The 64143-nt window shown below is 47.1% G+C and overlaps 1 protein-coding gene across 1 annotated transcript; it reads left to right on the top strand.

The window, feature by feature from the left end:
- The first annotated feature begins 5210 nt into the window (after positions 1-5210).
- LOC129694615 (UPF0687 protein C20orf27 homolog) lies at positions 5211-50065 on the top strand. The gene is made up of 3 exons (XM_055631346.1): positions 5211-5406; positions 30344-30466; positions 48911-50065. The coding sequence occupies exons 1-3, from the start codon at positions 5211-5213 to the stop codon at positions 49009-49011; spliced, it is 420 nt and encodes a 139-aa protein (XP_055487321.1). The 3' UTR covers positions 49012-50065.
- The last annotated feature ends 14078 nt before the right edge of the window (positions 50066-64143 follow it).

The raw sequence follows: 64143 nt of genomic DNA, 5'->3' as shown, positions 1-64143 counted from the left end.
GAGTACGTATAGAAGTTGGGAGGACGTGTTGAAGTTGTATAAGACATTGGTGAGGCCGCATTTAGAATATTGTGTTCAGTTGCCCAGAGAAAGGGGATCAAGGACCAGAGAACATAGGTTTAAGGTGAAGGGGAAAAGATTTAAGAGGAATCTGAGGGGTAACTATTTCACACAGAGGGTGGTGGATGTATGAAACAAGCTGCCAGATGAGGTAGTTGAGGTTGGGACTATCGCAACGTTTAAGAAACAGTTAGACAGGTACATGGATAAGACAGGTTTGGAGGGATATGGCCCAAGCGCAGGCAAGTGGAACTAGTGTAGCTGGGACATGTTGGCCAGTTTGGGCAGGTTGGGCCGACGGGCCTGTTTTCACGCTGTATCACACTATGATTCTATAGACACAAAAAGCTGTAGTAACTCAGCAGGACCGGCAACATCTCTGGAGGGAAGGAATGGGGGATTTTTCAAGTTAAGACCATTCCTCAGACACTTCCGAGACCCTTCCTCAGTTCTACTGTCCTCCTGGTTAAATTTCCTGGTCACCATTCCCTCAGCTAACAATAAACCATTCTACATTTCCTTATCACCATCTGCTTTGATCTGACGTTTTCACACCTTGCCCTCCCATATCTCTGGACTCCCTCTCCACTGACTTTCAGTCTGAAGAAGTGTCTCGATCCGAAGTGTTTGGTGGAACTCCTGAGAGAGACAGAAAATGCTGGAGTAACTCAGCGGGCCAGGCAGCATCTCTGGAGAGAAGGAAAGGGCGACCCTTCTTCGGAGTGATAGTCAGGGGAGAGGGAGCCAGACAGATATGAAAGCGTAAGGTGTGAAAACGAGAGATCAACGGGAACGAAGTTTCAAGGAAAATGTAGAATAGATCATTGTTAGCTAGAGGAAGGTGACAACGAGGGAAATAAAGATAATATTTAATGAGGAGGACAGTCAGACTGGTCGGAGAACTAGGATGGGGAGGGATGGAGAGAGAGGGAAAGCATGGGATACTTGAAGTTAGAGAAGTCAATATTCATACCGCTGCCCAAGTGAAGTATGAGAAAGGCAAAGACAATGGTTAAATTCTGCTGCAACCTGACAACGTACGTTCATGAGCAACAGCAGGACAGGCTGGAGCTCAATGAAAATGTAGGCTGGAATTTCCTGGTTATTACTGCTTCACGCTGCCTCGGCAAGGCCAGCAGCAAAATCAAGGACCAGCCTCACCCAGCTCACTCCCTCTTCTCCCCTCTCCCATCAGGCACGAAGTACAACAGCAGCCGGAAGAGGTAGTTGAGGCTGAGACTATCGCAACGTTTAAGAAACAGTTAGACCCGTACATGGATATGTCAGGGTTTGAGGGATATGGACCAAATGCAGACAATGGGACAAGTGTCGAAGGGTCTTGCTGGCCAATGTGGGAAAGTTGGGCCGAAGGGCCTGTTTCCATTCTCTATGACTCTCTATGGTTCTAAAATGCAACTTGTTTGGGAGCCATTTTGTGACTTTATCAGAGCTTTGCCAGGGTGATGTTGTTTTGTGGGCTGCATGTGTGTGGAATAACCATCATCTGTTCTCTTCAGACGTTCTTGGTTCAGAGTTCTGGAGTACTCACAGTTTGTCTTTGATTGATGCTGATTAGTTGATGCAGCCAAGGACTAGAGTGTTACACAGTAAACATTGAACAATGGGATGTGTTGCCACGTTTCACCCAGTGTGAATACAGGTTGATAGACACTAAATGCTGCAGTAACTCAGCAGGACAGGTAGCAACTCTGCAGAGAAGGAATGGGTGATCTTTCGGGTCGAGACCCTTCTTCAGCCTCAAAACGGAACGCATTTCTTCTCTCCAGAGATGCTGCCTGTCCCTCTGCGTCACTCCAGCATTTTAGTCAGAGTGATGGAAACAGTGTGGAAACAGCCCCTTCAGCCCATCTTGCCCACACTGGCCAACATGTCACAGCAACACTAGTCCCTCCTGCCTGCATTTGGTCCATATCCTTCCAAACCTGTCCTATCCATGTACCTGTCTAACTGTTTTTTAAATGTTGGGATAATCCCTGCCTCTACTACCTCCTCTGGCAGCTTGTTCCATACACCCACCACCCTTTGTGTGAAACAGTCACCCCTCAGATTCCTATTAAATCTGTATTAAATCCCATCACCCATTCCTCAGCCCACCTGGCCAACCGATCAAGACCCTGCTGCAATGTTTTATAACCATCTTCAATATCTGTGTGTCTATTTTCATTGTAAACCAACATCTGCAGTTCCTTCCTGCACATTATACAGCTAGTTCACCCTTGCTCTGCCATTCAGATTCATACAAAATAACCATTGGGGGGGATGGGGTGCGGGGCAGCACAGTGGCACAGCTGGTATAGCTGCTGCCTCACCACGCCAGAGACCCGGGTTCGATCCTGATCTCGGCTGATGTCTGTGTGGAGTGCGTGCTTTCTCCCTGCGACTGCGTGGGTTTCCTCCGGGTGCTCCGGCTTCCTCCCACAATCAATCAATCAATCAATCAATCAACCTTTATTGTCATCTTGCAAGCAACAAGTACAGTGCAAAATGAAAAGACGTTTCCCAGTGAATAGCGGAGCCTCGCACATGAAATTTAAAACACTTCTCACATAATAACACTAAAAAAAAACAATCCAGTCCCTGATGGAACAGAATAAATAGTTAAAATCAGGTAAAAAAAACACAATGTTAAAAACAGTAAACCAATCATAAAAAAATGTCCGGGGCCGCTGATTTGAGTGGCCAGTGCCAGTTATTAAAGTGTCCGTGCCAGCCGCAGAGTCAAGTCAAGTGACTGTGAGTGCAGAGTGACTGTTTAGCAGCCTCACAGCCTGTGGTAGGAAGCTGTTTAGCAGCCTCGTAGTCCGGGCTTTGATGCTTCGATATCTCTTGCCTGATGGCAAGAGATCCAGGTGTGTGTGGAGGGGGTGCAGTTTGTCCTTGGCAATTCTCTGTGCTTTCTTCAGACAGCGGCTCTGGAACAGTTCTTGTACCGAGGGTAGGGAGACGCCAATAATCCTCGCTGCTCCCCCTCACTACCCTCTGCAGAGCCTTCCTGTCCGAGCAGTTGCAGGTGCAGTACCACGTATTGATGCAGTACGTGAGTACAGACTCCACCGTGCCCCTGTAGAAAGTCCTGAGGATGTTGGTGGGGAGTGAGGCCTGTTTTAGTTTCCTCAGGAAGTGCAGTCGCTGATGGGCCCGTTTGACGGTCCCAGTGGTGTTCCTGGACCAGGTGAGGTTGTCCGTTATCTGCACACCGAGGAACTTTATGCTCTCCACTCTCTCCACTGCAGTGCCACTAATGTTGAGCGGTGTATGCTCTGGCTGCGCCCTCCTGAAGTCGACAACCATCTCCTTAGTTTTTTCGACATTCAATTCCAGGTTATTTTTGCCGCACCAGTCCACCAGTTGTTCTACTTCCTCCCTGTACCTTGTTTCGTCATCTCCACTGATGAGTCCCACCACTGTAGTGTCGTCCGCGAACTTTATGATTTTATTGTCCCTGAATCTGGCAGCACAGTCATGTGTGAGCAGTGTGAACAACAGCGGGCTGAGCACACAGCCTTGAGGGGAGCCGGTGCTCAGCGTGATCGAGCCCGAAGTGTTCTTGCCAACACGGACTGACTGCGGTCTCTCTGTGAGAAAGTCCAAGATCCAGTGACACAGGGTGGTGTTGAGGCCCAGCAGGGTTAGTTTCTCCACAAGTCTCTGTGGGATGATGGTATTAAACGCTGAGCTAAAGTCAATGTACAGGATTCTGGCGTATGTGTTCTTGTGTTCCAGATGCGCGATTACTGTGTGCAGCGTGGTGGAGATGGCATCCTCTGTAGAGCGGTTGGGGGCGATAGGCAAACTGTAGGGGGTCTAACGATGAGGGGAGGCTGGCAGTAATGTGGGGTTTCACCAGGCGTTCAAAACACTTCATTATTATTGGGGTCAAGGCGACAGGGCGGTAGTCATTTAGGCAGGCAACCACTGGTTTCTTCGCTATGGGGATTATCGTGGAAGTTTTGAGGCATGTGGGGACAATGGCCTGACTAAGGGAGATGTTAAAGATGTCTGTTAGCACATCTGCTAACTCCTCAGCACATTCCTTTAGCACACGTCCTGGGATGTTGTCGGGTCCGACTGCTTTCCACGGGTTGACCTTAGACAGGATTCTCCGTGTGTCCATTTTGTCTATGGTCAGGACTGGCTGGTCGGTTTGTAGGCAGGGGCTGGCTCTCCTCTTGGGTGTGGTGTTTGTTGCATCAAAACGAGCAAAGAAGTTGTTTAATTTATCTGGGAGAGAAGTGTCCGTGTCGGTTACCTGCTGCCTTGCCTTGTACCCCTAAAGACATCTGGATTTGTAAGTCAATTGGCCTCTGTACATTGCCCCCTATTTTGTAGGGAGTGGATGAGAAAGTAGGATAACATAGAACTATTGCGAATGGGTGTAGACACAATGTGCTGGAGAAACTCAGTGGGTCAGGTTGCATCTCTGGAGAAAATGACTGGGTGACGTTTCTGATTGGGCCTCCTCCAGACCCCTCTTAGGAAGGCTTGAATAAAGATTGTAAACTGTCCTTATTGTGTGTAGGATAGTGCTAGTGTAACAGGGATTGCTGGTCAGCCGTAGGGCCTGTTTCTGCCGAAGGTAGACACAAAAAGCTGGAGTAACTCTGTGTGTGAGGCAGCTTCTCTGGATAAAAGGAATGGGTGATGTTTCGGGTCGAGACCCTTCTTCAGACTGAGATTGATGGTTTACGTGCTGTATAATAAGGTCATAAGGAATAGGAGTAGAATTAGGCCATTCAGCCCATCAAGTCTACTCCGTCATTCCATCGTGGCTGTTCTATCTCTCCCTCCTAACCCCATTCTGCTTTCTCCCCATAACCACGAACACCCGTACTAATCCAGAATCCATCAATCTCTGCCTTCAAAATAACACTGACTTGGCCTCTACAGCCTCTGTGGCTGAATTCCCTGAATTCCCTGAAAAAAGAATCAATCAATCAATCAATCAATTCCACAGATTCACCACCCTCTGACTAAAGACATTTCTCCTCATCTCCTTCCTAAAAGAACCTCCTTTAATTCTGAGGCTATGACTTCTCGTCCTAGACTCTCCCACTAGTGGAAACATCCTCTCCACATCCACTCTATCCAAGCCTTTTCACTATTCTGTGTTTCAATGAGGTCCCCACCTCATGCTTCTAAACTCTGAGCTAAGAACCAAACTAAATCTCTTGCCTTATTTGTTCCAGGTGGGATTCTTGAAGATTAGCCACAAATATGAGATAACGTTCCTGCTGCCGACGTCACAGAACTTGGGGCAGAGCTCCTGCTGCACCCCACTGCCCAGCCACTACTTGAAGGTGGTCGAGATCACCCCAGTGCCAGAAGGTAAGGTTCGTCTCCAAGTTAGGGCGCAGCGGTAGAGTTGCTGCCTTGCAGCGCCAGAGACCCGGGTTCGATCCTGATTACGGGGGCTTGTACGTTCCCCCCCGTCACCCGCGTGGGTTTTCTCCCAGATCTTTGGTTTCCTCCCACGCTCCAAAGACATCCAGGTCTGAAGGTAAATTGCCTTGGTATAAATGTAAAAATTGTCCTCAGTGTGTGTAGGGCAGTGTTAATATGAGGAGATCGCCACTGGTCGGGGCAGACCCAGTGGGCCAAAGAGTCTGTTTCTGCAACACATATCTAAAAATAACAAAATCCTTTATGAGGCTGTTGCTATGACTAGAGGGTCAGAGCTATAGGCAGAGGTTGAGTAGGCTGGGCTGAGGAGTGATCTTATAGAGCTGTATAAAATCATGAGAGGAATAGATCGGGTAGATGCACAGAGTCTCTTGCCAAGAATAGGTGAATCGAGGACCAGAGGACATAGGTTTAAGGTGAAGGGGAAAGATTTACAAGGAATCTGAGGGGTAAGATTTTCATACAAAGGGTGGTGGGTGTATGGAACATGCTGACAGATAAAGTAATTGTGGCAGGGACTATCCCAACATTTAAGAAACAGTTAGACAGGTCTTCTTATCGAGTCTACACGCAAGATTAGAAATTGTTCAGCCAATTGTCTGTCTTGCCACTTTTTGTACGTGGTGGTGGAAATATTGGTGAAAACAGGGCTGTGACATGAACGCTCTTTCCTTGACCCCAGTTAGACGGCACATGGATAGGACAGGTTTGGAGAGATATGGACCAAGAGTTCAAGAGAGTTTATTGTCATGTGTCCCTGATAGGACAATGCAATTCTTGCTTTGCTTCAGCACAACAGAACATAGTAGGCATGAATACAGAACAGATCAGTGTGTCCATATACCATTATATAAACATATAGACACATGAAGGAATAAACTGATAAAGTGCAAATAAACAGATAATGGGCTATTAATATTCAGAGTTTTGTCCGAGCCAAGTTTAATAGCCTGATGGCTGTGGGGAAATAGCTATTCCTGAACCTGGTCTTTGCAGTCTTCAGGCTCCTGTACCTTCTACCTGAAGGTAGCAGGGAGATGAGTGTGTGGCCAGGATGGTGTGGGTCCTTGATGATACTGCCAGCCTTTTTGAGGCAGCGACTGCGATAGATCCCCTCGATGGAAGGGATGTCAGAGCCGATGATGGACTGAGCAGTTTTTACTACTTTTTGTAGTCTTTTCCGCTCCAGGGCGCTCAAGTTGCCGAACCAAGCCATGATGCAACCGGTCAGCATGCTCTCTACTGTGCACCTGTCGAAGTTAGAGAGAGTCCTCCTTAACATACCGACTCTCCGTAATCTTCTCAGGAAGTAGAGGCACTGACTTGCTTTCTTAATAATTGCAACAGTGTTCTCGGACCAGGAAAGATCTTCAGAGATGTGCATGCCCAGGAATTTGAAGCTCTTGACCCTTTCATCCATCGACCCGTTGATATAAAAAGGACTGTGGGTCCCCATCCTATTCCTTCCAGAGTCCACAATCAGTTCCTTGGTTTTGCTGGTGTTGAGGGCCAGGTTATTGCGCTGGCACCATATGGACAGTCGCTCTCGATCTCTCTTCTATACTCTGACTCATCCCCATCAGTGATACGTCCCACAACAGTGCTGTCGTCAGCGAACTTGATGATGGAGTTCGCACTATGACTGGCTACGCAGTCATGAGTCTAGAGTGAGTACAGCAGGGGGCTGAGCACGCAGCCTTGAGGTGCTCCCGTGCTGATTGTTATCGAGCCTGACACATTTCCACCAATATAAACAGACTGTGGTCTGTGAATGAGGAAGTCAAGGATCCAATTGCAGAGGGATGCGCAGAGACCCAGTTATACGAGTTTGGTAACCAGCTTGGAGGGGATGATTGTATTAAATGCTGTGCTGTAATCAATGAATAACAGCCTGACATATGAGTTTTTGTTGTCCAAGTGGTCCAGAGCGGAGCGGAGGGCCAACGAGATCGCATCCAGCGTTGATCTGTTGTGGCGGGAAGTGAACTGCAGTGGGTCCAGGTTTTTGTCGAGGTAGGAGTTGATTTGCGCCATCATCAAACTCTCAAAGCACTTCATCACCACAGGCATTAGTGCCACTGGTCGATGAGGCACGCCACCTTGCTCTTCTTGGGCACTGGTATAATTGATGGCCTTTTAAAGCAGGTGTGAACCTCAGACCTCAGAAGTGAGAGGTTGAAAATGTCCGTAAAAACGCCAGCCAGTTGGTCCAAACGCAGACAAGTGTGACTAGTGTAACTGGGACATGTTGGCCGGTGTGGGCAAGTTGTTTCCACAGTGTATCACTCTATGACTCTCTGAAATGGTCTTGGATATAGAGAGAAGTGGAGCGAAATGTGCTAAAGGGAGGGATATACTGTTGGTGGGGGGGATGAGGGGTGGGGGGTGGGAAAGAGGGATGGGATAGTGGGTGAAATGGGTGAACACAGGAGTGGGGGGTAAGTGCAGGAAAAGGGAGAGGCGATGGGAATGGTGTGATTTAAAATTGGAGAATTCAGTGTAAACTACCCAAGTGGGATATCAGAATTAGAATCAGAATCAGAATCAGAATCACACTTTATTCGCCAAGTATGTTTTGCAACATACGAGGAATTTCATTGGCCAGGTCAGTCATACAATTAAAAGCAACAAATCACTCAAAAACCCATTTTAGCATGAACATCCACCACAGTGACTCCTGCACATTGCTCACTGTGATGGAAGGCAAAATAAAGTTCAAGTCTCGAGCCTCAATTGACGGCGGCGTTCGGGCCCTCCTGCATCGGGGGGATGTCAGCTCCCCCGCACCAGGCAATTGGACCTCGCGTTGGGGCTGGTTGAATCTTCTGCGACGTTGGAGCTCCCGACTAGCCTCTCCCGAAACTGCGAGCCCTTGATGGTAAGTTCGCGGTGGGAACGATCCCAGGCAAGGTATCCGCTCCGATGTTAAGTCCGCGCCCCATGGTGGTGGGGCTCACGACAGTCCGAGGCGGCTCCCAGCTCCAGCGATGATAGGCCACAGAGCCCGGAGAATGTGATCCGAAAATTGATCACATCGCCGGGAAGGTAAGAACTTGAAAAAAATGTTTCCCCCTATCCCCTCCCCCCTCCCCCCCACATAAAACAATCCGAAGACCATTAAAACAAATGTTTAACCAACTAAAAAATAACGAACAGACTGCCGGCAGGGCTGCCATCTCCCCGGCACCTCTGGTGGTCATGAGCTATTCCTCCAGTTTGCAGGAGGCATCTCTTTGGCAATGGTGGAGGTCATCATAACTTCATTTTTGCTTGAGTCATATACATCATAACTACATCATAACTTGCTTGAGTCATAGATACATGGAGTTATAGTGAAACAGGCCCTTCGACCCAACTTGCCCACACCCGACCAACATGTCCCACCTACACTAGTCCCACCTGCCTGTACTTGGCCCGTAGCTTTCCACATTTTCTGACGGATATTTTCTGAATGTGGGACATTTTCTGGGCAAACGAATTGGATAACTTGGGTTGCTCTTTAAATGCCATAGACAAAAAGGTGAAAGGGATTAGAATCGTAAGAAGGTCAATCCGCAAAGCCCTTCGGCCCAACTTACCCATGCCGTCCAAGATGCCACATCTACGCCAGTCCCACCTGTCCGTATTTGGCCCATATCCTTCTAAACCTGTCCTATCCATGTACCTGTCCAAATATATTTTAAATGCCTCAACTACCTCCTCCGGCAGATCTTGTCATATACCCATCAGACACTGTGTTAAAAGTTGCCCCTCAGGTTCCTATTAATCTTTCCCCCCTCACATTAAACCTATGTCCTCGGGTTCGTGATTCCCCTAATCTGGGTAAAACATTATGTGCATCAACCCCATCTCTTTCCCTCATTATATTGTACACCTCTATAAGATCACCCGTCACCCTCCTGCGCTCCAAGGAATAGAGTCTCAGCCTGTCCAACCTAGAGCTCAAGCCCTCGAGTCCTGGCAACATCCTCTGATAGATTTTGGGCTTGCCCCTGTGGATATCAGGTGAAGTAATCGGTTATTGGGTGGCATGGTGGAGCAGCGGTAGAGTTGCTGCCCTACCTTGCTAGAGGAGGAATAGCGGTGTGAAAACGCACACCTCCAGATTCAGTGTCTGAAGAAGGGTCTCGACTAGAAACGTTGCCTATTTCCTTCCCTCCATAGATGCTGCCTCACCCGTTGAGTTTCTCCAGCATTCCTGTCTACCTCCAGATTCAGAGACAGTTTCTTCCCAGTTGCTATCAGGCAACTGAATCATCCACCAACAAGTAGAGAGCAGTCCTGAACTACTATCTACCTCATTGGTGACCCTTGGACTATCCTCGATCAGACTTTTCTGGCTTTACCTTGCACTAAACGTTATTCCCTTATCTTCTATCTGTGCACTGTAGGTGGCTTGATTGTATTTGACTGGTTAACACGCAGTAAATTGTACACATGACAAGTTACGAAACAACTCCCAATTGAGTCTTTCTGTTGGTAGAAAATAAGCGTTTCAGGTTTTCAATGAGGTAGAAGGTAGTTCAGGGCCGATCTCTAGTTGTGGTAGGATGGTTCAGTTGCCTAATAACAGCTGGGAAAAAACTGTCCCAGAATCTGGTGGAGTGTGTTTTCACAATTCTGTACCTTTTGCCCAATAGGAGAGGGGAGAAGGGGGAGTGACCGGGGTGAGACTGGCCCTTGGTTATACTGCTGGCCTTGCCGAGGCAGCGCGAGGTGTAGATGGAGTTGATGGAAGGGAGGTTGGTTTGTGTGATGGTCATTGGTGACATTGATTCCGAGGAATTTAAAGTTTTGAACCATCTCTAATTTGGCGAAGACAAGGCAAACTGAAGTATGTGTATGGCTTCGCTTCCTGAAACTGGTCAGAGTTGTTTGGGCTTCTGAGGCTGGACAGGAGGATTAGACTAGCCAGCATGGGCAGGATGGTATGAATGGCCTCTTCCTTGCTTTGAGATTGGCTGTTTAGTTTAGTTTAGAGATACAGTGAGGAAACAGGTCCTTCTGGCCCACCAGGTCCACGCCGACCAGCGATCCCCGCAGATTAGCACAAGCCTACACACACTAGGGACAATTGATACTTATGCCAAGTATTTCAAACAGAGAGTTGTGAGTCTGTGGAATTCTCTGCCTCGGAGGCTGGTTCTCTGGATACTTTCAAGAGAGAGCTAGATAGGGCTCTTAAAGATAGCGGAGTCAGGGGATATGGGGAGAAGGCAGGAATGTGGTACTGATTGGGGATGATCAGCCATGATCACATTGAATGGCGGTGCTGGCTCGAAGGGCCGAATGGCCTACTCCTGAACCTTTTGTCTATACACAATCCCGAGCCAATTAATCTATAAACCTGTACTTGGAGTCTGGGAGGAAACTGAAGATCTCGGAGAAAACACATGTGGTCACGGGGAGAACGTACAAGCTTCGTACAGACAGCATCCGTAGTCGGGATCGAACCCGGATCTCCGGCGCTGCAAGCGCTGTAAGGCAGCAACTCTACCGCTGCTCCACCGTGCCACCCTGTTTGTGGCTCAAACTTGTTGCTTCTAACTTTTACCAGTTGATAAACAGAGAGAAGGTCCCACTTTTTTCCTGAGAGCTGATTGCAGTGAAGTGTTGACCTTCCTCAGTTCCATCAGCGTACACTGTCTATAGGCCCTGACAATAAACTAAACTAAATCACTGAGTTTGGCTACTTTAAGAGCTTCTAATGTCCCTCCGAGTAATTATGTCTGGAAACATTGTGGTCGGCAGTAATAAAGACTGGTTAGAGTCCAGAGAACAAGCTTCGATTAAGTACCCACATCAATAACAATCATTACTTCATGGAGGAAAAAGTCCTAAAACACTTAACAGCATAATCGGATTGGACATTGATATGGGTCGTTACAGGAGTCATTCCAACAAAACTCCTCTGAGCCTAGAGACATAGATTCATACAGCGTGGAAACAGGCCCTTTGGACCAACTTGCCCACACCGGCCAATATGTCCCATCTACACTAGTCCCACCTGCTTGCACTTGGCCCATTTCCCTCTGAACTTGCCCCGTCCATGCACCTGTCAATTACCTTCTCTGGCAGCTCGTCCCATACGCCCACCACCCTACTCGTGAAAAAGTTACCCCTCAGGTTCTATCAAACCTTTCCCCCTTCACCTTAAACCTATGTCCTCTGGTCCTCAATTCCCCTACTCTAGGCAAGAGTGCATCCATCTGATCTATCCCCCTCATGATTTTATGCACCTCGATAAGATCACCCCTCATCCTCCTGCGCTCCAAAAAACAGTCCCTCTTAGTTAACATGTACTGGTTTAGGGAAGAACTTCCCTAAGTTGCCTGGTGGTGCAGCAGTAGAGTTGCTGCCTTACAGCGCCAGAGACCTGGGTTCGATCCCGACTACGGGTGCTGTCTGTACGGAGTTTGTACGTTCTCCCCGTGACCAGCGTGGGTTTTCTCCGAGAATTTCGGATTCCTCCCACACTCCAAAGACGTGCAGGTTTGTAAGTTAATTGGCTTAGTGAAAATGTAAAAATTGTGTGTGTAGGATAGTGTTAATGTGCGGGGGTTGCTGGTCGGTTTGGACTCTGGGCCGAAGGACCTGTTTCCGTGCTGTATTTCAAGTCAAGTCAAGTCAAGTCAAGTTTATTTGTCACATACACACACGAGATGTGCAGTGAAATGAAAGTGGCAATGCTCGCGGACTTTTGTGCAAAAGACAAACAACAAAACAACCAAACAAATTATAAACACAATCATAACACACATATTCTTTTACATAATAAATAATAGTTTCTAAACTAAACTAAAGTTTGGGATCTGGAGATATAGAGACCAACAAATGGCAGCAAGTGGTGGCAAAACTGGAAAATTCTCGGAAGGTTGTTAGGCCAGTGGTGGTCACAGATTAAAGATTCCATCTCTCAGAAGACTTAACTAAATAATTATTCCTCTTTGACAGCTTGGTAAATATGTTACAAGGTAAGGTCACACTAACTAGGAGGCTCCGCAGAGCTTGTTGAATTAGATTAGAGCCAAATCTAAATGTAAATGTCAAAAAAAAATTGTCCCTACTGTGTGGAGGGTAGTGTTAGTGTGTGGGGATTGCTGGTCGGCACGGACCCAGTGGGCCGAAGGGCCTGTTTATGTGCTGTATCTCTAAACTAAACTGACCTAAACCAGAGGACATTGGTTTATAGTGAGGTATACTTTGCACGTGACTATCAAGCACCATTGTGCCTTTGCCACCACTTGCCACCCATTGTTGGCTTCCCACGTTAGACCCAAAATGCAGGAGAAACCCAGCGGGACAGGCAGCATCTCTGGAAAGAAGGAATTGGTGACTTTTTGGTTTGAGGGTTGGGTCTGAAGAAGGGACCCGACCCGAAACGCCACCCATTCATTTTCTCCAGAGATGCTGCCTGTCCCTCTGAGTTACGCCAGCATTTTGTGTCTATCTTCGGTGTGCACCAGCATCTGCAGTTCCTTCTTACACACCAAGTCCAAAGTTCTTCCCTGAACCAGCATATGTCAGCTATGAAGCAGCTCAGAGGAGTTTTGTTGGGATCACTCCTATAACGACTCATCAATTTTCATTCCGATTACGCTGTTAAGTGGTTTTGACTTTTTTCTCCATTAAGTAATGATTGTTGTTGATGTGCATACTTAATCGAAGCTTGTTCTCTGGACTCTAACCAATCTTTGTTACTGCTGACCACAATGCTTAAGAAACAATTAGACAGATACATGGATAAGACAGGTTTAGAGTGATATGGGCCAAACGCAGTCAGCTTTTTTTTAGTTTAATTTAGGGATACAGCGCGGAAACATGCCCTTCGGCCCGCCGAGTCCGCACCGACCAGTGATCCCCGCACATTAACACTACCCTACACACACTAGGGACATTTTGCATTTATGCCAAGCCAATTAACCTACAAACCTTCGGAGTGTGGGAGGAAACCGAAGAACTCGTAGAAAACCCACACAGTCATGGGAGAACGTACACACTCTGTACAGACAGCACCCAGAGTCAGGATCAAACCCGGGTCTTCAGGACTGCACACGCTGTGCTGTAAGGCAGCAACTCTACCGCTGTGCCACCATGCTGCCCTATTAGTTGTGACTAGTGTAGTTGGGACATGTTGGTCCGTGTGGGCAAGTTGGGCTGAAGGGCCTGTTTCCACACTGTATCACTCGGTGGCTATGAGATAATGTATTTCAGTCTGGTTCAGCATTGGGTAGACATAGAGGCATACGAACAGAAGCAGGCCGCTCGGCCCAACTTGTCCATGCTGACCGAGATGCCACAACTAAGCTAATCCCATTTACCCGCACTTGGCCAGTATTCTTCTTCGCTTTTCCTACCCATTTACCTGTCTAGGTGTCTTTAAAATGCTGTTACAATGCCTGCCCCTTGCACCTTAAAGCTACGACTTCTAGTATTTGATCCGATCATCCTGTGGAAAGATTCAATCTGTTTACCCTAGCTATGCCTCATAATATTATATACCTCTATCTGGTCTCCTGCAACATCCTGCGTTCAAGAGAAAACAATTGTACAAGGCATTGGTGAGGCCAATTCTGGAGTATGGTGTACAATTTTGGTCGTCTAATTATAGGAAGGATGTCAACAAAATAGAGAGAGTACAGAGGAGATTTAGTAGAATGTTGCCTGGGTTTCAGCAACTAAGTTACAGAGAAAGGTTGAACAAGTTAGGGCTTTATTCTTTGGAGCGCAGAAGGTTAAGGTGGGACTTGATAGAGGTTTTTAAAATGATGAGAGGGATAGACAGAGTTGACGTGGAAAAGCTTTTCCCACTGAGAGTAGGGAAGATTCAAACAAGGGGACATGACATGAAAATTAAGGGACTGAAGTTTAGGGGTAACATGAGGGGGAACTTCTTTACTCAGAGAGTGGTAGCTATGTGGAATGAGCTTCCAGTGAAGGTGGTGGAGGCAGGTTTGTTTTTATCGTTTAAAAATAAATTGGATAGTTATATGGATGGGAAGGGAATGGAGGGTTATGGTCTGAGCGCAGGTATATGGGACTAGGGGAGATTATGTGTTCGGCACGGACTAGAAGGGTCGAGATGGCCTGTTTCCGTGCTGTAATTGTTATATTCATTATATGGTTAATCCAAATCTGACCAACTTCTCCCCGTAGCTATCCAGAAATCATTCTAAACCGGCATGTCAGTTCCTTGGAGTAACTCAGCGGGTCAGGCAACTTCTATGGAGAAATGTGGATAGTCTATGCTGCTCCCCACTGGCAGCAGGGTGGCGCCGCAGTAGAGTTGCTTTCTTGTAACGCCATAGACCCTGGTGAGGTGTTTAGAAGTTTGAGGGTGGACCTCATTGAAATGTACAGAATAATGAAAGGCATAGATAGAGTGGATGTGGAGAGGATGTTTCCGCTTGTGGGAGAGACTAGGACCAGAGGTCATAGCCACAGAATTAAAGAGCGCTCTTTTAGAAAGGAGTTGAGGAGAGAGGGTGGTGAATCTATGACACTCATTGCCACAGTAGGCTGTGGAGGCCAAGTTAGTGGATCTTTTTAAGGCAGAGATAGACAAATTCTTTATTAGAACAGACGTCAGGGTTATTGGGAGAAGGCATGAAAATGGGATTAGGAGGTAGAGATCAGTCATGATTGAATGGCGGAAAAGACTTGATGGGTCGAATGGCCTAATTCTAGTCCTATAACTTGTGAACGTGTTGCATTTTGGAAAATCTAACATGGTCTGAACCTATGCAGTGAACGGTCAGGCTCTGGGGAGTGTTGTAGAGCGGAGGGATCTAGGAGTGCAGGAACACAGTTCATTGAAAGTGGCATCACAGGTAGATAGAGTGGTCACCTGTGCCTGCTGGTGCAGCAGGCAGTGAAGAAAGCGAATGGTATGTTAGCATTCATAGCAAAAGGATTTGAGTATAGGAGCAGGGAGGTTCTACTGCAGTTGTACAGGGTCTTGGTGAGACCACACCTGGAGTATTGCGTACAGTTTTGGTCTCCTAATCTGAGAAAAATACATTCTTGCCATAGAGGGAGTACAGAGAAGGTTCACCAGACTGATTCCTGGGATGTCAGGACTTTCATATGAAGAAAGACTGGATAGACTCGGCTTGTACTCGCTAGAATTTAGAAGACTGAGGGGGGATCTTATAGAAAATTACAAAATTCTTAAGGGGTTGGACAGGCTAGATGCAGGAAGATTGTTCCCGATGTTGGATGTTAGTTGATAGTCCATAACAAGGGGTCACAGTGTAAGGATGGGGAAATCCTTTAGGACCGAGATTACAAAAATATTTTTCACACAGAGAGTGGTGAATCTGTGGAATTCTCTGCCACGGAAGGTAGCTGAGGCCAGTTCATTGGCTATATTTAAGAGGGAGTTAGATGTGGCCCTTGTGGCTAAAGGGATCAGGGGGTATGGAGAGAAGGCAGGTACAGGATACTGAGTTGGATGATCAGCCATGATCATATTGAATGGCGGTGCAGTCTCAAAGGGCCGAATGGCCTACTCCTGCACCTAATTTCTATGTTTCTATGTTTCTATGTCACAAAGGCATTTGGCACATATTGAATACAAAAGATGGGATTTCATGTTGCAGTTGTAGAGTATTGTGCTTTTAGAGTATTATGTTCAGTATTGGTTACCATGTTATAGGAAAGATGTTGTTGAACTGGAAAGGGTACAGAGAAGACCAGAGAACATAGGTTTATGGTGAAGGGGAAAAGATTTAATAGGAATCTGAGGGGTAACTTTTACGAGGATGTTGCCAGGGCTAGAGGGTCTGAGCAGTAGGGAGAGGTTGAGTAGACTGGGACTTTATTCCTTGGAGCGCAAGAGGATGAATGGGTGATCTTATGGAGGTGTATAAAATAATGAGAGGATTAAACCAGGTAAATGAACAGTCTCTTGCCCAGAGTAGGAAAATCAAGAACCAGAGGATATAGGTTTATGGTGAGGAGAAAAAAGATTTATAGGAACCTGAGGGGTACATTTTTCACACAAAAGGTTGTGTGTGTATGGAATGAGCTGCCGGAGAAGGTAGTTGAGGCAGGGACTATCCCAACGTTTAAGAAGCATTTAGACAGGAGAGGACAGGTTTAGAGGGATGTGGGCCAAACGCAGGCTGGTGCACATAGTGTCAAAGTCAAAGTCAATTTTATTCGTCACATGCACCCGAAGTGAAATGAATTTGCCAGCAGCGATGGTGGCGACCCCACCAACCCCCTAGTGTAGATGGGACTTGGCGGTCGGTGTGGGCAAGATAGGCCAAAGGGCCGCATTCCGCGCTGTATTCCACTCTGACTTCGTGAGAGATATGGGCCAAACATGGGTAGGTGGAACAAGCTTAGTACGGGCATTCACTGGAATTTCGAAGGATGAGAGGATATCTTATAGGAAAATATAAGATTCTTAAGGGTAGATGCAGGAAAAATATTCCCCATGTTGGGGGAGTCCAGAACCAGGGGTCAAAGTTTAAGAATAAGGAGCAGGCCATTTAGGACTGAGATGAGCAAATACGTTTTCACCCAGAGAGTTGTTAATCTGTGGAATTCTATTCCACAGAAGGCAGTGGGGGCCAGTACACCGGATGTTTTCAAGACAGAGTTAGATTTAGCTCTTAGGGCTAATGGAATCGAGGGAAAAAGCAGGAATGGGGTACTGATTTTAGATGATCAACCATGGTCATATTGAATGGCGGTGCCAGCTCGAAGGGCTGATTCACCTACTCCTGCACCTATTTTTCTATGTTTCTATGTTGGTTGGTATGGGCAAGTTGAGCCAAAGAGCCTCTTTCCATGCTTTGTCACTATGCCTCTAAATTACCTTCTTCCAAACCATCTTGCAGCCCATGTCTACAACAGCATCAACCACACCTAGTATATATCTATCTATCTATCTATCTATCTATCTATCTATCTATCTATCTATCTATCTATCTATCTATCTATCTATCTATCTATCTATCTATCTATCTATCTATCTATCTATCTATCTGTGATCTAGGATCTACGCCAAAATGGACATGGTAGCGCAAAAAGTCTTTGCACCATCTTACTCACATTTGTCCTGCGGTCGTTCCTATAAAGTACCGTTCACATTGATGTTATATTTCACAAGTTATTCATGATTTTTATGTTTAAAAATTCAAGTTTAAGAAGAATTTAACAGCTAAATCCTTGCTGGCCCTGCTAGCAACAAAGTTGCATACAAAGTTGCAATTGAGGAACACTGAGTGCGCCAAGCTCCGCCAAGTTTTTACCTGAACAGGAGGGGGAGGGGCAATTGCATTATGTTTTAAAGTCCTCGAAGCAAGAGTAGGGGGAGGTTGTGCTGGGGATAAGCCCCTGCACAGTTGGGGGCTATGGGTGAGTGTGGAATATGGGGGAACGGGTAAGTGGTGGAATATTGCCTTGGGGAAGGGGTTGCATTGGGGGACCAGACCTCCCGTGTGGGTTATGGGTGAGTGTGGAATATGGGGAAAACGGGTGAGTGGTGGAATATTGCATTGGGGAACGGGTTGCATTGGGTGACCAGGCCTCTCGTGTGGGTTATGGGTGAATGGTGGAATATTGCATTGGGAACGTGTTGCATTGGGGGACCAGGCCTCCCGTGTGACAGGGACCAACGGGTCACACTTGGTCTAGTAGAATTTAAAGATACAGTTGCAAAACTCTTTAACTCCCCCTCCCATTCCCACACTGACCTTTCTGTCCTGGGCTTCATGTATGGAGCTTCAGGATGCGCTGCATCTTCAGCTCCTGGCTCCTTATGTGTTGGCCTAGCTGGCTCCATATCTGGCCATTGACGGTCTTGACAGTTCTCGGGTGCCGTATACGTCTCGAGAGCCTCCTGGAGTACTTTCTCCTGGAGAGGTTTGTTGGAGAGCCGGTTTATGCTTGCCGCCATTTTTGGGTTCAGCATTCTCCCGGCCCTCGGGGGCGCCGCATATCTGTTGACCACACCCAGCAGCTCTTCTTCCTCCTGCTCCCCTGGCATACTTGTGCAGTCGTCCGCCTGCCCCTGCGATAAGCCAGCCCAGTCCTGGCCTCCCTTGCTGCCCTCAAACAAGGAGGGAGCAGAGGGGTGAGGTGACGGTTTGGAGGAGGCCTCAGCCCGTCCTCCCTGGTGATGCCTTGCCTGCATCTCCTGCTCGAGCATTTGCTCGAGGAGCTGCCTCATGCAGCTTAAGCGGCTGTCTCCCCGTTTAGCCGGTGGAGAGTGTTCCCGTTCCTCCGACGAGTCGGAGACCACCGGCCGGTCCGTTTTACGGGTGGATTTCCTCCCTGTGCGAGGTGTTGAAGTCGGCAGCACAGGGAGCGGCTCGGGGTCGGGTGTACGGGAGCGCTCAAATTGCTCCTCCGCCGCCAGTGGCTGCCGCCCAGATGTCGACCCTTCCTCGGGGGGAGTTGGGCAGGCAGTCCGTTTAGTTGGTCGCTTGCGGGTAGCCATGCTAGCGACTTCTCTGCAATACAAAAGACTCACTTACCTGAGGTCTTGTCTTTATCCTGCAGCTGGAGAGCCTGGCTCCAGCTGCCGCCGCTGTTGCGCTGCTGGCGTAATGCCGCGCCTGCGCACTGGGTGGGTTCTTCACGTAGTCACTCACGTGACTCCAAAGTAAAATTTAAAGATACAGTTGCAAAACTCTTTAACTCCCCCTCCCATTCCCACACTGACCTTTCTGTCCTGGGCTTCCTCCATTGTCAGAGTGAGGCCAAGTGCAAATTGGAGGAACAGCACCTCATATTTCACTTGGGCAGCTTACAGCCCATCGGTATGAACATTGACTTCTCTAATATCAAGTGACCCTTGCTTTACCTCTCTCTCCATCCCCTCCCCTTCCCAGTTCTCCCACTAGTCTTACTGTCTCCTACTACATTTTATCTCTGTTTGCCTTGCTGTTACCTTCTCCCAGCTAACAATGAATTATTTTACATTTTCCTTGATCTCCATTCCCTTTGTCCCATTTTCATACCTTCACACTTCTTAATCTCTGTATCTCCCTCTCCCCTGAAATCAGTCTGAAGAACGTGTTACCTATTCCTTCTCTCCAGAGATAGAAACGTAGAAACATAGCCAATTGGTGGAGTAGTAGGTCATTCGGCCCATTCAAGCCAGCACTACCATTCAATATGATCATGGCTCATCTTCCTGAATCAGTACCCCGTTCCTGCTTTCTCCCCATATCCATTGATTCTGTTAGACCTAAGAGCTATTTCTAAATCTCTCTTGAAAACCTCCAGTGAATTAGCCTCCACTGACTTCTGTGTCAGAGAATTCCACAGATTCACTCTCTGGGTGAAAAAGTTTTTCCTCATCTCATGCTGCCTGTCCTGCTGAATTACTCCAGCATTTTGTGTCTATCTTTGAAAGAAGTGACTACACGTTTATAGTTCCATGTTGCAGCACACATTCCCCGGGCAGCACACGACATTGATCGGTAATTGAATTTCAAGCCTAATTTTTGTTTCTCGTAAATGATTAAAATTCCCTCATAGAGCTAAACGGATGAAAGCAATATTACAAACATGATGCTATGTCCCAAGCTGCCCGTTGCCTAGCAACAACCTTGGTTCCAGAATCGAACCATTATTCACTGGCGATCACCATGAGAGGCAGGCACCGGCTCCACAACTGCACTGAGTCGAGTCATAGAGTGATACAGTGTGAAAACTGGCCCATCGACCCAACCTGCCCACACCGGCCGACATGCCCCAGCTGCACTAGTCCCACCTGCCCTCGTTTGACCCATATCCCTCTACACGTGTCCTATACATGTGCCTGTTGCAATGCTTCTCAAACGTTGCGATAGTCCCTACAACCTCCTCCGGCAGCTCGTTCCATACACAGGTCACCCTTGGTGAAATAAAGTTACCCCTCGGGTTCTATTAAATCTTTTCCCTCTCACCTTTTGGGTTTGAGTGTGTGGAGAGATGGGGTGGGAGAGTGAAATTAACAATTGAATCAATGAACAAGAACTGAGAGAGGTTGAGTAGGCTGGGACTCCAGGAATCAAAGCGGTCACCTCTATGTGGAGCTACAGGAGATGGGCAAGGTCCGAAATGAGTATTTCTCCTCTGTATTTACAGAGGAGAAAGACAGTAAGATGGAGGAAAGTGAAGCAGTCACTGGTTACCATTTAAGAAGTATTGAAGGTAGTGTCGTGTTTGAAGGTAGACAAATCTCCAGGGCCTGATCTGATATATCAGAGGACATTGCGGGAAACCAGAGTGGAAATTGCCGGTGCCCTGGTTGAAATTTACGAGTCGTCCTTAAATACAGGAGAGGTGCCGGAAGACTGGAGGATGGCAAATGTTGTTCCTCTTTTCAAGAAGGGCTGCAGGGAAAATGCTGGGAACTATAGGCCGGTGAGCTTAACATCTGTAGTTGGTAAGTTACTGGAGAGTAGTCTGAGGGATAGGATATACAGGCATTTGGATGGACAAGGGCTGATTAGGGACTGTCAGCATGGTTTTGTATGTGGGAGGTCGTGTCTCACAAACCTGATTGATATTTTTGAAGACGTAACCAAAAATGTTGATGAGAGCAGAGCTGTAGATGTTGTGTACATCACAACATCAGTAAAGCATTCAACAAGGTTCCGCATGGTAGGCTGCTCTGGAAGGTTAGATCACATGGGATCCAAGGAGAGATAGCCGAATGGATAGCAAATTAGCTCCATTGAAGGAAGCAGAGGGTGATGGTGGAAGGTTGCTTCTCAAACTGGACGACTGTGACTAGTGGTTCGGTGCTGGGCCCATTACTGTTTGTCATCGACATCAATGATTTGAATGAGAACATACAGGGCAAGATTAGCAAGTTTGCTGATGATACAAAAGTGAGTGGTTTTGCAGATAGTGAAGATGGTTGTGAACGATTGCAGCAGCAGGATCTGGATCGATTGGCCCAGTGGGCAGAGGAATGGTTGATGGAATTTAATACAGAGAAGTGTGAGGTGTTGCATTTTGGGACGTAGAGCAAGGATAGGACCTACACAGTAAATGGTAGGCCTCTGGGTAGTGATGTAGAGCAGAGGGATCTAGCAGTACAGGTGCATGGTTCCTTGAAGGTCGAGTCGCAGGTAGATAAGGTGGTCAAAAAGGCTTTTGACACTTTGGCCTTCATCAGTCAGAGTATTGAGTATATAAGTTGGGGGCAGTTGCAGTTGTATAAGACGTTGGTGAGATCGCATCTAGAATATTGTGTTCAATTCGGGGAACCATGTTATAGGAAAGATATTGTCAAGCTTGAAAGTGTTCAGAAAATATTTACGAGGATGTTGCCAGGACTAGAGGGTGTGACCTACAAGTGGAGGTTAAGTAGGCTGGGTCTCTATTCCATGGAGTGTAGGAGGATGAGGGGAGATCATATAGAGGTATACAAAATCATGAGAGGAATAGATCGGGTAGATGCACAGAGTATTTTGCCCAGAGTAGGGGAATCGAGGACCAGAGAACATGGTTTCAAGGTGAAGGGGAAAAGATTTAATAGGAATCCGAGGGTAACTTTTTCACACAAAAGGGTGGTGGGTGAATGGAACAAGCTGCTAGAGGAGGCAGTTGAGGCTGGGACTATCCCATCGTTTAAGAAACAGTTAGACAGGTACATGGATAGGCCAAGTTTGGAGGAGTATGGACCAAGTGCAGGCAAGTTGTACTCGGGTAACTGGGACATTGTGGGCCAGTTGGGCCGAAGGGCCTGTTTCCACACTGTATCACTGTATAACTCTAAGACTATTCCTTGGAACACAGAAGGATGAGGGGTGACCTTATAGAGGTGTATAAAATCATGAGAGGAATAGATCAGGTAGACGCACAGAGTCTCTTGCCCAGAGTTGACGAATCGAGAACCAGATCATAGGTTTAAGGTAAGGGGGGAAAAATTGAATAAGCATCTGAAGAGTAACGTTTCCACGCAAAGGGTGGTGGGTGTGTGGAACGAGCTGCAAGGGGTAGTAGTTGAGGCTGGGATTATCCCAACATTTAAGAAACAGTTAGACAGGTACATGGGTGTGACAGGTTTAGAGGGATACGGGCCAAACGCCAGCAGGTCAGTCTAGTGTAGATGAGACATGTTGGCAGGTGTGGGCAAGTTGGGCCAAAGGGCCTGTTTCCATGCTGTATGACTATGTGAAAAAACAACTTGGTTCGACATGCTTTGTTTAGTAAAGCTCTCTGCAGCCTTTTTATTTCCCTCCACTGTTTAGATTCACACTACAGATTCACACTGCAAGTCGTTTGTGAAATTGCCGCTGGGCTGAATAGCATTTGCATTGTAATAGCTGGTGTTTCACACTGCTCTCACTACACAGTCATTTTGTAAATTAGCCTTTAAGTGCAACTGAAATTGTGAGCGTTTCAATTGCTTTCATTAAGTGTCGCTGAACGGTAGGGTACCATTAAGTTGGAAAGAATGCCGATAAGATTTACGAGGATATGGCCAGGACACAAGGGCCTGAGCTTCAGGGAGTGGTTGGACAGGCCAGCATTTTATTCCATAGAAACATAGAAAATAGGTGCAGGAGTAGGCCATTCGGCCTTTCGAGCCAGCACCACCATTCAATACGATCATGGTTGATCATGCAAAATCAGTACCCCGTTCCTTCCATCTGCCCATATCTCATGATTTCTTTACCCCTAAGAGTTAAATCTAACTCTCTTGAAAACATCCAGTGAATTGGCCTCCACTTACTTCTGTGGCAGAGAAATCCACAGATTCACAACTCTCTGGGTGAAAAAGTTTTTACTCATCTCAGCCCTAAATGGCCTACACCCTTATTCTTAAACTGTGACCCCTGGTTCTGGGCTCCCCCAACATCAGGAACATTTTTCCTGAATTGACCCTGTCGAATCCCTTAAGAATTTTATATGTTTCTATATGATCATAGAAACATAGAAATTAGGTGCAGGAGTAGGCCATTCGGCCCTTCGAGCCGGCACCGCCATTCAATATGATCATGGCTGATCATCCAACTCAGTATCCCGTACCTGCCTTCTCTCCATACCCCCTGATCCCCTTAGCCACAAGGGCCACATCTAACTCCCTCTTAAATATAGCCAATGAACTGGCCTCAACTACCCTCTGTGGCATCAACTACCCTCTGTGGCATCAATCGTGTAGTGCAGAAAGCTGAGAGATGATCTTATAGAACTGGACCTATACAAGGTTAATGAGGATGTTGTCTGCATGTATTGTGAACCATTTTGGGCCCCATATCTGAGGAAGGATGTGCCGGCTCTGGAGGAGGCTTACGAGAATGATCCCACGAATAAATGGGTTAACGTATGATGAGCGTTTGACGGCACTGGGCCTGTACTTGCTGGAGTTTATAAGGATGAGGGGGTACCTCATTGAAACTCACTGAATAGTGAAAGGCCTGGCTAGAGTGGACGTGGAGAGGATGTTTCCACCAGTGGGAGAGTCTAGGACCAGAGGTCATAGCCTCAGCAGGGCTCGAAATTAACAGTTGGCTGGGTGCCACTGACCACTCAAAGTGCCGCCGGGCAACCTAAATGGCGAGTCACTTTTACCCGGCTTGGCAACTTGGTTTATACCGAAGATAGACACAAAAAAATTGGAGTAACTCCGTGGGTCCGGCAGCGTGACGTTTTGTGTCGGCGACGGTTGTGGGCAAAGATCTTATAGCGGAGCTCCGCTATAAGATCTTAGGTTGTGGGAAAGATGTTAAGTGTGGCGTGACGGAGGGTCGGAGCACAGTAGCAGCGGCGACGGCTCCATCTCCTCCTCCTCCTGCACCCCGCCCGGCCTGATAACGGCTGCTGCTGCCACTCCGCTTTCAAAGCAAACCCTTGGAGGAGGGAGGTGTCGGTCAGAGGCGGAAGTAGAGTGGAGGGGGGGTGAGGATAGGGCGCAGTGATTGGAGGAGGGGAGACGTGCCAAAACACTCTCGGCAGACCTGCACCGCAGCCAGGATCGATCCCGGTCTCCGGCGCTGCAATCGCTGCTGAACCGCCACTGGACCATCCCCGTCCCCACGCCCGCAGGTGGCCAGAGGCGTCGGGAGTCAGACTGGAGCGGTGCCCCTAGGCCCACAGCCAGTGTAGAGAAGCAGCGCTAAACCCAGCTCACTCTGCCTGTCCCTGTCTGGATTGAGACAGGGCTGTCGGCGAGACAGGCAGAGTTCAGCTGCATTTAGCGCTGGATTGAGCTGAAATTACCGTTCACGGGGCCTCCGAATCCTCGCGCGCGTGTGTGAGTATGCGCATGCGCTCGCTAACCCCCGGTCCCCTCTATATTTTCACAGCGATTTCCGTGCCTGACAGAGACGCCCATGGCAGCGATGATTCCGGTGCTGTCCGAGGAGCACTGGCCTTCCTTCCCACCTCCTCTGCCCCTTTATTTATCTCTCTCTCTCTTTCTCTCTCTCTCTCGTACGCCCCTCCACTCCCCTTATCCTGAGATACCTCCTCTCCATCCCGCACTGATCCCCATTCCTGCCTCTATTCAGTCCCCTGTGCTCCCCTCCTCATCTACTCCCCCCACACCCCCATCTATACATCCTGCACTGATCTCCCTATCCACCTCACATTGATTCTCCTGCCACTCCCCATCAATCTTACACTGGTCCCCCAATTCATCCTGTACTGACCCCCCTTCTCATCCATCCTGCACTGCTCCTCCCCTTCATCCAACAGCGCTCCCCCATCCATCCTGCACAGATCCCCCCCCTTCAACCCACTGTCATCCCCCGCACTCTCCCCTCACAATTTTACCTACTTCAACCAACACGCATTCATTCTCCTGCCTCAAACCATCCAATCCACACCGATTGCCTTCTCAAGCCACCCCCCCCCTCTCCCCCACCACCACCATCTATCCATCCTGCACTGATTCACACACCCCTACCTTTTCAATTGTTGCTTACAAACTGGGTAAGAATGTCCGATAATGTGGCGTCTTGACATCTTTAAATATATTCCCAAAAGAACATTTGCTGCATTATGTCCTTTGGCCATCTCTTGCTAGTTAGTGTAATGTTTAACCTGTCAGATGGGTATAGTCAGTTTTAACAGCTATTATCATAAAATGCCTTAGGAAAATTCCTTCAACCTGGATATTTTGTTGCGCATAAATTATAGAAACATAGAAAATAGGTGCAGGACTAGGCCATTCGGCCCTTCGAGCCTGCACCGTCATTCAATATTATCATGGCTGATCATTCAACTCAGTATCCCGTACCTGCCTTCTCTCCATACCCCCTGATCCCTTTAGCCACAAGGGCCACATCTAACCAAATATAGCCAATGAACTGGCCCTAACTACCTTCTGTGGCAGAGAGTTCCAGAGATTCACCACTCTCTGTGTGAAAAATGTTTTTCTCACCTTGGTCCTAAAGGATTTCCCCTTTATCCTTAAACTGTGACCCCTTGTTCTGGACTTTCCCAACATCGGGAACAATCTTCCTGCATCTAGCCTGTCCAACCCCTTAAGAATTTTGTAAGTTTCTATAAGATCCCCCTCAATCTCCTAAATTCCAGCCGAGTCTATCCAGTCTTTCTTCATATGAAAGTCCTGCCATCCCAGGAATTAGTCTGGTGAACATTCTCTGTACTCTCTCTATGGCAAGAATGTCTTTCCTCAGATTAGGAGACCAAAACTGTACGCAATACTCCAGGTGTGGTCTCGCCAAGACCCTGTACAACTGCAGTAGAACCTCCCTGCTCCTATACTCAAATCCTTTTGCTATGAATGCTAACATACCATTCGCTTTCTTCACTGCCTGCTGCACCTGCATGCCTACTTTCAATGACTGGTGTACCATGACACCCAGGTCTCATTGAATCTCCCCTTTTCCCAATCAGCCACCATTTAGATAAAGTCTACTTTCCTGTTTTTGCCACCAAAGTGGATAACCTCACATTTATCCACATTATACTGCATCTGCCATGCATTTGCCCAATCACCCAGCCTTTCCAAGTCACATTGCAGCCTCCTAGCAATCCTTCTCACAGCTAACACTGCCCCCCAGTCATCCGCAAACTTGGGGATGTTGCATTCAATTCCCTTGTCCAAATCATTAATATATAGTGTAAATAGCTGGGGTCCCAGCACTGAGCCTTGCAGTACCCCACGTCACTGCCTGCCATTGTGAAAAGGACCCGTTTACTCCTACTCTTTACTATGTGGGAAGCGAGAGTGTTTCTGTACCAATAGCAATAACGACAAATGCTATGGCCGTGCCATGATAATGTTCGGTCCTTCACAGAAAACATGCTTGCATCAATCTGTAGTGTGCATGGTTAAGCTTTATGTTATCAAGGTCCAGGATTTATTGACACAGGTTGATCATACGCTGAATAATTGTAAGATTAAACGAGAACTTACCAGTTCAAAGTTTGATTTTAATTTTATGAGGATTTACGATGAGGGATTACGCGACATACTTCAAAGCAGCGGTGTGGAATCACAGAAAGACACAATAATTGAAATAAACATAGTAAACAAAAGGAGAACGTAAATACCAGTTGATCTCTATAATTGAGGTATCCCATTGTTGATATGTTTTGTCGATGAGAGATGGTTTGAATGCGGGGTTGTTCAATAGTGGGGTTAGTACTGATAGATTATTTAATTTCAAGGATACTTTTATTTGTTTCCAAATTCTTATTGTATTGTGAATAACTGGGTTCTTCTTATATATTATACTATTCAATTTTATCAGTGAGAGCAAGATCGTTCCTATATCGTGCGGATAGCACTCCTCTTTCTCCATTCTTATCCACTCCAACTGCTGAGTGGAACTATCCAACCAGTACATTATGTTCTTAATATGCACTGCCCAGTAGTAATACATAAAGTTAGGTAATGATAAACCCCCAACTTCTTTAGGTTTACACAAATGCTTTCGTTGAATTCTGTGTGCTCTGTAATCCCATATAAAATTAGTGATAGCAGAATCTAGTTTTTTGAAAAAGTATTTTGGAATACATATTGGGATCACTTGAAACAAATATATTAATTGTGGTAAGAAAGTCATTTTTATAGCGTTAATTCTACCTATCAATGAGAGCGGGAGCATTTTCCAAAATTTAATCATCAGTTTATTTAATAGTGGTATAAAATTGGCACTAAATAATGATTTGTGTCTTCTCGTAATTTGAATACCCAGATACTTGAATTTTTCTGTTGCAATTTTGAAGGGGAATTTTAGTAAGTGTCTCGAATCCTGTGGTTTTAAAGACATAATTTCGCTTTTATTCCAATTTATTCTATATCCTGAAAAAGAGCCGAATTCCTCAATTGGTGTTAATAATGTGGGTATACTCTTTTGTGTATTAGTAATATATAAAAGAATATCATCAGCATATAATGAAATTTTATTCTTTGAGTCCTTGCTGTTATATCCGTGAATATTCGGGTGATTTCTAATCCTTTCGGCTAGCGGTTCTATCATAAGGGCAAATAGCAATGGTGATAAGGCACAACTTTGCCTATTACCCCTTGATAAGTAAAATTATGGAGATAGCATATTGTTAATTAATATTCTTGCCGTAGGTCTATCGTAAAGTAGTTTAACCCATCTAATAAAATTCTCTCCCGTATTAAATTTTTGGAGTACCTTGTATAAATACTGCCATTCTACTTGATCAAATGCCTTCTCTGCATCCAGCGTGACAACTGAAATATCTTCATTGTCCTCATTGTGAGAGTACATTATATTGAAAAGCCTTCTCAAATTATTAAATGATTGTCTTTTGGGTATAAATTCCGTTTCTTCTTAAACATGTGATCGATGGTTGGTGTGGACCCGGTGGGCCGAAGAACCTGTTTCAACGTTGCATCTCTAAACTAAACTATACTAAACTAAGCACTGGTCCCAACTTGGTAGACACAAAATGCTGGAGAAACTCAGCAGGTGAGGCAGCATCTATGCAGAGAAGGAATTGGTGACATGTCGAGACACGAAACATCGCCAATTCCTTCTCTCCATAGATGCTGTCTCATCCGCTGAATTTTTCCAGCATTTTGTGTCTACCTTCAATTTAACCAGTATCTACAGTTCTTTCTTAGACACTAGTCACAACTTCTCGTGTTTCGCCCATAACCTTCGAAACCAAAAAACTGCAGATGCTGGTTGTACACCGAAGGTAGACACAAAATGCTGGAGTAACTCAGCAGGTCAGGCAGCATCTCTTGAGAGAAGGAATAGGTGATGTTTTGGGTAGACTGACTCCCTTGTCTCTAAGTCTGAAGAAGTATCTCACAAAATCATGAGAGGAATAGATCGGGTAGACCCACAAGGAATCAAGAAACAGACGGCATAGGTTTAAGGTGAGAGGGGAGACTTAATAGGAACCTGAGGGGTAACTTTTTCACGCATGTGGTGGTGGGTGTGTGGAATGAGCTTCCAGAGGTGGTAGTTGATGCTAGGACTATCGTAACGTTTAAGAAACATTTAGACAGGTACATGAATAAGACAGGTTCAGTGGGATATGGACCAAACGCAGGCAGGTGGGCCGAGTGCAGATGGGACATGTTGGCCGTTGTGGGCAAGTTGGGCCGAGGGGCCAATGTCCATACTGTATCATTCTATGACCCAAAATGTCACCAAGTTAGGTCTAGTGTCACTTAGATAGAGCTCTTAAAGATAGCGGATTTAGGGGATATGGTGAGAAGGCAGGAACGGGATACTGAATGGGGGTGATCAGTTATGATCACATTGAATGGCGGTGCTGGCTCGATGGGCCGAATGGCCCACTCCTGCACCTATAGCCTTTTATTCCTTTTCTCCAGACATGCTGCCTGACCCGCTGAATGACTCCAGCACTTTGTATCTGCCCTCTGAAACCTTTCCAATCCATGTACCTGTCTAAATAACTGCAGTTATAAGTTAATGTGATAGTCGTAGAATTAGGCCATTCGGCCCATCAAGAGACCCCTCATCCTTCTATACTCCAGCGAGTACAGGCCCAGTGCCGACAAACGCTCATCATAGGTTAACCTACTCTTTCCTGGGATAATTCTTGTAAATGGATGTGGACCAAACGCAGGCAGGTGGGACAGGTGTAGATGGGACATGTTGGCAAGTTGGGCCGAAGGGCTTGCTTCCACATTGCATCATTCTATGACCCAAAATGTCACCTATTCTTTTTTTCCAGACATGCTGCCTGACCCACTGAGTTACTCCACCACTTTTTATCTACCCCTCAAACCTTTCCTATCCATGTACCTGAAAGAACATCCTTTAATTCTGAGGCGTCTGAGATTCGTGATTGGTACAAGCGTCAGAGGAGAAATCTGGAGAATGGGGACAGGGGGGAGAGATAGATCAGCCAAGATTAAATAGCGGAGTAGACTTGATGGGGAAAATAGTCTAATTCTCCTCCGATCTCTTATGACATGACCTCTGGTCCTAGACTCTCCCACTAGTGGAAACATCCTCTCTGCAACCACTGTATCCAAGCCTTTCACTGTCCTGTATGTTTCAATGAGGTGGTTGAGATTTTGTGGTCCATTGTATTTCGTTTAGAGATAAAGTGCGGAAATAGGCCCTTCGGCCCACCGGGTCCGCGCCGACCAGAGGTCCCTGCACGTTACCACTATCCTAAACCCGCTGGGGACAATTTTAACATTTACCACGCTAATTAACCTAAAAACCTGCACGTCTTTGGAGTGGGGACAAACCGAAGATCTCGGAGAAAACCCACGCAGTTCACGGGGAGAACGTGCAAACTCTGTACAGACAGCGCCTGTAGTCGGGATTGAACCCGGGTCCCCGGCACTGCATTCGCTGTAAGGCAGCAACTCTACCGCTGGGCCACCGGGCCACCTGGTTGGGTTATTGTTTGAGAAACGGTTGCCTTGGATCCACTAACGGCCTGTTGTTCCACTCTGTCCCAGGCCACCGGATGAAGTGCGAGTACATGGCGCACAAGGAGGGGGTAATCAGAGAGGAAATGTTGATCGCCAGCGAACTCAAGGACAGCGCCTCGGTGAAAGTGACGTTGCAGGCCAGAGTCCTGGGTAAGTGCTTTATGGCATCGTCTCCGCTCCCCTCCACGATCATACCAAAGATTATAGAGGAGCTACTCTATAATCCTTGCTTCATTCGGTCATAAGGTCATAAGGGATACGAGCAGAATTTGGCCATCCACATCAACGTCTATATCTCTCGTTCATACATATTCATTGGTATATGGACACAGTGATCTGTTCTGTATTTATTTATGACTACAATATTCTGTTGTGCTGAAGTAAAGCAAGAATATCATTGTCCTATCTGGGACACGTGACAATAAACTCTCTTGAATCTTGAAACTTGACTCAGTCTGAAGCAGGGTCGTGACCCAAAACGTCACCCATTCCTTCTCTTCAGAGCTGCTGCCTGCCCCGCTGAGTTACTCCAGCTTTTTGCATCTATCCGCAGTTCCTTGTTTGTGCTAAACGGTACCATCCATCGTCCTCTATGCAAGGTGTTTGCATGACAATAAATTTCAGAGAAGTTAATGATCACGTGAGCGCTGCTGCTGTCCACGCTAGCGATTCACGTTCATCGTCCCCTCATCTCAGACAGAAAACAACATGGTTCTGGGAAGGAAGGTAGGTCACAAAGTCATAAGAGATAGGAGCAGAATTAGGCCATCGGCCCATCGAGTCTACTCTGCCATTCAATCATGGCTGATATATCTCTCCCTCCGGGGTGAGTGATCTGCGGGACAGGCAGCATCTCTGGGTAGAAGGAATGGGTGAGGTTCTGGGATCATCACAGCTTGGTCTGGGCATAGCTTCATCCGAGACCGCTAGAAATTACAGAGAATTGTGGACGCAGCCCAGACCATCACACAGAGTAACTTCCTTTCCATTGACTCCATGTACACTTCACGCTGCCTCAACAAAACCATCAACATAATCAAGGACCAGTCTCTTCCCGGTCACTCCCTCTTCTCCCCTCTCCCATCATGCTAGAGATACAGAAGTGTGAAAACCGCACACCTCCAGATTCAGGGACAGTTTCTTCCCAGCTGTTATCAGGCAAGTGAACCATCCCATCAACCAGACAGCAGCCCTAACATCCCATCGATCTCATTGAAGACCTTTGAACTATCTTTAATCGGATGTTACTGGACTTATAGTGTCATACAGCATGGAAACAGGCCCAGCGCCCACACCGACCAGTATAATAGCTCATAATAATATATGAGCTGTTTAAGAAGGAACTGCAGATGCTGGAGAATCGAAGGGTACACAAAAAAGCTGGAGAAACTCAGCGGGTGCAGCAGCATCTATGGAGCGAAGGAAATAGGCAACGTTTCGGGCCAAAACCCTTCTTCAGACTGATCGGCGGCGTGGGTGGGCGGGGACAAGAAAGGAAAAAGGAGGAGGAGCCCGAAGGCTGGGGGATGGGAGGAGACAGCAGGGGGACTGAGGAAGGGGAGGAGACAGCAAGGACTAACAAAATTAGGAGAATTCGATGTTCATGCCCCCAGGATGCAGACTCCCCAAACAGAATATGAGGTGCTGTTCCTCCAATTTCCGGTGCTGCTCGCTGTGGCCATGGAGGAGACCCAGGACAGAGAGGTTGGAGACGGAGTGGGAGGGGAGTTGAAGTGCTGAGCCACCAGGAGGTCAGCTTGGTTATTGCGGACCGAGCGGAGGTGTTCGGCGAAACGATCGCCCAACCTCCGCTTGGTCTCACCGATATAGATCTGCTGACATCTAGAGCAGCGGACGCAATAGATGAGGTTGGAAGAGATGCAGGTAAACCTCTGTCGCACCTGGAACGATTGCTTGGGTCCTTGAACGGAGTCGAGGGGGGAGGTAAAGGGACAAGTGTTGCATCTCTTGCGGTTGCAAGGGAAAGTGCCCGGGGAGGGGGTGGTACGAGAGGGAAGGGAAGAATTGACAAGGGAGTTATGGAGGGAGCGGTCTTTGCGGAAGGCAGGGTGATCAACGATGAAGCCCAGTCGCCCATCTCTCAGTCCCAGCAAGGTGAGCCGTAGTTGGGAAACCATGCAAACCATGCCAAAGATAGATACGAAATGCTGGAGTAACTCAGCGGGACAGGCAGCATCCCTGGATAGAAGGAATGGGTGGCGTTTCGGGTCCAGACCCTTCTTCAGACAGAAAGTCAAGGGAAACAAGAGATATAGACGGTGATATAGAGAGATATAGAACAAATGAATGAAAGATATGCAAAAAAAGTAACGAGTATAAAGGAAACAGTTCATTGTTAGCTCTTTGTTAGGTGAGATTGAGAAGCTGGTGCGACTTTGGTGGGGGTGGGATGGAGAGAGAGGGAATGCAGGGGTTACTTGAAGTTGGATAAGTCAATATTATGTGTTGTAAGCTGCCCAAGTGAAATATTAGATGCTGTTCCTCCAATTTGCCTTTAGCCTCACTCTGATAATGTAAGAAGGCCTCAGACGGAAAGGTCAGTGTGGGAATGGGAAGGAGAGTTAAAGTGTTTAGCAATCGTGAAGTTTACCAGAATGTTGCCTGGATGAGAGGGTATTAGCTACAGGTTGGACAAACCTGGATTGTTGTCTCTGGAACGCCAGAGGTTGCAGGGAGAGCTGATATAACATTTTGAGAGGCGTAGATACAGTAGACAATCAGAATCTCTTTCCCAGGATGGAAAAATCAAATACTAGAGGGCATAGCTTTATGGTTAGGGGCAAAGTTGAAAGGGGATGTGCAGGTCATTTTTTTTACGCTGAGGGTGGTGAGTACCTGGAACATACTGCTAGTGTTGGTTCTTGGGGAAGACATGAGAGTGGTATTTAAGTGACTTTTGGATAGGCACATGGAGATGCAGGGAATGGAGGGATATGGATTTTGTGCAGGTAGATAACTGTTGGTCTTGGCATCATGTTCGGCACAGACATTGTGGGCTGAAGGGCCTGTACTGTTCTATGTTTTAGGTACTGATAAAGCATAGATATGGTTGACAGTCAGAACCTTCTCTCCCGAGGTGGAAATGCCAAAGACTAAAGAGCATAGCTTTAAGGTGAAAAGGGAAATGTTCAAAAGAGATGTGCGGGGCAAGTTTGTTTACACACACGGTAAAAAATATTCATGCATAGGCTCATGAATATGCAGAGAATGGAGGGATATGGATTATGTGCAGGTAGATAAGAGTTGGTCTTGGCATCATGTTCAGCACAGACATGGTGGGCCAAAGGGTCTGTTCCAGTGCTGTGCTGCTCTGTATTCTAGGAAATACGTTTATCCTGTCGACGAAATTACAAACATATTTCAGCGATTAAGTATTCCTTAAGACCAGCGGAGTCGAGACGCCAACCCGCTAGTTGGTGTGGGAAACATTTGGGTTCAATCTGTGCCTCAGGCTCACTGTGCAGGCAAGGCAAGAATGTGTTTATGGGAATCTGAGAGTCACCACCATTTACTGCCCACCATGCCTTCAAACATGAAATGTTTAGAGATACAGCGTAGAATCAGGCCCTTCAGCCCACCGCGTCCATGCCGACCAACAATCACCCACACACCAGTTCTTTCCTACACACACCAGGGACCATTTACAATTTTACCATAGCCAACTAAACTACAAACCTGTACGTCTTTGGAGTGTGGGAGGAAAGCGGAGCACCCGGAGAAAACCCACGTAGGTCTCAGGGAGAACGTGCAAACTCCATACAGACAGCACCCATAGTCAGGATTGAACCTGGGTCTCTGGCGCTGTAAGGCAGCAATTCTACCGCTGTGCCCTTATTTTTTAATTTATTTTTGTTGACTTAATCAGTATGGCCATTCGCAAGATTATTTTTCCGGTGATATTGTTGTAGATGAGTGGAGTGGATGATGGGTGACGTTTCATGTCAGGACCCTGCTTCATCTCTTACTGTTCTCTGCTCTATCTTTGGGATCAGGGCAGGGTCATGACATACAGAGCAAATGATTGTTTTCAATGATAGTTTGCCCTATGTTTCCCGAAACAACCATTTCTATTCCCTTTCACTCCCCCTTCTCCCCTCTCCCATCGAGCAAAAGGTACAGAAGTGTTAAAACGCACACCTCCAGATTCAGGGACAGTTTCTTGTCAGCTGTTATCAGGCAACCGAAACATCCTACCACAGCCAGAGAGTAATGCTGAACTACTATCTACCTCTTTGTTGACCCTCGGACTATCTTTGATCGACCTTACTGGCTTTACCTTGCTCTGAGCATTATTCCCTTATCCTGCTCTATACTGAATATGGCTCGATTGTCATCATGTATTGTCTTTCCACTGACTGGATAGCAGGCAACAAAAGCTTTTCACTCTACCTCAGTGAAAGTGACAATAAACTAAACAGAACTGAAACTCAGTGGGAAAGGTACCGTGCTGATCACTACCTGCCTAGGACTAGAGGTCATAGCCTCAGAATTAAAGGAAGAAGATGAGGAGGATTTTTTTTAGTCAGACGGTGATGAATCTGTGGAATTTGCCACAGAATGCTGTGGAGGCTAAGTCAGTGGATATTTTTAAGGCAGAGATAGATAGATTCTTGATTTATACAGGTGTCAGAGGTAATGGGCAGAAACATATAAAATATGTGCAGGAGGAGGCCATTTGGCCCTTCAACCCAACACCGCCATTCATTGTGATCATGGCTGATCATCCCAAATCAATAACCCATGCCTGCCTTCTCCCCATATCTCTTGATTCCACTAGCCCCTAGAGCTCTATCTAACTCTCTCTTAAATCCATGCAGTGACCTGGCCACCACTGCCCTCTGTGGCAGGGAATTCCACAAATTCACAACTCTCTGGGTGAAAAAGTTTTTTCTCACCTCAGTCTTAATTGGCTACCCCTTTATTCTAATAGGTTTCCCTTTATTCTAAGAATGGGGTTAGGAGGGAGAGATAGATCAGCAATGATTGAATGGCAGAGTATACTCGATGGGCCGAATGGCCTAATTCTGCTCCTATTTCTTATGACCGTATGACCTATCTTCCTTCGCAGGACCATGTTGTTTTCTGCCCGAGATGAGGGGAAGTTGAACTAGCGTGAACAGTAAGGGCCTGTCCCACTTGCATGCGATTGCGTGCGTTTGGCGTGACCAACCCGAAGCGGAGTTCACGCGAAGTTCGTGCTAAATTCGCGCTAAGTACGCGCTATGTTCGCGCGTGACGTCATTTACGTCATGCTTACTAATCAGCTGGGCAGGAGGCAGGCCGACTGAATTGGGGTGTCGCACGGCGCCGGGCGGTGACGTCATCATGCGACGCCACGCCGGGCGGTGATGTCATCATGCAACGCCACGTGCACGCTAGATGGTGGGACTGTCATATGTTGATAGAATGGAGCGTCTGGGCTTGTATACTCTGGAATTTAGAAGGATGAGAGGGGATCTTATTGAAACATATAAGGTTATTAAGGGATTGGACACGCCAGAGGCAGGAAACATGTTCGTGATGTTGGGGGAGTCCAGAACCAGGGGCCACAGTTTAAAATTAAGCGGTAGGCCATTTAAAATGGAGATGAAGGAAAACTTTTTCACCCATAGAGTTGTGAATCTGTGGAATTCTCTGCCTCAGAAGGCAGTGTGGACCAATTCTCTGGATGTTTTCATGAGAGAGTTAGATGGGGCTCTTAAAGATAGAGCGAGGGGATATGGTGAGAAGGCAGGAACGGGGTACTGATTGGGGATGATCAGCCATGATCACATTGAATGGCGGTGCTGGCTCAAAGGGCTGAATGGCCTGCTCCTGCACCTATTGTCTATTTGTAGGTTCATTGGCTTTTGGTAAAATTGTAAATTATACCTAGTATGTTGGAAAGGGTAAGTGTGCGGGGATCGCTGGTCGGTGCGGACTAGGTGGGCCGAAGGGCCTATCTCTGCACTGTTTCTCTAAACCAAACCAAACTAAACTATTTGAACGTTGAATTCACCCAGTTTTGCTAGCCCTTGCTGTCTCCTTCCCTTCCTTAACCCTCGAGCTGTCTCCTCCCATCCCCCCGCCCTCGGGCACCCCCTCCTCCTCCCTTTTTCCTTCCTTCTCCCGTCCACCCCCCATCAGTCTGAAGAAGGGTTTTGGCCCGAAACGTCGCCTATTTCCTTTGCTCCATAGATGCTGCTGCACCCGCTGAGTTTCTTCAGCAATTTTGTGTACCTTCGATCTTCCAGCATCTGAAGTTCCTTCTTAAACTATTTGATATTTTCCTTCTGGTTTTACCTGTCATGACTGAATGGCGGAGTAGACTTGATGGGCTCAATGGCCTAATTCTGGCCTGATAATAATGACCTGAATGGCTCTCTGCCACAGAAGGCAGAGGAAGTCAATTCACTGGATGTGTTCAAGAGAGAGTTAGATTTAGTTCTTTGGGCTAACGGAATCAAGGGATATGGGGAGAAAGCAGAATCAGGGTACTGATTCTAGATGATCAGCCATGATCATTTTGGCTCGAAGGGCCGAATGATTACTCCTGCACTATTTTCTATATTTCTACGCTATCTACGCCTCCCACAATTTTACACACCGGACATGTTGGTCGGCATGAGCAAGTTGGGCCGAAGGGCCAGTTTTCACGCTGTGTGACTCCACGACATCCACCAGGCCTTTTGTTTCTAGAAATATTTTAACACAAAATCTTTGGCGACTTGACCCGCTCAGGATTCAACAGGATCCCCACCCTTGTATGGGAAAAAAAACAATTCCTCACCCTGGCTCTAAATATTTTGCCCTGTAATCAAAGACCCTGATTCCTCATTCCAGCTCTGACAGCTATGAAAAACATCTGCACTGCAAGCCATCACTCTAGCTCTGTCAGGTTAATTAAAACTTACAACTGATCATCTACCAGCCTTCTAAATGGTGGAAAGATGGTGCAGCGGTAGAGTTGCTGCTCACAGCGCCAGGGACCCGGGTTCCAACCCGACTACGGGTGCTGTCTGTACGGTGTTTGTACGTTCCCCCCTTTTACCTGCGTGGGTCTTCAGCCTTGTATGGAACGAGCTGCCGGAGGAGGTAGTTGAGGCAGGTACCATCACAATGTTTAAGCAACATTTGGACAGGTACATGGATAGGATCGTCAATGGATATTTTTATGGCAGAGATAGATAGAATCTTGATTAGCACGGGCATCAGGAGTTAGAGGCAGAACCTGAGCCACGCCCACACTTCCGGGTTTTATAGTTCCTCTCCCCTCCCACCGGAAGGGGCGTGGCCTTCATGGCGTGATTGACAGGAGGGAGAATCTCAACATTTTTAAAACATTAATAACTCTTTTATATTTCATCCATGGAAAAAATCCTCATACTGCATAGCGGAGGGGGACTCTGAGTAAGATGGCCGAAAATTACAGCTGTAAGTGGTAGCGTTTTTTTATAAAATCAATATGCAGTGCAAACAGGAAGTGGTCATGATGAGCCTTTTAATTATGTAGATATAGGCCAAACACAGGTAGGTGGGACTAGTGTAGATGGGGCATGTTAGTCAGAATGGGGAAGATGTACTGAAGGGCCGGTTTCCACACTGTATGACTATGGCCTAAAACATCACCTATCCATGTTCTCCAAAGATGCTACCTGACCCGCTGAATTACTCCAGCATTTTGTGTCTATCATTGATTTATAGAACTGGTTGAACATGCCGGGACTAGCAATAAGTTTGTCCAGAAGGTGGAACATAATTCACTGCCTTGTTATTCAAGGCATCAGCCTACTCTGTGCCATCTGTGAAGCATATTTCAAACTGCAGCATGACTTATCAGCTTGTATCAGAGCTACTGTAGATGTACTAGAACTACTGTATCCCTAGGAGCATTTGATTATTGTGGTCACAATTTTGACTGAGACCTCATTTTGACTGAGACCACATTTTGTCAACTATATAAATCAGACTCTACTGCACATAGACACAAAAAGCTGGAGTAACTCAGCAGGACAGGCAGCATCTCCGGAGAGAAGGAATTTCCACACACTAACCATCCACTACTCATTGCCGCTCATCCCATTAAATTCCCCTGAATCATTGCCAGATTTCAACCCTGAGACTCTACAGTATAAGGCACAGGTCACACCGTATTTGGAGTACTGTGAGCAAATTTGGAGCCCACATCTGGGGAACGATGTACTGGCTCTGGAGAGAGTTCCTGAGGAGGTTTACAAGAATGATCCCAGGAATGAGTGGGTTAGCATGATGAACATTTGTCAGCACTGTCAGGCCTGTACTCGTTGGTGTTTAGAAGGTTGAGGGGGGACCTCATTGAAACTTACAGAATAATGAAAGGCATAGATAGAGAGGATGTGGAAAGGATGTTTCAAGTTCAAATTAAAGTGAATTTATTGTCATGTGTCACTGTATAGGACAATGACATTCTTGCTTTGCTTCAGCACACAGAACATAGTAGGCATTTACTACAAAACAGATGAGTGTGTCCATATACTATAATATTAATATATACACACATGAAAAAATAAACTGATGAAGTGCAAATAACAGAAAAGTGGTTATTAACAATCAGTGTTTTGTGCGAGCCAGGTTTAATAGCCTGATGGCTGAGGGGAAGTAGCTATTCCTGAACCTGGTTGTTCCAGTCTTCAGGCTCCTGTACCTTCTATCTGAAGGTAGCAGGGAGATGAATGTGTGGCCAGGATGGTGTGGGTCTTTGATGATACTGCCAGCCTTTTTGAGGCAGCGACTGCGATAAATCCCCTCGATGGAAGGAAGGTCAGAGCCGATGATGGACTCGGCAGTGTTTACTACTTTTTGGAGTCTTTTCCTCTCCAGGACGCTCAAATTGCCGAACCAAGCCACGATGCAACCGGTCAGCATGCTCTCTACTGTGCACCTGTAGAAGTTAGAGAGAGTCTTCCTTGACAAACCGAATCTCCGTAATCTTCTCAGGAAGTAGAGGTGCTGATGAGCTTTCTTGATAATTGCATTAGTGTTCTCGGACCAGGAAAGATCTTCAGAGATGTGCACGCCCAGGAATTTGAAGCTCTTGACCCTTTCAACCATTGACCCGTTGATAACAATGGGGCTGTGGGTCCCCCTCCTACTCCTTCCAAAGTCCACAATCAGTTCCTTGGTTTTGCTGGTGTTGAGGGCCAGGTTATTGCGCTGGCACCATATGGACAGTTGATCGATCTCTCGTCTATAATCGATCTCTCTTCATCCCCATCAGTGATACGTCCCACAACAGTGGTGTCGTCAGCGAACTTGATGATGGAGTTCGCACTGTGACTGGCTACGTAGTCATGAGTATAGAGTGAGTACAGCAGGGGGCTGAGCACGCAGCCTTGAGGTGCTCCCGTGCTGATTGTTATCGAGGCTGACACATTTCCACCAATACGAACAGACTGGTCTGTGAATGAGGAAGTCGAGGATCCAATTGCAGAGGGATGCGCAGAGACCCAGTTCTGCGAGTTTGGTAACCAGCTTGGAGGGGATGATTGTGTTAAATACCGAGCTGCAATCGATGAATAACAGCCTGACATATGAGTTTTTGTAGTCCAAGTGGTCCAGAGCGGAGTGGAGGGCCAGCGAGATCGCATCCACCGTTGATCTGTTGTAGCAGTAAGCGAACTGCAGTGGGTCCGGGTTTTTGTCGAGGTAGGAGTTGATTTGCTCCATGATCAACCTCTCAAAGCACTTCATCACCACTGGCGTTAGTGCCACTGGTCGATAGTCATTGAGGCAAGTCACCTTACTCTTCTTGGGCACTGGTATAATTGATGCCCTTTTAAAGCAAGTGGGGACCTCAAACCTCAGAAGTGAGAGGTTGAAAATGTCCGTAAAAACTCCAGCCAGTTGGGCCGCACAGGTTTTTAGAACACGACCAGGTATGCCATCAGGTCCAGGTGCTTTTCGGGGGTTCACCCCTCTGAAGGATTTCCGGACGTTGGCCTCTGTGACTGAGACTGAAATGCTATCACAGCGAATGGGGGATCGGGAAAGCACATCAGTATTCTCCCTATCAAAGCGTGCGTAAAACGTCAGGGAGTGATGTTTCGCCGACATTCGAGCTGCCTCCTGGTTTCGCCTTGTAGGAGGTGATTGCATTCAGGCCCTGCCACAGCTGCCGAACATCTGTCTCATCCTCCTCAATTTGGAGCAGAAGTCCCTTTTGGCCTTTTTGATGACCTTACCAAGGTCGTATCTGGACTTCATGTAGACAGTAGGCAATAGGTGCAGGAGTAGGCCATTCGGCCCTTCAAGCCAGCACCGCCATTCAATGTGATCATGGCTGATCATCCCCAATCAGTACCCCGTTCCTGCCCTCTCCCCATATCCCCTGACTCCGCTATCTTTAAGAGCTCTATCTAACTCACTTGAAAGCGTCCAGAGAACCGGCCTCCACCGCCCTCTGAGGCAGAGAATTCCACAGACTCACAACTCTCTCCGGGAGTCTAGGACTAGAGGTCATAGCCTCAGAATTAAAGGGCACTCTTTTAGAAATGATGTGAGGAGGAACTTCTTTAGTCAGAGGGTAGTTAATCTTGGAATTCATTGCCACAGAGGCCTGTGGAGGCCAAGTGGATATTTTTAAGGCAGATATAGACAGATTCTCGATTAGAACGGTGTCAAGGGTTGTGGAGGAGAAGGCTGGAAAAATGGGATTAGGAGGCAGAGATTCGCCTTGCTTGATTGGCGGAGTGGACTTGATTGCCCGAATGGCCTAATTCTACTCCTATAACTTGTGAACGTGAACTCACCCACACACTTTGGGGGGCGAGGGGCAGGAGGGGGCTGAGGGGGGTTGTGGAGATTTACAGAGCCCAAGTAAACAAACTGACCCAATGTCAATGATGATGATGGGGTGATGGGAGGGTGGAAGGACAAGTGAGGCCAGATAGGATGTCCAGAAAGCCATCTTGGTCTGCAAGGGCAAGATGGGCCAAAGGGCCTCTATTTGTGTTGTGCAGCTCAATGACCCCGTCATGATTAACCTTAATTAAAATTGAAATTGAATCTGAATCTTATGTGTAAGAAAGAACTGCAGATGCTGGTAAAATCGAAGGTAGGCACAAAATGCTGGATTAAGGGGCCAGTCCCACTTGGGCGATTTTTTAGGCGACTGTCGGCGACTGTCATAGTCATGGCAGGTCTCCGAAAAACCAGCGACTGGACCCCCCCCCCCCCCCCCACGACAATGTCTATGACAAGCTACAACAACCTACCACCTAGTATACCACCGACGACCACACCTACGACAATGTACGACCACACAGGCGACAACCTACGTCAACTTACGTCCACCCACGACAATCTACAACAAGCTACGACCCTGTCTCTGACAACTGAAGATGCCAGTTCCTGTCGCCGGTTGGCGTAGGTTGTCTCCAATGGAATTCGCCGAAGTCAGCACCGGCGACAACCTACGTTACCTGGCGACAACCCACGACAGCATCTGCTTCCGGAGAAGTCAAGCCCCGATCATCGGCATCAAGCCCACAGTCGCCGACTGTCGTCGAAAATTGTGAACACGTTGAAAATCCAGCGGAGACCAGAATGACGCTACAACTCTTTGGCCGACTGAGGAGACTACTCACGACCATACGGGTCAGTTGCCTAAACAAATAGCCTAAGTGAGTGAATGAATGAATGAATGAATGATTGATGAATGATATCTTTATTGAGTGGGACAGGCCTTTAACTCAGCGGGTGAGTCAGCATCTAAGGAGAGAAAGAATTGGCGACGTTTCGGGTCGAGGTTTCGGGTCCAGATCTATCGTCATAATCTTATCTTTCACTACCACTTTTCTCCACCAAGCCATATCCCTCACTTCCTTTAACATGTTAACAAAATGCAGCATCAGGCATTATTTGAATTGTACTTTTGTGAAACACATCGCTGATTATTGGTAGACTGGTGGGCGGCACGGTGGCGCAGAGGTAGAGTTGCTGCCGCACAGCGCCAGAGGCCCGGGTTCGATTCTGACTACGGGTGCTTGTCTGTACAGAGTTTGTACGTTCTCCCTGTGACCTGCGTGGGTTTTCTCCGGGTGCTCTGGTTTCCTACCGCACTCCAAAGACGTGTAGGTTTGTAGGTTAATTGGCCTCTGCAAATTGTACCCAGTTTGTAGGGTAGGATTAGTGTCGATGGGCTGAAGGGCCTGTTTCCACTCTCTGAACTAAACTACTAGCGACCTCATCGGTGACCCTTAGACTATGTTTGATCAGACTTTGCTGGCTTTACCTTGCACTAACCGTTATTCCCTTATCATGTATCTGTACACTGTGGACGGCTCGATTGTAATCATGTATTGTCTTTCCGCCGACCCGTTAGCACACAACAAAAGATTTTCATTGTACCTCGGTACATGTGACAATATAATATACAGGTGCACAACCTTTTATCCGAAAGCCTTGGGACCAGACACTTGTCGGATTTCGGACATTTTCGGATTTCAGAATGGAAGATTTTTAGCGTAGATTAGGTAGGTAGCGCGGGCGGCTTGAAAAGTCTGGAGCAGCTACCTCCTCCCCGGAGACCGGGAGAATCATTGCATAAATGTTAGTCAGTTAGTTTGGAGGGATTTTATGTGGTGGTGGTGGTGTAGGGGTGAAGGGGGAAACTTTAATTCTTAGTCCCCTACCTACCTGGTCGGCGACTCCCAACCTCGCGGAGCTGGGTGCTCCGTCCGGCCGCGGGCGGCGCCGGTTGTAGCTCCGACCCCGGCAACTCTACCCCTGGCTGCGAGGCGCTCCAAATCCAGCGCGGCCCGCGGCCCGCGGCCGGACGCCCCAGCTCCGCACCAGCGGGGAGCGAGCAATGCCTTACCGGGTCGCCGTGCGGCAAGCTCCGGAGCGCTGTGGCCGCCTTCTTCCAACATCGCGGAGCGTCGCTGGATTTGGAGCCGCGGAGCTGGGGGCTCCGTCCGGCTGCGGGCGGCGCCGGTCGGAGCTCCAACCCCGGCAACTCTACCCCTGGCTGCGCGGCTCCAAATCCAGCGACGCTCCGCGATGTGTGTCGGCGGCCACAGCGCTCCGGAGCTTGCCGCACGGCGACCCGGTAAGGCATTGACGCACCACGCTGGTGCGGAGCTGGGGCATCCGGCCGCGGGCCGCGGGCCGCGCTGGATTTGGAGCGCATCGCAGCCAGGGGTAGAGTTGCCGGGGTCGGAGCTACAACCGGCGCCGCCCGCTGCCCCACCGGCCACAGCGCTGCGGAGCTTACTGCACAGCGACCCGGTAAGGCATTGACCGCTCCCCGCCTCTCCGACCAGGTAGGGGACTAAGAATTAAAGTTTACCCCTTCACCCCCCTTCACATAAAAGCCCTCTGAACTAACTGACTAACATTTAAGCAATGATTTACAGATGTTTAAGCGTCTCCCGGTCTCCAGGGAGGAGGCAGCCGCTACAGTAGTACAGACCTGGGTTGACCGTGGGTCGTTTTGGGTCAGGTTTGGCGCCAAACGCGAGCTTTGGTGCGCAGACGACATCTGGAAAAAATGGCCGGTTTTCGGAGCTTTTCGGTTTCTGGAACACCGGATAAAAGGTTGTGCACCTGTACTTAAAACATAGAAAATAGGTGCAGGAGTAGGCCATTCGGCCCTGCGAGCCTGCACCGCCATTCAATATGATCATGGCTGATCATCCAACTCAGTATCCTGTACCTGCCTTCTCCCCATACCCTCTGATCCCTTTAGCCACAAGGGCTACATCTAACTCCCTCTTAAATATAGCCAATGAACTGGCCTCAACTACCTTCTGTGGCAGAGAATTCCAGATTCACCACTCTATGTGTAAAAAATGATTTTCTCATCTTGGTCCTAAAAGACTTCCCTCTTATCCTTAAACTGTGACCCCTTGTTCTGGACTTCCCCAACATCGGGAATAATCTTCCTAATCTTTCTTTAGTAACTTGTCAGTTTCTTTGTTGAACTAAATTAAGGCGCATGTTGCAATCACAATTGAACAAAGCGCCTGTCCAACCCCTTAAGAATTTTGTAAGTTTCTATAAGATCCCCCCTCAATCTTCTAAATTCTAGCGAGTACAAGCCGACTCTATCCAGTCTTTCTTCATATGAAAGTCCTGACATCCCAGGAATCAGTCTGGTGAACCTTCTCTGAACTCCCTCTATAGTAAGAATGTCCGTCCTCAGATTAGGAGACCAAAACTGTATGCAATACTCCAGGTGTGGTCTCACCAAGACACTGTACAACTGCAGTAGAACCTCCCTGCTCTTATTCTCAAATCCTTGTGCTATGAATGCTAACATACCATTCACTTTCTTCACTGCCTGCTGCACCTGCATGCCTACTTTCAATGACTGGTGTACCATGAAACCCAGGTCTCGTTGCATTTCCCCTTTTCTAATCGGCCACCATTCAGATAATAGTCTACTTTCCTGTTTTTGCCACCAAAGTGGATAAACTAAACTGGAACTGAACTGAAACAAAATTCATATCCTTATCCCTGTTATGTTCTTGGCTTTAGATAGATGCAAACAGCTGGTGTAACTTTTGTGTCTATCTGTGGTATAAACCAACATCTGCAGTAGTTCCATCCTACACAAATTCCACACTGTATCTCGAAAGTAAACAAAACTAATTTCCTTGCCTCTGTTATGTTCTTGATGTGGTGACCTTTTTCTTCCGTAACCTTGAGGCATTTTTCGATCTAATGTGGGATTGTTGGGGACAGCATTAATATTCAATGCCAGCTTGGACCAGGCCAGCAGCTCAATAATTTAAAAAAAAATTAACTTATGCAAGGTCAAGATGCAGGAGACTTGAGGGACGAAATTTCTTTAATTTGACTAACTCGTGCAAAGTAGCAAATAAAATAACTGCGTATAGGACAGCAATTTGTTTACAGTTTAGAGTTACAGCGCGGAAACAGGCTCTTTTGGCCGACTGGGTCCGTGCCAACCAGCAATCCCCGCACATTAACACTATCCTATAACCACGAGGGACAATTTGTACATTTACCAAGACAATTAACCTACACACCTGTACGTCTTTGGAGTGTGGGAAGAAACCAAAGTTCTCGGAGAAAAACCCACGCAGGTCACAGGGAGAACGTACAGACTCCGTACAGACAAACACCTGTAGTCAGGATGGAACCCGGGTCTCCGGCACTGCGTTCGCTGTAAGGCAGCAACTCCACCGCTGCGCCACAGATATTTTGTTGATAAAGAAGGCACGGTTTGTCCTTACTGTGTGAAGGGTTGTGTTAATGTGCGGGGATCGCTGGTCGGCGCGGACCCGGTGTGCCAATGAGTTTGTTTCTGCGCTGTATCTCTAAACTAAATGAAACTAAACACAATGTTTCCCTGTTTAAAGCTGCTTTAGCTTTTAGCAGTGAAACATATAGGAGCAGAATTAGGCCATTCGGCCCATCAAGTCTACTCTGCCATTCAATCATGGCTGATCTATCTCTCCCTCTTAACCCCATTCTCCTGCTTTCTCCCATTACCCCTTGACTAATCCCCTGCATTAATCAAGATTAAGAAACAGATAGACAGGTACATGGATAGGATAGTTTTGAAGGGATTTGAACGCAGGCAGGTGGGACTAGTGTAGCTGGGACATGTTGGCCGGTGTGGGCACATTGGGCCCTATGCTGAGGCTCTATAAGGCGCTGGTTAGACCGCATTTGGAGTGTTGTGAGCAGTTTTGGGACCCATATCTGAGGAAGGATGTGCTGGCTCTCGAGAGGGTCCAGAGGAGGTTTACAAGAATTATCCCAGGAATAAGTGGGTTAATCTATGATAAGAGCTTGACAGCACTGGGCCTGTACTCGGTGGAGTTTAGAGGGATTAGGAGGGAGCTCATTGAAGCTTACCGAATAGTGAAAGGCCTGGATAGCGTGGATGAGGAGAGGATGTTTCCACTAGTGGAATTCTGCAGGACTAGAGGTCATAGCCTCAGAGTTAAATAGACGTACCTTTAGAAAGGAGATGAGGAGGAATTTCTATAGTCAGAGGGTGGTGAATCTGTGGAATTAATTGGAGGCCAAGTCAATGGATATATTTAAGGCAGAAATAGATAGATTCTTGATTAATACAGGTGTCTGAGGTTGTGGGGAGAAGGCAGGAGAATGAGGTGAGGAAGGAGAGATAGATCAACCATGATTGAATGGGGGAGTAGACTTGATGGGCTGAATGGCCCAATTCTACTACTATCACTTATCACCTGTGTTTACTCTCCTATACAAATTTACAGTGAATTTGTGGAATTCTCTGCCACAGAATGCAGCAGAGGCCAATTCACTGGATGAATTTAAAATAGAGTAAGATAGGGGCTAGGGGCTAGCGAAATCAAAGGGTGTGGGGAGATGGCAGGCACGGGTTACTGATTGTGGATGATGAGCCATGATCACAATGAATGGTGGTACTGGTTCAGAGAACCAAATGGCCTCATCCTGCACCAATTTTCTTGGTTTCTATGGTTACTGCAGCACTGTGCAGCACTGACTTGCCTTGGAGACCGCAGTACTGGTCACCACAGATTGATTGCAACTAATGCAGTTCATACAACAATCCTGATTAATTTTACTGACCGTATGCCTCGTTGTCACCTTCCCCTCATCTAACAATGAACCATTCTACATTTCCTTGATCATCGTCTGATTTAATCTGTCGTTTTCACATCTTACATCCCTTGGGTGAAAAAGTTACCCCTCAGATTCCTATTAAATCTTTTCCACCTCACCTTAAAACCTATGTGCTCTGGTCCTCGATTCACCCACACTGGTAAAGAGACTCTGTGCATCTACCCGATCTATTCCATTCATGATTTTATACACCTTTATAAGATAATAATAATAATAATAATAATGTTTTATTTATAGGGACAGTGCATATTAATTAACATTTTGCATGTAAATATGCGAGCTTGTAGCTAATCAGCAGCTAATTTCCGTCTCTAGTCCCCAGGCAAAGGTAGGTGAAGTGTCTTGCCCAAGGACACAACGACAGTACACACTCCAAGCAGGATTCGAACCGGCCACCTTCAGGTTGCCCTCCGAACACTTAACCCATTGCGCCACCTGTCGCCCTCATCCATCTGATCACCCCTCATCCTCCTGCGCTCCAAGGAATAGAGTCTCAGGCTACTCAACCTCTCCCTATAGCTCAGACTCAATACTCTGGCTGATGAAGGCCAATGTGCCAAAAGCCTTTGTCACCACTCGATCTGGGAGTCTCCTGCTTCCAGAACTTATGAACATATGAACTTTTATCCTGCACTAAATGTTTTTCCCTTTAGCACGTATCCGTACACTGTGGACGGCTCGATTGTAATCATGTATTGTCTTTCAGCTTACTGGTTAGCACGCAACAAAGTGTGTGGATGAGAGGGGGATCTTATAGAAACATTTTCACCCAGTGAGTTGTGAATCTGTGGAATTCTCTGCCACAGAAGGCAGTGGAGGCCAATCCACTGGATGTTTTCACGAGAGTTAAGGGCCTGTTCCACTTAGGCGATTTTTCAGTGGCCTATCAAGTTCAACTGTCAAGTTCGCGGCACTCGCCTGAAAAAACGGGAACTGGAGCGGCGACTGTCAGATTAGAACACACACGCACGCACGCACACACACACATACGCACTCACACACACACACACACACACACACACACACACACACACACACACACACACACACACACACACACACACCGCACACATGCACACACACTCACGCACGCACGCACGCACGCACACACACGCACGCACACGCGCACATACACAGACACACACACACAAACACATCGGAAAGGCGGGGGCCAGGGAAAGCGGGGGAGCACACTCTGAAATGCACATGGTGCAAACCCAAGGTGATACAGACACACACCGTGATGAACAGGAAGATTAAGATGGTAAATTATTTTAAAGAGGGGGCAGAAGGGGGTAGAAGGGGGATCGGGGGGGGGGGGGGGGGGGGGAGTAGTGGGGGGGGAGAAGGAGTGGAGACACTTTTAAGAAGCCTGACAACTTCTAATAAGCCAGAGATACACAGCTGTGAAGTTCAGTGGGCATTTAACATTACCAGTCGACTATAATTGGTTCTGAAAACTCGTGCTTACGTTTTTTCCCCCCAATGAGCCAATGAAAATGCCCGATCAGCAAATGCGATTAACTAACACTACCTACGCCAACCTCGACTACATATAACTAGATGGCGACCCCACTACAACTGCCCCTACGACTACACGATTAGCGATTACCTCCATGGCGACCAATTTCAACATGTTGAAAAATTTGCGGCGACCATACTGAGGCTGCGACTAGTTCCCAGAATGCGGGAACTCCTCGCGACCATGAAGGAGACTCACCAGAGACCACCAGCGAACATGTGGCGATCCTGAGGCGAGCGCAGAGTCTCCTGCACTCGCCTGAAAAGTCGCCTAAGTGGGACAGGTCCGTTAGATATCACTAATGCACGCTGTGGACGACTCGATTGTAATCGTGTATTGTCTTTCCGCTGACTGGTTAGCACGCAACAAAAGCTTTTCACCGTACCTCGGTACACGTGACAATAAACTAACCCTCTTAACTGGGTGTGTTACAGATCGTCTGCACGGGACCCCCATGCTGCTGGAAGGGGTCAAATGCATCGGCTCCGAACCAGAGTATGACTCCGAGCAAAGTGACTGGCAGGGCTTCGATTAGACGCCACCACATCTCTACACTGCCTTCAGCCTCAGTGGCCACCTCCCAATGTCACACTCGCTAAGCTGTGAAATCCTCTTTTTTCTTCCCTCTTTCCATTTCCCCATTCTATCCCTTTTTCTCTCACTCTTTCCTTCATTCCACCTTCCTCTTTGTCTCTCTTTCTCACTCTCTCTCTCCCTCTCTTTCCCTCTAATATTCTTTACCTTTCTCTCATTCACTATTTATTTCACTCTCTCTATTTCCTCTCATTTTTTTCCTTTCTTTTTCTTTTCACACTTTCTGTTCTTTCTCTATTTTCACTCGATTTCTTTTGCTCCCTTTTTTCACTTTCAGTTCTTTATTTTCATTGGATTGCTTTCTCTATTTCATTCACTATTTATTTTCTCTCTTTTCATTTTCTCTCTGTAGTTCTTTCTCTCTTTCTCTATTTCATTCACTCTTCCTGTTCTTTATTTTCACTCGTTGTCTGTCACTATTCCTTTCTCTCTTAATTTCTATCACTCTTTTTTCATTCTTTCTGTTCTTCCTCTATTTTCACTATCGATTTCTCTCTTTTTCTTTCACTTTTTCTCTCTTTATTTTTTTACTATTTCTCTATTTTCACACAATTTTTCTCTCTATTTCACTTTCTTCATTTCTATCACTTTTTTTTACTCTTCTGTTCTTTTTATTTTCGCTCTCACTTTCAATTCTGTTCCCTTTTTATTTCTTCCTCTCTTTATATTTCTTTTTCTCTATTTTCACTTGATTTATTTCTTCCTTTCACTCTCTCTCTCTCGCACTCGCTCTCCCTCTGTCTGTCTCTCTCTCTACCTCTCTCGTCTCTCTCTCTCTCTCCATATATATATTTTGTAATTTGATATTCCGCTTGTAATGTAATTTCCCCCTTGAGCATTCAATATATGTGAATGCAAATGCAATTAAGCGTTGCCTATGAGAAGTATAATGGGAGCATAATGTCGGATGCACTGGGGATTATATGCATTGATTGTTCAGTGAAGTACAATGCAGAATGTGTTTATTTTGTGAAATAAATGAAATACATTGTTAATTGCCGTGTACTTTCTTCAGTACCTATTAACAAAGGGAAAAACAGATGTTGACCTGGTTTCGTCAGCACCACTCTAGTAACCAAGTCCGATGATTGGTTCAATGGTACTTTGGCAGCATGGTGGTGCAGTGGTGGAGTAGCAGCCTTGCAGTGCCAGAGATCCGTGTTCGATCCTGACCATGGGTGCTGTCTGTGCGGAGTTTGCACGTTCTCCCTGTTATAAACAATAGACAAAAGGGGCAGGAGTAGGCCATTCAGCCCTTTGAGCCAGCACCGCCATTCAATGTGATCATGGCTGATCATCCATAATCAGTACCCTGTTCCTGCCTTCTCCTCATATCCCCTGACTCTGCTATCTTTAAGAGCCCTAGCTAGCTCTTCGGTTTCCTCCCACACTCCAAAGACGTACAGCTTTGTAGGTTATTTAGCTATGGTAAAATTGTAAATTGTCCCGAGTGTGTGTAGGATGGACAATGCAGGACGCGGCTTGGGGGGGGGGGACTGCCCTGAAGAGGGGGAAGGAGACAAAGGGGCACCTGGTGCGGGAGTACTTTGTAACTTTGTAAGCGCCCTTTATGTGGCAACTATTTGTATACCTTTTCGTACGCAAGCAACGAATTTCACTGTGACTTGTCAGACATGACAATGAAGTATTCAATTCAATTCGGATAGTGTTAGTGCGTGCGTGTTAGTGATCATTGGTCGGTGGGTAGAAGGGCCTGTTTTCCGCACTGTATCTAAACTAATCACTGGCACTAAACTAAACTATTGCCCCATGTAGTGAGGACCATGCAGTTTGTTAAAAATAATACTATACCTACACACAATCATAATTCAGCACTATGAACCAATCTGAAGCTGCCTCACAGCAAATGCAGCACCGGAGATCCGGGTTCGATCACGACTACGGGGGGAACCAGACGACATAGGTTTAAGGTGAGGAGCGGGCGGGGGGGTGGGGGGGGGGGAATGTTTATTAGGAACCTGAGGGGCAACGTTTTTACACAAAGAGTGTATGTAACGACCTGCCAGAGGAGGTAGTTGAGGCAGGTACGTTCTCCCCGTGACCGCGTGGGTTTTCTCCGAGCTCTGCAGTTTCCTCCCACACTCCAAAGACATACAGGTTTGTAGGTTAATTGGCTTGTTGTAAATGTAAATTTCCGTAGTGTGTGTGGGATAGTGTTAATGTGTGGGGGTCGCTGGTCAGTGTGGACTCGTTGGGCTGAAGGGCCTGTTTCCGCGTTATATCCACAGACTAAACCCAGAACGTCACCTAATCCTAATCCTTTTCCCCAGCGATGCTGCCTGACCAACTGAATTACTCCAGTGTCCACCTTCGGTATAAATCAGCATCTGCAGTTCCTTCCTGCACATAGAATAGAATAGAATTAGAATAGAATTTATTTGTCACACAACCAGGGTCGGTGGAATTTGGGTTGTGTGCAGCGGTACAATAATAAAGAACACTCAACCACATTAATAACACAAACATCCACCACAGCATTCATCACTGTGGTGGAAGGCACAAAATTTGGCCAGTCCTTCTCCCTTTCCCCAACCGTGGACAGGACCAGAGTCCAGAGTCAGTCCAGGATCGGCTCTTCCTCACCGGAGACCATGGCTTTAAGTTGGTGTAGGCCGCAGGCCGGCGGTCGGGATTTAAAGTTTCCGCCACAGCCAGAAGAACCGCAGACCACAGGGCCGATAGTCGAAGCTCCCCTCCAGGGGTGATGGTAAGTCCATGCCGGACCCGCGGTAGAAGTTGGCCGTGGGCCGGCAGTGGTGGCTTCTTCTTCTCCCGCTGGGTCCCCCACGAGGGATCCCGGGCTGTAGACGCCGCACCAGCTGGAGCTCTGCAGACCGTGGCTTCAGGATGCCGGCTGCCCCGGGCCAGCGAAACGGAGCGCTCCCCTCCAGCGAGCCCCAGCGAGGGCTCACCCGCTCCACAACGAGAGTCCACGCTGCGCCCGCCGCTGAAGCCCCGAGCGCGTCTCCGGGAAAGGCCGTGCCGATCCTTGATGTTAGACCACGGAGGAGGCGACCTGGAAAAAGTCGCCTCTCCATGGAGGAGGCGGCCAAAATGGTTTCCCCCTTACCCCCTCACGCCACCCCCTACACAAAACACACCGAGAAACACCAAACATACTTTAAAACATACTAAAAAAATTAAAAAAGTTGAAAAAACTAACGCGCTGCTGACATGGCTGCTGCCAGGGCAGCGCCCCCTACACGATGGATTTATAACTACAAGTGTACTTTAATCTCGGAAGGGTGCAGAGAAGATTTACGAGGATGTTGGCAGGACTTGAGAGCCTGAGCTATAGGGAGAGGTTGAGCAAACTGGGACAGGGAGCAGGAGGATGAGGGGTGATCTTATGGAGGTGTACAAAATTGTGAAAGGAATAGATGGGGTAAATTCCCAGCCTTTTACCCAGATTATGGGAATCGAGAACCAGAGGACATAGGTTCAAGGTGAGGAGAGGGTTGGGGGGGGGGGGGGAATGTTTATTAGGAACCTGAGGGGCAATGTTTTTACACAAAGGGTGTATTTAACGAACTGCCAGAGGAGGTATTTGAGGCTAGTACCATGACAACATTTAGAAAGGTACATGGATAGGGTAGGTATAGAGGGATATGGGCCAAATGTGAGCTGGTGGGACTAGTATAGATGGGACATGTTGGTCAGCATGAGCAAGTTGTGTCAAAGGGCCTGTTTCCAAGCTGTATGACCCTGTGTATTTGAACAGTTCACTGAGACAGTGTACAAGAGTTGCCATGTATTGGTGCCATTTCATGTGATTCAAGTCTGAAGGTGATATAAATGTAGTCTTGACTTGGCCATAAAGGGCCGTTGATCTTGTGACATTGCAGGGTCGGCCTGGCCACACTAATGTTGTCAGTGGCCTCTACCACCGCTTCTCCCCTCCATGTCGCTGCGGGCCTCCACTGATCCACGTGCTTGATCTCTCTCGACAGTTTCCTGATCCAGGCAAGCCCCAGGTTGCTGCAAGGCCTCCAGTGGCCCACTCCACCGACACATCGATCCCGATACTATCCACCCGGGATCCATCCTCCCTCACCTCACCAATGAAAGATCGGTGGCAGGCGCGGCACGGTGGTGCAGCGGTAGAGTTGCTTATTAAGGGATTGGACTCGTTAGATGCAGGAAAATTGTTCCCGATGTTGGGAGAGTCCAGAACCAGGGGCCACAGTTTAAAGAATTAAAGGGGTAGGGCATTTAGAACTGAGATGAGGAAAAGCGTTTTCATCCAGAGAGTTTTGAATTTGTGGAATTCTCTGCCTCAGAAGGCAGTGGAGGCCAATTCGCTGGCTGCTTTCAAGAGAGAGTTAGAGCTCTTAGGGCTAGCGGAATCAAGGGATACGGTGAGAAGGCAGGAATGGGGTACTGATTGTGGATGATCGGCCATGATCACATTGAATGGCTGTGCTGGCTCGAAGGGCCGAATGGCCTACTCCTGCACCTATTGTCTATGTATCATGCACAAATCTCTCCAGATTCAGGGACAGTTTATTCCCTGTTGTTATCAGGCAACTAAAACACGAGAGAGCAATGCTGAGCTACCATCTTTCTCATTGGACACCATGAGATTATTTTTGATCAGACTTGACTGACTTTATCTTGCTCACATGATGAAAGTTTGGGTTGACTGGGCATGTCAAAAATAAACATGTAAGATTCTTAAAGGATTGGACAGGCTAGATGCAGGAAAATTGTTTCCGATGTTGGGGAAGTCCAGAACAAGGGGGGGTCACAGCTTAAGAGTAAGGCGTAAACCATTTAGGTCTGAGATGAGGAAAACCGTTTTCACCCAGAGAATTGTGAATCTGTGGAATTTTCTGCCACAGAAGGCACTGGAGGCCAATTCTCTGGATGGATTGAAAAGAGACTTAGATTTAGCTCTTTGGGAAAAAGGAATCAAGGGATATGGGGAAAAAGCAGGAACGGGGTACTGATTTTAGAAGATCATCCATGATTATATTGAATGGCGGTGCTGGAGCGAAGGGCCGAATGGCCTACTCCTGCAACTATTTTTCTATGTTTCTACTAAAAGTCAATGACGTTATTCACTTTATCATGTATCTGTACACTGAGGATGGATGGATCGTAATCATGTATTGTCTTTCCGCTGACTGGTTAGCACGCAACAAAAGCTTTTCACTCTACCTCGGTAAAAGTGACACTAAACTAAACTAAACTAAACTAAACTAAACTAAACTAAAGTCTGGTAATCGTGTACCGTCTGTGTATTCATGTACAGTCCATGATTCATGTATAGTCTATATTCCTGTGGTCTGTTATCCATGTATCGTCTGTTCTTTGACTGGATAACATGCAAACTAACAGCTTTACACTGTAACTCGCTTGGTACATGTGACACCTGCTGGCAACTCAATGAACAACAGTACTTTATTATCACAGGTACCTAGATACAATGAAATTTCTGTAGGAAGGAACTGCAGATGCTGGTTTACACCGAATATAGACATAAAATGCTGGAGTAACTCAACGGGACAGGCAGCAGCATCTCTGGAGAGAACGCTTGGTTTCGGTTTGAGACCCTTCTTCATGCTTGTCTAATCTTCTGGAATTTATTGAGGATGTGACAAGTAAAATGGATGAAGGGGAGCCAGTGATAAGGTCCCGCACGGGAGACTGGTGACTAAGATTAGAGCACATGGTATTGGGGGTAGGGTGTTGACATGGATAGAAAATTGGTTGGCAGACCGGAAGCAAAGAGTAGGAGTGAACGGGTCCTTTTCAGAATGGCAGGGAGTGGCGAGTGGAGTGCCGCAACGCTCGGTGTTGGGGCCGCAACTGTTTACCATATATATTAATGATTTGGAAGAGGGAATTAGGAGCAACACTAGCAAGTTGGCGGATGACACAAAGCTGGGTGGCAGTGTGAACTGTGAACAGAATGTTAGGAGGTTGCAGGGTGACCTGGACAGGTTGAGTGAGTGGGCAGATGCGTGGCAGATGCAGTATAATATAGATAAATGTGAGTTATCCACTTTGGCAAAAACAAGGGGGCAGATTATTATCTCAATGGGGTTAGGTTAGGTAAGGGGGAGGCGCAGCGAGACCTGGGTGTCCTTGTACACCGGTCACTGAAAGTTGGCGTCCAGGTACAGCAGGCAGTGAAGAAAGCTAATGGAATGTTGGCCTTCATAACAAGAGGATTTCAGTATAGGAGTAAAGAGGTTCTTCTGCAGTTGTATAGAGCTCTGGTGAGACCACATCTGGAGTATTGTGTACAGTTTTGTTCTCCTAATTTGACGAAGGAAGTCCTTGTGTTTGAGGCAGTGCAACGTAGGTTCACGAGATTGTTCCCTGGGGTGGTGGGACTGCCATATGATGAAAGATTGAAACGACTAGGCTTGTATTCACTGGAGTTTAGAAGGATGAGAGGGAATCGTATAGAAACATATAAAAGGACTGGACAAGCTAGATGCAGGAAAAATGGTAGAATGGGGAGCAATAGTCCCGTTTATATTAACGGGTTGATGGTGGAAAGGGTCAAGAGCTTCAAATTCCTGGGCGTGCACATCCCTGAAGATCTCTCCTGATCCGAGAACACTGATGCAATTTTAAAGAAAGCTCATCAGCGCCTCTACTTCCTGAGAAGATTACGGAGAGTCGGTTTGTCAGGGAGGACTCTCTCGAACTTCTACAGGTGCACAGTAGAGAGCATGCTGACCGGTTGCATCGTGGCTTGATTCGGCAACTTGAACGTCCAGGAGCAAAAAAAAAAACTGCAAAAAGTAGTAAACACTGCCCAGTCCATCATCGGTTCTGACCTCCCTACCATCGAGGGCACGTATCGCAGTCGCTGCCTCAAAAAGGCTACCAGCATCATCAAGGATCCACACCATCCTGGCCACTCACTCATCTCCCCGCTGTCTTCAGGTAGAAGGTACAGGAGCCTGAAATCTGCAACATCCAGGTTCAGGAACAGCTCCTTCCTCACAGACATCAGGCTATTAAACTCCTCAAACAAAACTCTGATCATTAATAGCCCATTGCCCTTTATCTGTTTATTTATGTGTGTGTATATATATATTCATTGGTATATGGACACACTGATCTGTTCTGTTCTGTATTTATTTATGCCGACTATATTCTGTTGTGATGAAGCAAAGCAAGAATTTCATTGTCCTATCTGGGACACATGACAATAAACGCTCTTGATTCTTAATTCTTCTTCTTGTTCCCAATGTTGGGCGAGTCCAGAACCAGGGGCCACGGTCTTAGAATAAAGGGGAGGCCATTTAAGACTGAGGTGAGAAAAGACTTCTACTTCTTCACCCAGAGAGTTGTGAATTTGTGGAATTCCCTGCCACAGAGGGCAGTGGAGGCCAAATCACTGGATGGATTTCAGAGAGAGTTAGATAGAGCTGTAGGGGCTAGTGGAGTCAAGGGATATGGGGAGAAGGCAGACATGGGTTATTGATTGGGAACAATCAGCCATGATCACAATGAAGGAGCAGTTTTGATCGATCGTCACCTACTCAGGGATTTTCAGCACGATCTTTGTCAGTAGACAAGTGTTAAAAACTTCCCAACATCCAACCCAGTAAAATAGTAAGCTATCTGTCACACTAATCTGTATTTAGGCACGGCTACTGGAATAGAATGACATTTCCAGTTCTAGACACATGTCTTACAGCAACAATAAACAAATAAACAATCTTCAGGGCAGAAAGCACTGGCCAACATTTGTTTACAAGATGTTAACTCCCAAAAAGTTAATTTGCAACTCGAATCGGTAGTCAGGAAGGCAGATGCATTGCTAACATTTATTCTGAGTGGGTTATAATACAAAAACTGGGATGTTGTACTGGAAAGGAATACTCTAGTACGAAAGAACTAGGTTGCACAGGGCCCTAGTGAGAACACAAGAGTCGGCCATTCGGCCTTTCAAGCCAGCACCGCCATTCAATGTGATCATGGCTGATCATCCCCAATCAGTACCCCGTTCCTGCTTTCTCCCCATATCCCCTGACCGCTATCATTAAGAGTCTTATCTAGTACTCTCTTGAAAGCATCCAGTGAACCGTCCTCCACCGCCCTCTGAGGCAGAGAAGTCCACAGACTCACAACTCTCTGTGTGAAAAACATAGAAACATAGAAATTAGGTGCAGGAGTAGGCCATTCGGCCCTTCGAGCCTGCACCGCCATTCAATATGATCATGGCTGATCATCCAACTCAGTATCCCGTACCTGCCTTCTCTCCATACCCCCTGATCCCCTTAGCCACAAGGGCCACATCTAACTCCCTCTTAAATATAGCCAATGAACTGGCCCTCAACTACCCTCTGTGGCAGAGAGTTCCAGAGATTCACCACTCTCTGTGTGAAAAAAGTTCTTCTCATCTCGTGAAAAAGTGTCCATTCTAAATGGCTCACCCCTTATTTGACCCCTTGTCTCCATTCTAAATGGCTCACCCCTTATTCTTAAACTGTGAACCCTGGTTCAGGACACCCCCAACATCGGGAACATGTTTCCTGCCTCTAGATTGTCCAAACCCTTGATAATCAAAGGTATCAAAGGTATTTTATTAGTCACATTCACATACACCCAGGTGTAGTGAAGTGAAATGCTTTTTGCCATTTTGCAGCACATAAAAAAAGATTACAGACATAACGCCAATGAGAGTCTTAAACACATAGAACATCCCCCCACAATGGCTCCCACCATGAGGGAAGGCACAAAGTCCAGTCCCCAACCCCAGTTCACCCATAGTCGGGCCTATTGAGGCCTCCACAGTTGCCTCTACAGAGGCACGATGTTCCTGGCCGTTCTCGCCGGGTGATGTTGCTCCGGCGTCGGGAGAGTCCTCCCAGCTGCCTGGGAATCCTGGAACGGCCGCTTTCGCACTGGTGGCCGTGGCTTCCGAAGCCGACAAGGCCGTACCAGTTGGAGTTCCACAACTGGTGAACTCATCATGAGATCCCAGGCTCCCGATGTTAAGTTCAGCGCCGCAGCTGGCCGCTCCACAGTCCCGCAGCTCCGCGATGTTTTCCCCAGCGGTCTTCAGCTCACCGGAGCTCCAGCGCGGCGACCCGGGCAAGGCACCGCATGCTCCGCGATAGCGCTCCAGCGCTGTGCCGCCACCGAAGCCGAGGTTCTAGGCGGTCCCCGACAGGAAGCGCTGCTCCTGGCCCGCTGGTAGGCCGCGAGGACGGGTCGAAGTTGCAGCCCGGAGAAAAGCTGCCTCTCCGACCAGGTAGGGACCCTGAAAGGTAGTTTCCCCCTTCCCCCCCCACATAAAAAAAGTCTAGACCTCCAAACAAAACACTTAACTAACTAAAATAAAAAATAAAAAGATGAAGAGACAGACAGCTGCTGGGTGGGCAGCCGTGCACAGGACAGCGCCCCAGTTGAATATTGAAACATCTTATATGTTTCAATAAGATTTTCTCTCATCCTTCTAAACTCCATAGTAGGGTTGAGAGGGAACGATAGATCAGCCATGATTGAATGGCGGAGCAGACTTGATGGGCCGAATGGATATTTTTAAAGCAGATATAGGTAGATTTGCCATAGGTTCGGGTGTCGGGGGTTACGGAGAGAGGCAGGAGAATGGGGTTAGAAGTGAGCGATAGATCAGCCACGATTGAATATCGGAGCAGACTTGTTGGGCTGAATAGCCTAATTCTGCTCCTATCATTTATGAACTTATGAATGGACTAATTCTATTCCGACACCTTATAAAAACAAACTTGGAAAATTATCGGCATTGCTTCATCGTTGCTGTGAATATATCATGGAACTTTCTACTCAACAGACCGCTGTTAATGACTTCACCATAAAGATGGCAGCGGTTCATGACATTGATAACACCAAGACGTTTTTGAAGAAACTTAAGGATGAATCTTGACCTTCCAATGTCTGGTGAATCTCCGGAATTCTCTGTCCTTGGGACATGTGGAGGGTAAATCATTTGTAGTATTTAAAGAGGAATTAGGCATTTTACTGAGAGATCGGAAAATTCAGGGCTATGGCGAATTGGTTCAGGAAAGGAGAAAAGGTCTGGGGTAGAAGACACTTTATCAGAATTCATCAGTGCATGGTTTGAGAACAACAGCATCCAGGAATTGTGGACACATCCCAAACCATCACACAAATCAATCTCCCTTCCATCGACTCCATCCACACCTCGCGCTGCCTTGGTAAGGCCAGCAGTTTAACCAAGGACCAGTCTCACCCCGGTCACTCCCTCTTCTCCCCTCTCCCATCAGGCAAGAGGTACAGAAGTTTGAAAACATACACCACCAAATTCAGTTTCTTCCCGGCTATTATCAGGCAACTGAACCGTCCTCTCACCAACTGGTGAGCGGTCCTGACCTCCCATCTACCTCATTGGAGACCCTCGGACTATCTTTAATCAGACTTTACCTTGAACAAAACGTTATTCCCTTTAACCTGTATCTGTAGACTGTGGACGGCTCGACTGTAATCATGTATAGTCTTTCTGCTGACTGGATAGCACGCAACAAAAAAGCTTTTCACTGTACCTCGGTGTGTATGTGTGTGTGTCCTAACCTTGTACCTTGAGATCCCTCTGTTCCTCCACACTGTTCACTCTCTCCCTCCCTTCTCCCACCCTCCTTCTCTCTCCCTCCCTCTCTCCCTCCCTCCCTCTCTCCCTCCCTCCTTCCCATCACTTCTCCGTCCCACCTTCTCTCAACCCTTTCCTCCTCCCCTTCTCCCACCATTATCTTTCTCTTCCTCCCCTCTCTTTCTCTCTCCCTTCTCTCGCTCTCCCGCTCCCTCCCTGTCTCTCTCCTCTTCCTCACTGTACCCTTCCCTCTCTCCCCCACCACTCTTTTCACTCTATCACTCTATCCCTATCCTCCTCTCTCTCTCCATTTCTTTAATACACCCTCTATCCCTCTCTCCTCCCTTTCTCCTTCCTCTCTATTCTCCCTCCCTCCTGACAACCCCTCCCTCTCCCTCCCTCTCCCCCTCTCTCTCTCTCCTAGAAACACACACAACAGCTCCAGCTGTAGAGCCCCTTCCCCCCTTCGCGCCCGCACCATTCCCCACTCAATATGATCATCGCTGCTCATCCCACCCACTCTCCCCTCCCTCCCTTCTCCCTCTCTTCCCCTCACCCCCCTCTCTCTTCTTACCTCTCCCCCCTCTTTCTCTCCCCCTCCCTCCCTCCCTCCCTCTCTCTCCCACCCAGACAGACACCAGACATTATTTTACATATTCACATATTCTGTTGTGCTGCAGGAATTAAGAATTTAATTGTCATGTCCGGGACATATGAGAATAAAACCCTCTTGACTCTTCCATAGACACCATCTATGCTTCATGCTGCCTCAGCAAGGTTACTCAGCAAGGAGTTTCACCCCAGTCACTGCCGTCCTGTTTAGTTTCGATGTTTGTATCCACTCATTATCACCTTTTCCACAGCCAACAATGGGCCATTGTGGGCACAATCTTTCCTTGATTAACGTTGCTGGCATTGATTTGTTCTTTTCATGCTTTTCATTCATTTGTTATTTGTAACTTTCCATACCTCTTGTCTATCTCTCTCCTGAATCTCAGTCTGAAGAAGGGCCAGAAATGTCATCTATTCCCTTTATCCAGAGATGCTGTCTGTTCCGCTGAGTTACTCCAGCATTTTGTGTCCATCCAATCTGACAGCTTCCTCTCCCTGGTATCTGAGCATCCAAGGGGAATCGCACTATTTTCTGCAGTGATAGGGTTCACAACATGAGACTGCCTCTAAATTGACGTTGATTGTTACTAAAGTGGTATTAATTGGTGACATCGTTTACAGCCCAGCTGCAGTGTAGGATGTGGAAGTATGGTGCTGAGCATGAAGCCTATCGCTGGGGAAGAGAACTCTTCACTAAACCCAATCTGTGACACAAACACATATAACAGACAAGAAACAAGAGTAAAAAAATATACACATAATAAAATATTATATACACACACACACACACACACACACATACTCACGAACACACACACACATACTCACGAACATACACACGCACAAACGCACAAACTCACACAACACAAGTTCACACGTGCACGCACACACACACACACACACACACACATGCATGTACGCACACACACACACACACACACACACACACACACACACACACACACACACACACACACACACACACACACACACACACACACACACACACACACACACACACACCGGTGATGCCACATTTAGGGTATTGTGTTCAGTTCTGGATACTATGTTATATGAAAGATGTCAGTAAGTAAGTAAATTTATTGGCCAAGTATTCACGTACAAGGAATTTGCCTTGGTACTCCACCCCCAAGTAACAACATGACATTTCAAGAGAGAGATAGATAGGGCTCTTAAAAATAGCGGAGTCAGGGGATATGGGGGGAAGGCAGGAATGGGGTACTGATTGGGGATGATCAGCCAAGATCACATTGAATGGCGGTGCTGGCTCGAAGGGCCAAATGGCCTCCTCCTGCATCTATTGTCTATTGTCATACAGTGACAGTTACGAATGACTCGGGAAACACTAAACATTAATAATAATAAAACATTAATGATTAAACACCATTGATCAAGCATGTGAACCAACAAAATACCAGATCAAAGGGAGGCTACAGGTTTTTGGCTGTTGAGTAGAGCAAATACTCGTGGACAAAAACTGTTTTTATGTCTGCCTGTGGCAGCTTTGACAGTCCGGAGACACCCTCCAGAGGGAAGTGATTCAAAGAGTTTGTGGCCAGGGTGAGAGGGATCAGAGATGATCTTGCCCGCTCGCTTCCTGGCCCTTGCAGTGTACAGTTCATGTTTACTATTGCAATATACATCAATGATTTGGATGAAGGGATTCAAAGTAACATTAGCTAATTTGCAGATGACACAAAACTGGGTGGCAGTGTGAACTGTGAGGAGGATGCTATGAGAATGCAGGGTGACTTGGACAGGTTGGGGGAGTGGGCAGATGCATGGCAGATGACGTTTAATGTGGAGAAATGTGAGGTCATCCACTTTGGTAGCAAAAACCGGAAGGCAGATTACTATCTAAATGGTGTCAAGTTGGGAAAAGGGGAAGTACAGCGGGATCTGGGGGTCCTTGTTCATCAGTCTATGAAAGTAAGCATGCAGGTACAGCAGGCAGTGAAGAAAGCGAATGGCATGTTGGCCTTTATAACAAGAGGAGTCGAGTATAGCAGCAAAGAGTTCCTTCTGCAGTTGTACAGAGCCCTAGTGAGACCACACCTGGAGTATTGTGTGCAGTTTTGGTCCCCTAATTTGAGGAGGGTCATTCTTGCTATTGAGGGAGTGCAGCGTAGGTTTACAAGGTTAATTCCCGGGATGGCGGGACTGTCATATGCTGAGAGAATGAAGCAGCTGGGCTTGTACACTCTGGAGTTTAGAAGGATGAGAGGAGATCTTATTGAAACATATAAGATTGTTAAGGGTTTGGACACGCTAGAGGCAGGAAACATGTTTCCGATGTTGGGGGAGTCCAGAACCAGGGGCCACAGTTTAAGAATAAGGGGTAAGTCATTTAGTACGGAGACGAGGAAACACTTTTTCTCACAGGGAGTTGTGAGTCTGTGGAATTCTCTGCCACAGAGTGCGGTGGAGGCAGGTTCTCTGGATACTTTAAAGAGAGAGTTAGATAGGGGTCTTAAAGACAGTGGAGTCAGGGGATATGGGGAGAAGGCAGGAACGGGGTACTGATTGGGGATGATCAGCCATGATCACATTGAATAATAATAATAATAATAATAATAATAATAATAATAATAATAACTTTATTTGTTAAGCACCTTAAAAACAACCAAAGCTGACCAAAGTGCTGTACAGAAAAAAGAAAACAAGCAAGACATCATAAAACAGGCAGAACAACAGAACAAACAACTAACACGAGGCGCATAAATTACATACAAAAATCCAAACAATAAATTAAAAAACATAAAACACAAGTACGAACAACGCAGCAAAACCAAGCAAATAAAGTTAATAAACAATTCAACACCTCACTGGTCTACAAAGGCCATGGAGAATAGATATGTCTTCAGGAGTGATTTAAAAACAGCTAGAGAAGGGGCCTGTTTAACGTGCAGAGGCAATTCATTCCACAATCTCGGAGCCGACACAGCAAAGGCACGGTCCCCTCTGAGCTTCCGCTTAGTCTTTGGCTCAATCAGGAGCAGCTGATCATCTGACCTGAGAGAGCGGGAGGGCGAATAAGGGTGAAGAAGCTCAGATAGGTAGGACGGGGCAAGACCACTTAGGGATTTAAAAGTAAATAAAAGAATTTTAAAACGAATCCTATACTGAACAGGCAGCCAGTGGAGAGAGGCCAAAAGGTGTGAAACATGATCATGCTTTCGTGTGCCAGTCAAGAGACGAACAGCTGCATTCTGTACCATCTGGAGACGGGCGATGGAGGACCGACTAACCCCCAGATACAGTGCATTGCAGTAATCCAGCCGGGTGGTAACAAAGGCATGGATTACCGTCTCAAAGTGCTGCCTTGACAAAATCGGCTTTATTTTTGCCAGCTGCCTCAGATGGAAAGACAGTGCTGGCTCGAAAGGCCAAATGGCCTACTCCTGCACCTATTGTCTATTGTCTATCAATGGAGGGAAGGTTGTACTCAATAGCCTTCTCTGCAGATCGGACGATTTGCTGCAGCCTCCAGGTATCGTGCTTGGTGGCTGAGTCAAAACAGACCATGATAGAGAAGGTGAGGACAGAATCTACGATGGCCGTGTAGAATTGGACCATCATTGCCTGTGGCAGATTGTGCTTCCTCAGCTGCCGCAGGGAGTACATCCTCTGTTGTGCCTTTTTGACTGTGGTCAATGGTAGCCCCCCACTTAAGGTCCTTGGAGATGATGGTTCCCAGGAACTTAGAAGACTCCACAGATGTGACTTTGGTGTTGTTATGGTGAGTGGAGTGAGGGGAGGGGAGCTCTCCTAACGTCTACAATCAATTCCACTGTCTTGAGAAGCTTGACAGAGGTGTCTGTGGAGGTGCAGTCATTGGTGTAGAGAGAGGAGAGGAGAGGA

Source organism: Leucoraja erinacea, unplaced genomic scaffold, assembly GCF_028641065.1.
Source record: "Leucoraja erinacea ecotype New England unplaced genomic scaffold, Leri_hhj_1 Leri_724S, whole genome shotgun sequence".
In the NCBI taxonomy this organism is placed as follows: domain Eukaryota; kingdom Metazoa; phylum Chordata; class Chondrichthyes; order Rajiformes; family Rajidae; genus Leucoraja; species Leucoraja erinaceus.
Note: the sequence above shows the minus strand (reverse complement) of the source record. Positions and strands in the feature narration are given on the sequence as shown.

What these genes read in the sequence shown, in the direction of transcription:
- LOC129694615 (XM_055631346.1), top strand. Translation starts at nt 5,211, where the DNA reads ATGCTTCTAAACTCTGAGCTAAGAACCAAACTAAATCTCTTGCCTTAT. An exon ending in GATCACCCCAGTGCCAGAAG is followed by an intron (nt 5,407 to 30,343) that starts GTAAGGTTCGTC and finishes ACTCTGTCCCAG; the next exon opens with GCCACCGGATGAAGTGCGAG. An exon ending in GTTGCAGGCCAGAGTCCTGG is followed by an intron (nt 30,467 to 48,910) that starts GTAAGTGCTTTA and finishes GGTGTGTTACAG; the next exon opens with ATCGTCTGCACGGGACCCCC.